The sequence below is a fragment of the Photinus pyralis genome, unplaced genomic scaffold (genome assembly GCF_008802855.1).
Source record: "Photinus pyralis isolate 1611_PpyrPB1 unplaced genomic scaffold, Ppyr1.3 Ppyr1.4_LG4, whole genome shotgun sequence".
Taxonomy (NCBI): domain Eukaryota; kingdom Metazoa; phylum Arthropoda; class Insecta; order Coleoptera; family Lampyridae; genus Photinus; species Photinus pyralis.
The window spans coordinates 47,864,541-47,935,171 of record NW_022170511.1 but is presented as its reverse complement, the minus strand read 5'-3'; the positions used below and the strand labels follow the sequence as shown (position 1 = coordinate 47,935,171).

The 70,631-nt window shown below is 35.8% G+C and overlaps 7 protein-coding genes across 17 annotated transcripts in view; 4 read left to right on the top strand and 3 right to left on the bottom strand.

Annotated features, from left to right (window-relative positions):
• Positions 1-16,785, top strand: part of LOC116168256 (exportin-5) — a 26,485-nt gene extending 9,700 nt beyond the window's left edge. For both annotated transcript variants that reach the window (XM_031483967.1, XM_031483966.1), the window contains 5 exons: positions 7,026-7,395; positions 7,445-8,386; positions 8,441-8,564; positions 15,841-16,529; positions 16,578-16,785. In XM_031483967.1, coding sequence (XP_031339827.1) covers positions 7,026-7,395; positions 7,445-8,386; positions 8,441-8,564; positions 15,841-16,529; positions 16,578-16,709 — 2,257 coding nt within the window. In that variant the 3' untranslated portion in view covers positions 16,710-16,785. The remainder of the gene's footprint in view (positions 1-7,025; positions 7,396-7,444; positions 8,387-8,440; positions 8,565-15,840; positions 16,530-16,577) is intronic.
• A 5,021-nt stretch (positions 16,786-21,806) lies between these two features.
• Positions 21,807-31,552, top strand: LOC116168889 (tyrosine-protein kinase Btk29A). The gene is made up of 13 exons (XM_031484892.1): positions 21,807-22,160; positions 22,448-22,655; positions 22,717-22,881; positions 28,196-28,350; positions 28,399-28,463; positions 28,512-28,577; positions 28,656-28,784; positions 28,838-29,031; positions 29,085-29,256; positions 29,306-29,474; positions 29,528-29,765; positions 29,813-29,946; positions 31,322-31,552. The coding sequence occupies exons 1-13, from the start codon at positions 22,011-22,013 to the stop codon at positions 31,421-31,423; spliced, it is 1,947 nt and encodes a 648-aa protein (XP_031340752.1). The 5' UTR covers positions 21,807-22,010; the 3' UTR covers positions 31,424-31,552.
• Positions 31,553-31,925: 373 nt separating this feature from the next.
• LOC116168890 (39S ribosomal protein L21, mitochondrial) lies at positions 31,926-32,958 on the bottom strand. Its single transcript, XM_031484893.1, has 4 exons — positions 32,587-32,958; positions 32,390-32,541; positions 32,135-32,291; positions 31,926-32,085 (listed from the first exon to the last, which is right to left on the bottom strand). Exons 1-4 carry the CDS (start codon positions 32,747-32,749, stop codon positions 31,982-31,984), a joined length of 576 nt encoding a protein of 191 aa, XP_031340753.1. The 5' UTR covers positions 32,750-32,958; the 3' UTR covers positions 31,926-31,981.
• Positions 32,959-33,056: 98 nt separating this feature from the next.
• LOC116168888 (probable phospholipid-transporting ATPase IA) lies at positions 33,057-60,314 on the top strand. Of its 8 annotated transcripts, none has more exons than XM_031484885.1 (17): positions 33,057-33,448; positions 33,511-34,112; positions 42,353-42,503; positions 42,552-42,735; positions 42,783-42,943; positions 45,564-45,761; positions 45,815-46,092; positions 46,140-46,249; positions 46,314-46,523; positions 46,573-46,705; positions 46,756-46,964; positions 49,846-50,271; positions 50,319-51,125; positions 51,173-51,291; positions 51,345-51,479; positions 51,527-51,628; positions 59,805-60,314. In XM_031484885.1, exons 2-17 carry the CDS (start codon positions 34,025-34,027, stop codon positions 60,238-60,240), a joined length of 3,747 nt encoding a protein of 1,248 aa, XP_031340745.1. In that variant the 5' UTR covers positions 33,057-33,448; positions 33,511-34,024; the 3' UTR covers positions 60,241-60,314. The 8 variants fall into 8 exon arrangements, with proteins under 8 accessions (XP_031340745.1, XP_031340747.1, XP_031340744.1 ...); XM_031484889.1 differs by lacking the exon at positions 33,057-33,448 and adding an exon at positions 59,099-59,130 and having other exon boundaries at positions 33,460-34,112; positions 59,805-60,044; XM_031484891.1 differs by lacking the exons at positions 33,057-33,448; positions 59,805-60,314 and adding exons at positions 59,099-59,130; positions 59,536-59,627 and having other exon boundaries at positions 33,460-34,112.
• A 3,394-nt stretch (positions 60,315-63,708) lies between these two features.
• LOC116168913 (probable tubulin polyglutamylase TTLL1) lies at positions 63,709-65,500 on the top strand. 2 transcript variants are annotated; one of them, XM_031484923.1, is made up of 5 exons: positions 63,709-64,616; positions 64,665-64,866; positions 64,917-65,147; positions 65,193-65,302; positions 65,348-65,500. In XM_031484923.1, the coding sequence occupies exons 1-5, from the start codon at positions 64,081-64,083 to the stop codon at positions 65,478-65,480; spliced, it is 1,212 nt and encodes a 403-aa protein (XP_031340783.1). In that variant the 5' UTR covers positions 63,709-64,080; the 3' UTR covers positions 65,481-65,500. The 2 variants fall into 2 exon arrangements, with proteins under 2 accessions (XP_031340783.1, XP_031340784.1); XM_031484924.1 differs by having other exon boundaries at positions 63,710-64,616; positions 65,193-65,306; positions 65,348-65,450.
• Positions 65,501-69,223: 3,723 nt separating this feature from the next.
• LOC116168914 (probable 39S ribosomal protein L23, mitochondrial) lies at positions 69,224-69,905 on the bottom strand. The gene is made up of 3 exons (XM_031484925.1): positions 69,816-69,905; positions 69,487-69,766; positions 69,224-69,436 (listed from the first exon to the last, which is right to left on the bottom strand). The coding sequence occupies exons 1-3, from the start codon at positions 69,827-69,829 to the stop codon at positions 69,275-69,277; spliced, it is 456 nt and encodes a 151-aa protein (XP_031340785.1). The 5' UTR covers positions 69,830-69,905; the 3' UTR covers positions 69,224-69,274.
• A 200-nt stretch (positions 69,906-70,105) lies between these two features.
• The window catches only part of LOC116168912 (pyruvate carboxylase, mitochondrial-like), a 5,918-nt gene continuing 5,392 nt past the window's right edge, over positions 70,106-70,631 (bottom strand). For both annotated transcript variants that reach the window (XM_031484921.1, XM_031484922.1), the window contains one exon: positions 70,106-70,631. This exon is cut by the window's right edge and continues 577 nt beyond it. In XM_031484921.1, the coding sequence (XP_031340781.1) occupies positions 70,316-70,631 (316 nt within the window). In that variant the 3' untranslated portion in view covers positions 70,106-70,315.

Genomic DNA, 70,631 nt, shown 5'->3' with positions numbered 1-70,631 from the left:
TAAACGGTGCTCTTTACTATGAATTTTTAAGTAGGCACTCAATTTTTTGCTCTTCTACGCAATGTTCTGGTGCACATCGTAGAAGAAATGTAGTTTCAGCACGATTGTGCCCTACCTCATTTTGATATAAACGTTAAAGAATGGCTGAATCAACAATTGAGCAACGCGCTCTCCAGACCTTACACCACTAGACTTCTGATGGGGATACGTGCAAGAAACTATATGCAAAGAAGTCCCAATAACAAAAGAGCATTCGTAATGCTTTCGCATCCATAATGCCAGCTACACTTCGTCGTGTCAAATAATGACTTTCTAAACTCATCGACAAATGTGTGGTCTTGAACATTTATTGAAATAATTATTTTTCTCTTATTTTCATTTAAACTTTTTATTTTGATTTTTTTTAGTTTTTGTTTTGTTTTATGTGGAAAAAATTTTTTATAAATTCAATTGTTTAAAATTTTTAACGGCCTACTAATTACTGAGAGGCTTTGAAAATCGAAAAAAACTGTAAATTAGGTATTAGAACTTGTTGAATTACAAAAAATGTGTAAAAGACAAATAATGACATGCTTATACCGTTAAAAAGAAAAAACTTGGTAGTTCTATTTAAAAAAATCAAGTTGCCTTTGATTGAAATTTTGAAAATTGACGGAGTGATTTCTTTTAACACCACAGAAGTTTAACTTTAGCCATTCGGCGTACGTTAGTACATTTCATGTTTAGTACACTGCAAACTCGCGGCCTTCTAAGTTTTATGATAACTGCGATATTCAATTTTTACTGGATATCTACTTTTTGAAAAAGCAAAGAATTGCGGCTAAACCACCCATATTAGATATCATGTGTAATGCATAAAGTCACACTAAAATTGTCCAAGGAATCGAAATATGTAATAAAACTAATGTAATGGAAACTATTTTTTACGTTGGTTAGCTCAAGGGTCTTTCAACTTTGCCCCAACAATGAATTTTTAAATATTGGGCGTTAATAAACCCACATCTTGTCCACCCACACAACTAAGGCCCACCCCGTATAAGAACACAATGCAACCAAAATAATAATTATACAGAACTAAACGTGTTTAAGAGTTTTTTCGATGTATATGATAATACATGGAAGCAAGTGGCATGTAGTTGAATTTGCTAGTTATAATCTTCTGTAACTGCCTTTCATTTGTTTTTCTTCACTTCCTGTTGTTTAAATTTTATGTTTTTGGTTTAAATTCCACCGCTACTTGCAATTGTTTCTAAACACATTAATTGAGCCTTGGATGAAAAAATACTGGATTGCTGCCAGTCCAATTAATGGAAGCCAACATCTACAGCGCCTCACAGGGGCCAGAGCAGTTGTGCGTTTTGTGAACGAAATTTGAACACGTCAATGCATACGAGAATCGTTAATTTGGGTTTTTATAGCGATTTGATGTAATTTTTGTGGTTAGCTCAGTTGTGTTTACTATTTATATAATTAATTAAAAATGAGACACTGAAGTTGTTGGTAAAAAATGTGATGAATGTTTGATGCAGTTATAACCTTTAAAAACAAGGATATTAAACAGAAACGTTTCTTCGCGTAAGTAAAAGGCTAATTCGGTTCCTTCCAATTTTTCCCAAATACATCAAAATGAAAATTGTCGTAGTTTCTCTGGGACCAAGACAAGTTGAAGAAATGACAGTAGATGAAAATGTACCCTAAACACTTTTCGTGATCATCAAAATATGGACCTTAATCCTTGTGTAACACGGCCCACCGGTCATGTACTACACGTTATCTTGAGATGGTTTAGTCCTGCAATAAAAACATGCTACATTTTGTTAAATTAAAAGCTTATTTCCACGATCTACTTGGGTATCATTTTCCAAAAATTATATCTACTTCAAATTATTTATTATTATAAATTAATTCATCAGGTATAAAGTTAAAACAGTTATCGTATAAAATTTGTGTGGATTGCAAATTTCATATTTAGCGCCTCAGATTTAGTTTCTAATTTTAGGTCATAACCAGTGATGGGCGCTGCAGATGTTGGCTTCAAATTTAATATTACACGACGCTAGCAGTCCAGGTTTAAATGGGTCGAAGACTGTAGCTTAGTTTCTAAGGTAATTAGAACCTATTTAATATCATTGTAAAGAGGAATTTGGAGCTTCCTTTAATAATATAAGTTTTGTGATAGCCCAATTTCGTTCTCTCCGTCAAGTTTCTAAAGGTAAAAACATCTAATTGATGTTTTTTCTGTAGTGTTTGGTTATTAATGTAACCCCCTAAATTCGTCTGCTGATACATATGTCCAAATGGTTCAAAAAAGGAAAATGGAATTTTCAAAATTCCTATTTAATATCTTTACAACGGTGCGTTTTTTTGTCGTTAGCTCTAATGTAATGAAAATATAAAGATTTTTCTCAGCGGCATTTTACGGTGTATATACGGCAAGAACGCACAGATATCGTTAGCCATGTCGGCTTAAACAGTGTTTTTGCAATTATAACTTTTTAAAATATGGTGATAAGGCCTACTCTTAGACGAATCAGAATTTAAAAAAAAGTATAAATAAAAATTTATAGTGGTAACTTAACGAATCCAATGAGGGGTTATATTTTTGAAAAATATCTTTATAATTAAAGGCCAAGAATAAAAATGTATGACATTGCACGGAGTTAGCGGTGGTCGCTTTTCAACCGATTCGATGGGAGTCCCCTCCTTCTAGCAGTGTTTTTATTCACTTCAACTTCGCGTAAGTAGACATCTTGTTCATGCCTCTAATGATCTTTCTAAAATGATTTATTTTGATTTTCTCAATAAGTAATACATTTAATAACTTATAGAGGCTTCATCGTTTGTGCTATGCTCATTTTTTTGCGTGTCATGTGAGTGCTTTTTAACAGACACTTCCACTACAATCATACAATTGAGCAAGCATGCATCTTTCAATTTTTTTGCCAGGAAACACCGTAGTTTTACATCCAAAAAAGTAATTATTGTATTGGCTTTTGAGACATTTTTGGCATTGCAAATAAAAAATATTAATACAAACAACTTGTTTTAGACGAACTAAACAGAAATGGCAGTTATGATTTTATTGGGAAGTCCGGTATCTGGTTTGTCAGAATGGGGTTAATTATACCCCTCACATTTAAGTTTCACCCATATTCTTCACAATTAGACGATATTTAAGGATGGGTGTCAACTACTTTTCCATATAAATATTGATTAAAATGCTTTCTTAAGCTGTGCTGTTTTAGGCGTCAGGTGGAAATTAATTATCATTTGCCAGTTTAGACCACAATTTTTGCTTCCCAACTATTTTATATTGTAACAACGGGAAATCGAAATAGACTTCGAATAGGTACAAATCATACAATATTTGTGATTCTTTTGAAATACGGTCAGTAAATTCATATGCTCTTTACAAGTCTAAGACTGTCAACATTTGAGCCCGCAGTAACTCCTAGTTTTTTGCGACCCGTTAAAACAAGCAGTGCACTAAAATGTTATCATTTCACTTTCCAATAAAAAATTATGCACAATATCACTTGATGTGTTGATACAAAGATGTTATAATGGCGACCCTTCAATGTTTGAATTTTTCTTAAGTATCATTTTTGAAATTGGCCCATCCCTGCTCTACCTAAAGTAAATTGTAGTTAGTTTTTTTGAACACCTTTCCATACAGATGGCTTTTCGATTCGCTTGAATGACTTCCAAACATCGCACACATTGATGTAGGGATATGAATTCTTACTGAACCCCTATTTCAAAGGATGCAAATATTATACGTTTTCAGTTTCAGCTGATTCACAGTAAGAAGCTATTTTGATACAGGAGGATACCTTAGGCGATTTTTAACGAGGGTAATTACTGGGTTCCTTCCTGACAGTGTTGTCTGATGAAATATATTCTAATTGATTCCTTGTTATAATATTCTTTGTTCTTAATTTTTTATTATTTAAAAAACAATTGTAGGATTTTTGTACCTATGCGCAGTCGCAGTTCTATTTTCGATTTCCCGTTTACCAATATAAATGAGTTGCGAGCAAAAGTGTGGTCCAAACTGGCAATTGATAAACTTCCACCTAAAACTGACGCCTTAAAAGAGCACTGCTTAGAGTATTTTATTTTTATCATAATAATAATAATAATATGTTTACTCTGTGAGTCAATATTACATTGACATAGACATAGTCACTACATTAACAAAAACACGATTAAAAAACCATTTAAAAATTTTGTGTATATCACAGTTGGTCAATTAAATCACAGTGTATGCAAATCGCTTGGTTTTTATAAAAACAATGCGCACTTGAAAAAACTTTTTTTAGTGCCGCTTTAAATGCCATGTCGCCTGTTTCAAATTGCTGCTAGATGGAAGGGAATTATATATTTTTGTGCAATTGTACAATATGGTTCAATGGACAATAGTGTTTGTATGATGGAAAAGCAGTTTGACTCCCATCTTAAATACCTCTAATTGTGAAGAATATGGTGGACTTAAATGTGAGGGGTATAATTAACCCCATTCTGACAACCAGATACCCGGACTTCCATAAAATTATAACTGCCATTGTTTTAGTTCGTCTAAAACAAGTTTGTTTGTATTTATATTTTTTATTTTGCAAATCCAAAAAATTTTCTACAAAGGAATATTAATCCATTTAAATTATATTTTTACCCAGGAAAGTTGTGGGGTAGTTTTGATTTCTTTGATTCTATATGTTTTTTGGGGTGCTGAATCGAATCTGAGGTTTGCCAACAAAATTTCATGACGCAACATTGAAAAAAATAACAAATGAAGTTTGAAAAAGATATTTTTTTGGCAGTTTTGTGGCTTACAACTTGAAAACTATCAACTTTTTCGAAAATAACCTTCCTATTCAAAATGATAGTACCTAAAATTTCCTTCAGATTCCACTATTTAGTTTTTTCCTCGAATGAACGGTTCGGGTTCAAGCGCCAGTTTGAAATTGGCGTATTCGGCTGCCTCCACGAAACATAGTTTTTTTTCGCACTAAAACCTAAATTAATAATTAAGGGTCCGTCAATAAATGAATTCCTTGCATTTACCTACTATTATTTGAACTTTATATGTAAGAGTGATTTTTTCATTTACATAACGTTCAAGGTGTTTATTGTAGCCCATAATTGTATGAAAAGTTAATTTTCTAACGAAAAACGGTATATAATATTATTATATTATTTATAATATATAATACTTATAACTGTGCTATCTAAAACTATTTCCCACTCTCTTCCGAAGCAGATAAAGAAATTACAAGACCCTACGGTAGCATCGTTTCAATAATTATTGTTGAATTTGGAAAAGTTGCGCTGGGGTCATTATTAATTTCAAAAAATTCAAATGGCAAAAGGGGTATATTGATTTTCCTATTCACGGCATTATCCTCCTGCCCCGGTATCTGAAGAATCACGTACACTTTGAGTTTTTATAGGAATGTTATTTCTATCAATGTTTAGGTCTCAATACACTATTCCAAGATTGTGAGCCGATGTCGTTTTGAAGGTCTTGTGAAGGAGTGGGAGAGTTTTATACCCAGGACGGAACAGTTATACAATCTTTTGAGGAGGCGGTAGACAATGAAAAGTACGGATTTATATTTGCACAGAATATAATAAAAGATGGGTATTCTGCGGATGCAGCCGCCAAATACGCCAATTTTCAACTGGCGCTTGCACCCCAACGGTTCAACGATGAAAAAAACTAAATAGAGGAATCTGTAGGAAATTTTATGTACTTTCATTTTGAATAGGAGGGTTATTTTAGAAAAGTTTATAGTTTTCAAGTTGTAAGCACCAAAACTGCAAAAAAATGTCTTTTCAACTTTTTTGTATTTTTTTTCAATGTTGCGTCATGAAATTTTGTTGGCAAACCTCAGATTCGGATTCAGCACCCCAAAAACATTATAGAGTCAAAAAATCAAAACTACCCCACAACTTTCCCGCTAGATTGCCCGTTAGAGCACAAATGGCCTTGTTATTAATAACAATAATTACTTTTTGGATGTAAAACGTGACGGTGTTCCTGGCAAAAAAATTAAGTGGCTGCATGCTTGCTCAATTTATTGTATGATTGTAGTGGAAAAGTGTCTGTTAATAAATACACTTCACATGACACACAAAAAGATGAGCATAGCACAGCGATGAAGACTTCTATAAGTTATTAAATTTATTACTTATTGAGAAAAATCAAAATAAATCAATTTGAGAAGATTCAGTTCGAGATGAACAAGAAGATGTCTACTTAACGCGAGTTGAAGTGAATAAAAACATTGCTTGTAGGAGGGGACTCATCGAATCGGTTGAAAAGCGACCACCGCTACTCCGTGCAACGTCATACATTTTTCCTCCTTGTGCCTTTAATTATAAAGATATTTTCAAACTATACCCCTCGTTGGATTCGTTAAGCTGCCAGGTTGAAAAGCGACCACCGCTACTCCGTGCAACGTCATACATTTTTCCTCCTTGTGCCTTTAATTATAAAGATATTTTCAAACTATGCCTCTCGTTGGATTCGTTAAGCTGCCAGCTATAATTTTTATTTAAACTTTTTTTTAAAATTCTGATTCGTCTAAGAGCAATGGCGTTATAAACGATATTTTAAAAAGTAAATTTGCAAAATACATATATAAGATAATTAAAAAAAGAACTTTTTGAAAACACTTTTGAGCGCGCGGGAACTCTACTATAATATTACAGAAAAAGTTACCGTTCTATTTAAAAAAATTAATTTGTTTTCTGATGCTCTTTTGTTATTATTATCACTTGGTTTTCGAATATTTAGCTTTATCAAATTGAAGTAGTGTATATTTTTATGGACACGCAAAATCAATCACACTGTATAACATTTCCAACATTACTACTTACACTAAAACCGTGCATACGCCGACAAATATTTTATTAATAAAATCATATTTTAACATTGCAACCTTTCATGCAAGAATTCTGGGTTCATCAATTAACCTGCATATGATGCAGTAACAGTTTGAAACCTTGCGTAATTATTCTAGACAAGCGACAGTCGTAGCACCATTAGTCACATTCGGATACGTGGAGCAGTGGCTTGTGAAATGTCTCCAAGTTCCAAATTTAATATTTGGACTGAACATATCGGATCCGATGCATCTCGAGTGGGACGCGTTGGCCACATGTCTCGAAAGTATACTCAGTCGCTTGCTGCAAGCGTACGAAAGACCGTCCATCTCGTCCGGTCTTCGACTATTGCAACTTTGTCTGGCGTACGATCCCGTCGATCCGCTGATCCTGTCGACGCTGCTCACCTGCATATCCGCGCTCTTTGTGTTTCTCAGCATGTCGTCCGGTCAAATGGCGCCGACCGTCAATTCGGTCGCGGTATCTGGCGCGGTACTCTTACCTCAGGTTTGTGCACGTTGGCGTCGCTTCATAATTTTTGTAAGTTTTGTTTTAGGTGTTGGATAAAATCTTTTCCGCGTTAGTCTACTCGCCGAAAGGTCAAACTAAGGATACGAGAACTAGGGCGGTTAAGAACGTGCGTCGACACGCCGCGTCGCTAATGGTGAAAATCGGCAATAAATACCCGCTATTGCTGTTGCCAGTCTTCGACCAGATCCGCGCGACCATTTCGACTTTATCGGCGGCGAATGCGCACGCGCAGCTCAGCGTGTTAGAGAGAGTCACCCTGCAAGAGGCTATGCTCTTGATCTCGAATCATTTTTGCGATTACGACCGACAGAGTACGTTTGTTGGCGAAGTCATGCAGGACGCGAACGCGCAATGGATGACGCTAGCGGCGGCGGGCGTTTTCAAAGGAGCCGGCGAATTTATGAGTTTTGTCGGTCTCGATAAACCGCCGTGCCAAATTCCGAATCAGGATCCGTGCGGACCCAATCGTAGCAATCTCGTATTTTGTGTAAATTTATTGCTGGGCGCCATCAAACGGTGCGCCTGGCCCGAAGATCCCGAAAGGGCGACGCGAGGAGGTTTCGTTGTTACGTATACGGAATCAGGAAATCCGGTATGTCGAAATCCGGCCGCCCCGCATGCCGTTCCCCTACTGCCACATGTTTTGGCACTGATTCGAATCTTTAACGAGCTGTTCCTACCCGCCGCTCAATCTATTTTAAATGAGAACTTTAGAGGCTGTTTGGCAATGTTAGAAGTTGAACGGGCGAATTTACTGGGACTGGTGGGCCATCATCCGACGGCAGAAGCTAGCGACACCCAAGCTACTAATCAGAGCCCTTTCGAACGTATGCAAAGGTTTCTCACTGGATTGCACGAGAGTTGCTACCACATGATGGGCTCCGTGGGACCATCCTTGGGTCGGGACCTGTACACGTTACCCGACCTTGGACCCGCCATTGTGACCAGCATTTTGTCATCTTTACACGTTAGTATAGCCGTAAATCTGCCGGTCGATTAATCACAAATGCTTTACTTGTAGACCTTACCCGATTATAGGTTGCGACCGATTATCCGAGTTTTCCTAAAGCCATTCGTCTATTCTTGCCCGCCTACATTTTACGAAGCTGTACTGCTACCAATTGTAACTCATATCGCTCCAATAAGTGAGTATTCTCTGTCCAATGGACTGGCAAATAATTTGACAATAATATTTATGTATTTCTGCCTTCTAAGAAAATGTGCTTTGAGCGCGTAAAATAAAACGAAACACGCACGCGTTTTACTGTTTCAAAACGGTCACACTTCGCATACAAGATAATTTGGTTATTCAATTATCTGTAGTGCCTAGTAAGTATTTTTTGAATCACTGAATCACCATTTATAATAATAATAATAATTCTACTTCTATATTTGAATTGGTTGCACTTGATTCTGCATCTACTATCATATTTTCTGTTCTTCTTTTAACATTATGTCTGGCTTTTCGATTTCTCGAAAAAAAAACTATGAAATAGGTGAATAGAAAAAGTTTTATGAAATTTGATTCACTTTGAAATGACTTTACTGTTTGATAAGAGATCAGGGGATTTTTTACTTCAGTTCTAAGTTGACAATTTAATTACTAAAAGTTTTCAAATACCTTTTGTACATTTCTTGTTTTTTTAATTTTCTCAAGTTTTCAAAATATCTGGAAACATTTTAAAAGTATGCAATTTTTTGAAATTTTCTCCATCCAAGTTTGATAAATTTTTAATTTCATTTGAGTTTTTGACTTTTATTTTGAAGTCCCAATTTTCTCGATTTTCGAATTTTCGTAATTTTCAATTATTTCTTAATGTTTAGAATTTGTTATACTTAAGCCGATTTTTCTATTATTTTTAATTATTGAGTTTCCTGACTTTTCCTGATTTTGAATTTATGTTTATTGATTTTGAAATTGTATACGCGTCAGATTTTCATTTTTCTAGGTCGTAAGTTTTATGAATGTTTATTTCGTGGCCTCAAATAAGCAAAAGCTTCTTGAATTTCGTTGAAATTGTGAAGTTTTAATTTTTTCGAATATTTAATGTTATTTTTTGAATTACATATGTGCATATTCGAACTTCTCAAGTTTTCAATTGAGTTTTATGATCTTTTTTGCGATTTTTTAAAATTCTGTTCTAACCTTTCCTTGCTGTTTTCACATTTATGTACTTTAATTTTTCCGAATTACTGATTTTTCACATTTTTCATTTTTGGAATTATTTTCGTTGCATCCTGTATCTCAGAAACAAACATACAGTAAAACCATCATAACCTTAGAAAATTTGCGCATGCATGTTCGGATTCGTCCGCACTTGATCGGCGTTTCTTACCAGGTTCGGCTATAATGTACAGGGTGGCCAACTAAGAATGCGAGGTACTGTATCTGAGAATCTATTCATCGTAGAGGCTTGCGGTAAAAAAATTTATTACTAAAACGGCCACGAGAAAAACCTGGAAAATATTTTTAAATTTCTGAAATGACCGCTAGGGGGCGTAACTGCAATCTGGAATCTAAAAATGTGATGTTTCTATGAATTCCGCTATATTAACCTAACAAAAAAATACCCGGTCTTTGAAGTCGACGATAATCTGAACAATTTTTGTTTGACAATTTTTCCTGTATGTCTAAAAATGAAGTGGTGGGGGGTATTCAAAGGTTTCCGTAAAGAACACCCTGTATCTTCGAAACGACTGGGCCGATTTAAACAAACTCGGGTTAGTTCAAGAGAGCTATTCTTCAGCTACAAATATTATACTATTTGAAGTTTTGTTAGTTTCACATATCACCGCTTGAGGGCTTTTTTCGACGTACCGACAGAAATGGTTAATTTTCTCAAAAAAATTAAATGCATTAGTTCGATTTTTTTTTCAAGCAAAAGTACCTAAATGATGCCTAAACAAACTCGCGAAAACAGTATCTCGATATCTTGAGATATATATATATTTTTATATCGTGATGGCCAGCATTTCGAGCATTTACGGCGGCATTAAAAGCTTCCTTTTTTAAATCGATCCACCTTAGGGCCACAAATTATATAATAAAAATAATTCCGGAAAAATTATCTTAAAAAAATAAAATTTTGCGGGATAAAATTTTCTTTGGCCTAAATTTTAGGTTAGGAACAAGATATCGAAATGCGGTTTTCGCGAGCTTGTTTAGGCATCATTTAGCTACTTTTTCATGAAAAAAAATCGAACCAGTGCATTTAATTTTTTTGAGAAAATTAACCATTTCTGTCGGAATGTCGAAAAAAGCCCTCAAGCGGCGATATGTGAAACTAACAAAACTTCAAATATTATAATATTTGTAGCCGAAGAATAACTCTTTTCAATTAACCCGAGTTTTTTAAAATCGGCTCAGCCGTTTCGAAGATATAGGGTGTTCTTTACGGAAACCATTGAATATCCCCCACCACTTCATTTTTAGAGATACAGGAAAAATTGTCAAACAAAAAAGGTTCAGATTATCGTCGTCTTCAAAGACCGGGTATTTTTTTGTTAGGTTAATATAGCGGAATTCACAGAAAAATCACTTTTAGATTCCAGATTGCACTTACGCCCCCTAGCGGCCATTTTAGAAACATAAAAATATTTGCCAGGTTTTTTTCGTGGCCGTTTCAGTAATAAATTTTTTTACCGCAAGCCTCGACGATGGACAGGTTCCCAGATACAGTACCTCGCATTCTTGTTTGGCCACCCTGTACATTCGGAACAGAAAACTACAACCAGAACAGAAGTAGTATTTGCACATTACTCACGGTATTAATGTCAACATAATTAAGAAAGTTATCGATTATTTATTACTAGTTAATAACACATTACTCAATTCTACAATAGTCATTTAACAAACGAAAACGATGAAAACTTGCGGCCTTAACAATGACTACTTCTTACTGGGAGTGTACAATCCCTTCCCATGCCTTCTATATTAGCTGCGCAAAGCATACTTTTTCTAAGGTTACAGTGGTTTTACTGTAGCTAGATTGTTTCTGTTTGTGGTATTAAAAGTTTCACAAAAAAGTGGCACAGGGTCACGAAAACCGCAAATTTCTATCATTAAAAACAGTTGAGATACACCACAGTCTCGACCAAAATAGGACACACAGTGCATATTAATACTAGGTACTCCATTGAATCATATTTTGTCCATCAGAAAATAAGTAAGTAAGGTCTGAGAGCCCTGGGATCTTGCACTATGACTAAAAATTCATATAAATAGGTCCGAAAACGCTTCGTTACCAATCTATACAGGGTGTTATAATTTCACTGTACAGGGTGAGTAAAAGTCAAATAAATACATCTACTATGAAACATTAAAAAATAGCTTACAGGGTGTTTTTTTGATAGATCCAAAATTGCAAAACTTCATATTAAAAAATCTCACTTTTTTTAAATGGAACACTGTATATTTTTCTGTCATCTTTTAGCTCTTCCAAAAACCTTCAACTTTTGATAATAAAGTCCTATACCTATCTGATATTTTTCAAAATATCTTTGTTTTCCTGGTTTTTATATTCTAATCTTAAATATGTAATTTACATAATAATGAGGTGACCATGCAAAAAAAAGGAAATGTTTATCTGCCTCGTCCAAAGTTAAAATCATATTTATTCGTTCATTTTTGGAATAATTCATTTAAGTCTAAATTTGATAGTAAAAACATAAACAAATATCTATTCCTAGTTTTTATATTTTATTCTGAAATAAGTTCTAATTTACATAATAACGAGGTGAATATGAAAAAAACTGAAACTGATATCACTAACTGGATGACATTAGGAGTTAAATTAAATTTGCTTTGTAGTCAAATGTTTTTACTTATTCTCTAGTTTTTGGACTTAAAATAAATTGTTTGAAAAATAAATTAATCGATATGATTTTCCTTTTGGACGAGATAGATAAAAATTGTTCTTTTTTTGCATGGCCACCTAACTTGTACTTATTTAAGATTAGAATATAAAAACAAGGAAAACCAAGATATTTTGAAAAATATCAGACATAGGTATAGGACATTATTATCAAAAGTTGAAGGTTTTTGGAGGAGCTAAATGATGACAGAAAAATATACAGGGTGTTCCATTTAAAAAAAGTGAGATTTTTAATATGAAGTTTTGCAATTTTAGACCTACCAAAAAAAAACACCCTGTAAGCTATATTTTTTATGTTTCATAGTAGATGTATTTATTTGACTTTTACTTAACTGAGGATAAAAGATATAAAATCTGGAATTAAAATTTAAGTAATAATTTTGACAATATATACTGACGCTTGCAAATCCCCAATTTTTCTTAAAAATTGAATTATCTTTAAAACTACTAGCTTTTCGAATATTAATCATATAATAAAAAAGACGTACAATTTCACGTAGAATTCAAAAATACATTCAAATACAGTGGGTTCTATTTAAAAGAATGTACCATTTTGGCGCCCTACTTTGTGGGCGCACCCTGTATAATTCCAAATATTTTTAAAATGTGGAGAATATTCAACCATATCATAATACAAAAGCACTCTATCGAAAAATCTTGTTTTCAAGGCATGAAGTTACTCCGCGCAATCGTTGACTCACAAGGTCGCGAAAACAGTAAATCTCTATGTTTTAAAACAGCCGAGATACACTGCAGTCTCAACCAAAATAGGACACACAGTATAGAGAGATAGGCATGAAAACTCAAAGTACTTTCTGTGTATCTTCTTTAACATTGACCTATTCAAAAGGTATCTTCCTCTTTTGTGAAAGGGAATTTTATGTCTTTGTACCCAACTCCAAATTTGTTTATGTTGGGTGATATCTTCCGATTGATTTACATAGAATTGTAAACAACGCACAATAATATTTAACATCTGCCGTATCTATTTCTGGCTATACGTTTTGTGACCTGGTTGTCGCCCTCTGGGAATGACCACGATTTTGTGCTACTAATGTACGACTCCCTCGTCTCTTATAAAGCCTAAATTGCACATTTTTTCTTCAATTTTATGAACTTACAAGATGGAAGCTATAATAATAGCAATAAGTGGCATTTCTTAGATTACTTGAACATGCTAATTGTAATTAAAATAAATGTTACATAATGCAAACGGTCGAAGTTCAATTCTGTGGTGAGACACCCCAGACTTGCTCTATCATTTAACTTCACCCAAAACTAAAAAACAATTAGTGGAATGAAATAGACATAATTAATTGTTTGGCTCGCGTAGAAGTAAGTAAACGAAATTATTATTATTAATTATTAATTTTCTTTTCTTTTTATAAACTTAAGATTGTGTATTTCTTTCTATTGAATCCAAATGTGTAATTAAAAACAAAACAACATCATATTTTTGAGTTAACAAACGTGATTTTTTGTGTGAAACACTTTGTATGTTATTACCAGAGACATGGAGTGGTTATTACACCCTGTGACGGCTTATTAAATCTCTACAAAACTTCTTAACGCACCACACCCTTCATAAACCAAGATCTTTTAATTATAATCATTTCGATCCAGTTACCCATGAAAATAATGAAAATATTTAAAACAATAACTGGTCGGGTAGAACAAAACAAAAATAACAGGTGAAATTAAGGAATACATTACAATTACAACAGATACCTATGTTAAAGAAGGTGTTCAAACGCATATTTTCTAAGGAATAAACTTAAACAGCAGAAGGTCATTTTACCATTTTCATAGATAACTAGATCGAAATGACTATAAACTGTTTCAAACCAATACGTATAGATACAAACGGACGGGCAGAAAGTCCAAATGACCAAAATTTAATCAGTTAGTTCCTTGACCATTGTAAAAGTCTGTACACAGACGGGCGGACGCACAAACAGTCCAAAATCAGCTGGGGCGCTCATTACTAATTGAACTATGTTTGAAATATTTTGGCTATGATGCATTAAGAAGTTTTGTAGAGAATTTAATAAGCTGTCATATGATGATACAGGGTGTTCCATATAAAAAAGTTACATTTTTGTTATTATCTGAAAAATGCAGATGTTGTTTTGTTTTTTAAATTACAGATTTAGATTCAGTAGACAAAAACATGCACAATTTTCTTTATTTAACCGTCTTTCTGTTGTGGACTTAATTAGAAACGGACTGTATACACGGGAATATTACTTAACTTGCTATATTGTGTGAATCGCTTGAACATTTGCGTTTTATGCAGTGAAGGAGTGATTAATTTGAAATGCCGACTACTAGAACTAAATTTAATTTTGTCATACAGGGCCGCTGATAAGTCTGGAAATGATCAATTATTGGAAAAAATATACAAGGTATCGAAAAAAGATTTGTACAGTAGTTTTAGGGTTCTTTAATGTCTACTAGGCAATTGTAACTATACAAAGCTTGTCATAAACGTGCGGCACCTCAAATTACATATTTTTTAAATGGAACACCCTGTATATTATTCGATATTTCTCTTTCAATTTTAATCAAAGTTTGTATGAATCATGGTGTACCTAAATTCAATCGTTTCGGGTTATCAAGTTTTGAATTTTATGAAATACAGATGCAGAATGTAATAATCTTCTTTTGATCCATTCTGTTTCTTTTAACTTTAACTATAAATTTAGGTTGGTAACGCAAAATATATTCTACAATATTGACAAATGCCAACAATGACAAATAATGACCTTCAATTATTGTTCCAATTGAAGTACTTAAAATTGAAGAAAAACTGACACATGAAAACAATTGATCTTCCAGAGGAACTCAAAGGGAAGGGCTGAGGGTTAAAGGGTTCAACCGCTGTTGTGTTGTAGGTCGTTCTTCAGTGCCACAAGACCATTACCGATTTTCTCCAAATAGCAGATTTTGTAGTCTTACAGTTGTATATTGCGTCTGCTGTGGACGAGTTCATTTTTTGTAGGATTAGGGACACAAAGATCTGCAAAAACCTAGATGGCGTTGGAAAGCCTTTCAAACACTATGGAAAGTTTTCCAGAAAGTATGTTGTTTTTTTATAGCTCTGGAAAGCACCTAAGGTACTTAGACTTGTTAGACCCTCCCAAACATTTTTTTAGACTTCTACCAGACCTTTTCGGAACGATGTTAAGGAAAAAAATGAAGAACGTCTGGTCTACGTCTTTGTCTTTTCAAAAAGGTTTCACAAGCATACCGAACATCTTTAACACTTAATTTTTGCGAAATCGACTGATCTTTGAAATGGAAGAAATGTGTTTTCAATTGTTAATTTTTGTCTATGTACATTTTAAAAAAAATCGTTGTGCATACGCAACATTTCTGCCAATAATTTTGTTTATTTAATTGCGCGAAATGAGTTGTAACCATCGGTGAGTGGTGTGTTTCGTCTTATTTTACTTCATTGACACTGGCATTTTTTATAAATGGCAGAAATGCTACATTGTTTTAAATTAGTATGATTTACCACTCTACAATGTGAGTTAAATTGTAGTGGTGGAGCGCCTGCATACTAAATGGCAGTTAGTGAATGAGTTACGAGGCCGTGAAGCCGCCGAGGACAACGCTGACACTCAAGAAGTACTCGAAGACATATTGACAAGGGCATTAACGAGAGAATATTTAGACTTTTTAAAGGTTGCCTTAGTTGGCGGCAACTTAATTCCCGACACAATGGAAACCGACGAACTGAGCATGGACGCGCCGCCCCCGTCGACTAGAACCAATTTGACTGCGGAAGTGATTTCCGATTTAGGTACTTTGCTCTTACGGTCCGAGAAGACCTGCCAATCATTGGTACTGGCAGTTCTGGGCGCTCTCTCATGGATTGACAGTACTGCATCGCTCAAAGGCACTCAGCTGACCGGGCCGATTGTAAGACTGTTAGTTACCGATCACACTTTAAACGGCGCGATGGCCGCGCACGTAATGGCCGCTATTTTACACGGCCTCGCATTCCACGGTCAGCACGAGGCCAATCAGGGCAGTCTGCTAACTTTAGGCGCGCAGATGTACGAATTACTGCGACCGTCGTATCCCGAAGTGTTGGTCGTCATGCAGCAGATTCCAGGAGTGAATCCGGTCGACTTGCAAAAGTTAGACGAGCGCATTTCCGGCTCGACCAGCAAAGGTAACAAGGTTGAAAAGGTAAAGAAGGACTTATTTAAGAAAATTACTGGGACGGTAAGTCGCCGGTTGTTATCTCTCGGTACTTAAAAGTTTAATGTTTAGTTAATTGGACGCAGTGTTGGACAATTGTTTAAGAAGGAGGTGAAAATTGCAGACTTGCCACGTTTGGAATTGCGAAAGAAAGGCGAACAAAAAGACATTATGCCAGATTTGCGGAATATTTTTAGTGTGTGATTTCACTTCTAAATAAGTGTCATCTAATTTTGTTATTTTGTATTTGTACATTCCTTATAATTATACAAAACAAAATTACAATTTGTATATAATAAATTTGTTACATATATTCAATTGTTCTGGTGTTAACTCGTTCAAGATTGCAGGTCAGTATTATTTTTGTTAATAAATAATATTAGTCTGCTAAGGGAACAATAACAGTCGACTGTCGCTGTCTTATCGCCGTCTATGTATACTTCACATTTGTTGGGGAATTGCAGATTATAGTACCTCCCCCATTTCCCAATCCCTATTTGATTGATTTATTTTATTTTTGAATTTTATCTAAGTGGAAGGGGGGGGGGTTGACAAGGCTGCTCTACTAACCTAACAAATATCCATGTTCGAACCAGGGACCCTTAGTACCACAGTCGCGCTTCCACGCCACTGCCACACAGGCCGGAATGATATACATAACATTTTATCCTGAGCCAACAACATTCTCAAAAATATTTCCCTCTTTTTTTTGTGTTATGAGAAAATTGTTTGACATTTTTGGGGCTTTTTTAACTTGACAAGATTAATTATAACTGCGGCAAGCGCCATGTGGCTTTTTCTTTTACCTACTAAACTGCGTTACGTTTTAGATTTTATTATTATTTTTATTCGCACTTTGCATCCCTCGGCGCAAGCGCTTGGGTGTGTAACCCTGGTGTTCGGGCATAAATACTAGACTTCTCTACCTTTGTATATAATATACTATTAATACATTATCATGAGACCTTCCATCATTAATTATACACAGTATAATCAAGGTTTCTATATTCGCCGCTAGAGGTCGCGATATTTTTGTTTTGTTTTTGTTTGTTTTGTGTTTGGTGAAGTTTTTCTCTTGTGATTTGCTTTCCATACTGCCATGGCGCTTTTTGCGGATATATTTTAGTTCTAAGGCCGTTTCCGGTATGTACCAACAATTGCGCAATATAATACCTTTGACTTTGAATAATAATTTTTTATGCTTCTTACTTTTTTTGGATTTTTCAATATTGCACTAGGAAGTTTAATGGGAAAGTCCATCGCCATCTCGATGAATAATAATAATAACATAACAATATTTACTTGTTCAAGTGGATTTACATAGAAAACAATCTTAAGAATCTAGTCGCGTGATTCTAGCCGGTGACCTCTACTTATACCGAAGTATTAACGAAACTTTTTGGAGACTATTGCTCTTTCGAATCGCTGCGATATTTTTGAGATGAATACGCACTTTGCTTTTGTCGTTACCAAAAAATGCACCTTACCGATATCGAGACCTGATTTGATCTACATTACCTACAATTTATTTATTTATTTTTATTTATTATTATTATCCCTCTCTTGTTCTGGGCCCTCAACAGGCTTGTGCCCAATTACAGAGTGACCCGCATAATGCTTTTTACAGGTGCCCCTGCAGGGGGGAATTAATTGCTTTTGTTACTCAGTAGATTCATTTACACCAGCTGAACTACATTTCATATCCTTCATATTAGTTTGTTTACCGATATTAGTTATCATTGTTTTGTTTAGTTAACGTAACTGATGTTGGAAGGCGCTGTTATGGCCCCTTCCTCCGTCCGTCTGTCCGATGCCTTAATTATTCATACAGTTTAAAAGATATTTAGTTCGTTATTTTTGCATTCGGTAGTTCTGGCACTCAACCAAAAAATCTGCGATTAATGCGCAAAGTCAACTCTTTATTTATGGAGATAATTCTTTGAAATTTTAACCCAATATTCTTCTAGTAGGTACACTAAAGATGTGCTCATGCGCAATGCCAACTTTCTTATGTAGGGACATATTTTTTTGAAATCTTAACCACAAATGCTTTTAGTAAAGAGTAAAGACAAGCATATCCCATATTGTAAAAATCCCATGTGCGCTGGGGCAAACTGCGCAATGTCAATTTTCTTATTTATAGATATTTTTTTGAAATTTTAACCAAAGATTCTATTAGCTTTGTTTATTCATAATAGGAATAAACAAAGCTACTAGTAAAGGCAAACATATCGCATATTTTAAACATCGGGTGTGAGCTTATTCATAAGAATATTTATGCCATAACTTATTTTCCTTTGTACACATGGTCGGATTTAATGCTTGTGCGCCTTTAGACCCGAAAACATTACCGCCTCTCTTCGTTGGACGGGGTGGTTACTGGTAAGGGAGGAGGGAGGAGATGGGAGTGATCGCCCAGACCAAAAATTTAAATATATATTCATCAATGACTGTGTGTCACTAGTGTTCGGGGTCGCTCAGTGACCAGTCGGCTGCTGCACTGAGTACAGCGTTGCCAAGTTGTTCAATCGGCGACTGCCTCTTACAGGCATCGCATCTAATGCGATGATAATGCGCCACGGTGCAGAACAGTGGTGCTGGCGGCAAAGAATCTTGGCAACCCTGTAACCTTCTCCACCACGGAAAGTGCTCGGAGCTTATTGGAGGAGAAGGAGCGAGTCTTTCCTTTCATAGTCTAAGCGTCTTTCCTAACTACTTGAGTTTGAAAAAATTCAAAATGGTTTCTTGCCGTGCGCCCCTAGGCCCGGGCCTAGTGGTAAATCCAAGCCTGGTTGTACCTGCACATAAATAGTTAGTCGCCTTAAAGCGAAAACCTTTTTTTCATTTTTAGCGCATTTCCACAAAAATAAAAAAAAAATGCGCTATTGTGGCCACTTTGTCCGTCCGGCTGTCCGTCCGTCCGCTACTTTTGCGACGCTACTAGTTCTTTATCTTAAGAGCTATTGTTCTACTTTTTTCGCTATTTGGTTCGTTATGGTGTCGAGGCTTGCACCAAGGAAGGAATTTTTTCTGCGTTTATTGCTAAAAAAGTTATTGTAAAAAACCAACAAACCGTTTTTTACATGTTCCATAATTTTACACTTTTGCCGTTTATTAACGATCCTAGAGATCGTTTTATAATTTTGTATTGTTGTCTGTCGCCTGCCGGTTGGTCTCTCCGTCTGTTCCTTTGTCTGTCTGTCCATCTATCTGTCCGTGTGAACGATAACTTTGTTTAGAAATGTTCGATCGCTTTTACATCTCCGTTAGTTATGAACTGAATTGCATGAAATTCAATATGGGCATAGCTTTAGCCATATAATACGCAATGCCAAAAGTTGAGTCGAATCGATTCAAAATTCACAGTGCCCTTTTCGCATCTCGACCATTTATAAACCGAATTGCAAACTTTTTTCTTATAAAAGTATTTGAATGAAATTTGATACATAGGCACTTGGAATAAAGGAAAATCTAACGCCAATTTCAAAATTTGTTTTTGCGCATGCACAGTGCCAACTTTTTTATTTATGGAGGAATTTAATCGAAATTTGATACATAGGCACTTGGAATAAAAGAAAATGTAAGGCTAGTTTCAAAATTTGGTTATGCGCAGTGTCAACTTTTTAGCGCATTTCCACAAAAATAAAAAAAATGCGCTATTGTGGCTACTTTGTCCGTCCGTCCGCTACTTTTGCGACGCTACTAGTTCTTTATCTTAAGAGCTATTGTTCTACTTTTTTCGCTATTTGGTTCGTTATGGTGTCGAGGCTTGCACCAAGGAAGGAATTTTTTCTGCGTTTATTGCTAAAAAAGTTATTGTAAAAAAACCAACAAACCGTTTTTTACATGTTCCATCATTTTACACTTTTGCCGTTTATTAACCATCCTAGAGATCTTTTATAATTTTGTATTGTTGTCTGTCGTCTGTCTGTTGGTCTGTCCGTCTGTTCCTGTGCCTGTCTGTCCCTCTATCTGTCCGTGTGAACGATAATTTTGTTTAGAAATGTCCGATCGCTTTTACATCTCCGTTAGTTATGAACTGAATTGCATGAAATTCAATATGGGCATAGCCTTAGCCATATAATACGCAATACCAAAAGTTGAGTCGAATCGATTCAAAATTCACAGTGCCCTTTTCGCCTCTCGACCATTTATAAACCGAATTGCAAACTTTTTTTCTTATAAAAGTATTTGAATGAAATTTGATACATAGGCACTTGGAATAAAGGAAAATCTAACGCCAGTTTCAAAATTTGGTTTTGTGCATGCGCAGTACTAACTTTTTTATTTATGGAAAAATTTAAACGAAATTTGATACATAGGCACTTGGAATAAAGGAAAATCAAATGCCAGTTTCAAAATTTGTTTTTGCGCATGCACAGTGCCAATTTTTTTATTTATGGAAGAATTTAAATGAAATGTGATACATAGGCATTTGGAATAAAGGAAAATCTAACGCCAGTTTCAAAATTTAGGTTTGCGCATGCGCAGTTCCAACTTTCTTATTTAGAAAAGCATTGAAATGAAATTCTTCTTATAAACTGAAATTGAAATAGCATGTCAAAAATGGATTGCTCATGTGCAACGCTATCTTTCATATTTGTGGCCGGATTTTTACGATTTTAACAGAAGTTGCATCTTACAAATGGGAAACGAATGCAAGTGGAAATGCGCTTTATGTAAATCGTTTACGATTACTTTTTAACTTGTTTGTTTTGTGGGGCGCGTCGACTTCTCTAATTCTCTGTCTAAAGCGGTTATAATTAAACCTTATAGTATAGAACACCACAAGATAAATTTGGGGAAAACGCTTCAAATTAGACTTCTAAACTTTTCATAAGATTCAATAATGCACCTCCTCTCCCGCCCTATAGTTTAAGGGACTGAAGAGACTACCATACCATAACTCAACCCTCTGACCCACTCCTTAGCAATATCCACCCTATTGTTTATCTTGTACAAGTTTATATTAAAATCACCCATTCATATCAGATTGTCATCAAATATTATTACTGAAATCTCAATTATAAAACATATCGATTCATAGGTGTTAGGTGTAGTATTCTAGTATAGGTAATCAGCACTCACAAAAATAAGAAATTTATAGCTTGCACGTTGAAAGTTACAAAAAAATGGAACCTTAACTGCCGCAAGAAATAAACAGATGACCGAACCAAAACCAAAAAAAATCGAGATTCTTGTCCGTTAATCACCTTACAAAAATTTACCCCCTTTCATCCGTCGCGTGTGTGAATCATAACATTGTTACTTCGATGTCTCGGTTAACTATTCAGATGCACTCGATTCCTCAAGATGCAAAGACGTGCGACACTTTCGTCTAAAAATATTTACCAAAAAATCGACGTTAGGGACTATAAATAGTTTTAAAGAGAATAAAGACTGTCCTTGAGGTCTTAAGCTAACTTAACTCAAATATGACGTATGACTAACTTAACCTAAAATGTTTTGTTAGTGGTGTTTTTGTGATGTTCCTCTGTGTAGGTGATGGCAAAGAAGGACGATGAAGTTGTTAAAGAAGGATTTATGATCAAACGATCGCAAAATAAGAAAATTTATACGCCTATCAATTATAAACAAAGATGGTTCGTACTTAATTCCAAGTTTCTTATATACTACGACACCGACAATGAAGATGTAAGCTTTATTTATTTATTTATTATTATCGTAAATCGCTCCCGGGTGATTATGAAATGATTTGGACACCCGCCTCACACTGTCACAAAACAAAGGGGTGTGGGCGCCGCCAATGTATAAAATATAGGGTGTATATCAGTATATGCGCGGTTATTTCGACGCAATCAGGGTGGGACACTTTTACCTAAATTAAACCGACGACGACGACGGTGATAAGATGCGACTCGCGCGATTGTGTTAACACCCACGTAATTAAATTTCCTCTTGTTCAAGTCGCGTGTTTTCAGAAACGGAAGGAAAAGGGGCGAGTGGAACTGGATAACGTCCACTCGATCGAGGCCTCCTTTACAACGGTCAATTACATTGAAGACAATCGACCCCTAACCGATAGCTCCTTTCAAATCGGTTATCAGGAATCCGGACAGGATTACGTCCTTTATCTCCAAGTGAGTTCCGCGAAGGAACGTTCCGAGTGGCTCTTGGCGATCCGCACGCGTACGTATTGATTTTCCGTTCCCGTAAATTCGAACGCGCTAATTGCCTTTCAATGTTTCAGTATGTAAATATAATAAAAATTTACGTCTGAAATACCATTTCGGTATCTGGAACGGAAAAAGGTGGAGTTGCTGCAAGAGTACGACGCGTAATTCGACGGGGTGCGAGAATTGCAGCAGTTGGCCAATTAGTTTCGAAGCCAAAGAGAGTGCGAAGGAAAGCAAAGGTGAGCTATTTTGAATATCGCAAGGGCGCTAATTGTTCGTAAATAAAAGACGCTCGCGCGATTGTCACGTTTTTGTTTTGAAAGCGCTCGTCGCCGCCTCATCAAATTCGCACGAGCGTGTTATTCGCGACGTGCGCGCGTTTGGCAACGTCGCCGCAATTTAATTGTCATTAACACTTTCTTGCACCGACCGACTGAGGATTTCAAAAGGTCGCCATGTTTTGAAACGTCTACAGGTGTTGCTGGTGCACATCAGTGCTAAACGTTTGTGATTTGTTTATAATGTTAGTTTCAAACTTTAGAAGTGCCCTAGGTACGATTTTATCTGAATTAAAAGGTTTTCTAATTTTTTTTTTATTATTTTAATTAGTTTTAAGTAGGTACTACAGAAAAAGTTATCCGAGCATAAATTTTCCTTGATTTTAGCCCATTTGTGCAAAACTAAGTTTGCAAGTAGGATCTCACCTACTCAACATTTAATAAAAGCGATCACTTATGTCTTAATTGAAATAATATCTAAAAGTAGGTTGTCGTGTATAGGATGTTACAAAATCTTAAGTACTTGCGAATTGAAGTAGAATTACCAATGTCTAGTTTTATTCGTTGGTGCAATCAGATGCCATGGTTAAAGAAACGTGAGAAATTTGGTCAGCTGATAACTGAACGTAATGTCCTGTTCTTGTTTGACTTTAGTCCATTTGTCAGGAAAATTAACAGGGTTTCATTTCAAAAGGAACCACTTGCCAATTTGCAAAAGCACGTCCATTTAGAGAGAAGCTTTACCTTAGTTTTAGACGTTTTAGTATTCAGTCATTAAAATTATACTATGAACCCCCATCGAGTGCACATTATTTTAAAGGTCATACAATTCTCTACGAAAATATAAATTCAAATTTGAATGGTCTGGTTATGAATTAAGCTAAAAAAAAAACCAAGACAAAACAAAAAAAAATGGTTTTCAAGGTCTATATGAAATTGTCTCCACTAGTACAAATAATAGTCTATGTTGATAGCAAGTACTACTGTCAATTGAACCACTGCCTAACAGCCAGAGCATAATGTGACAGAGCCCCATCTTGCTGAAGTGCAAATGTTCATTGTCTAGCAGCGATCTTCCTGTAGTATTACGGTACCATGTCTTTAAGTAATGTTTTATTAAATACGAACTGACACAACAATTGTTTATCATTGTCCTCTTGAGATATTATATATCGATCCATATCCATATACCTCATAATAGACTCAGCATTGAACACTCTGTATTTTATTATTAACAAGATAGTGTTGGTTTTCTATTATCGGTTTCTTAAATGTCTGCAATGTGCCCCTTTACTCACATAGCTCTGGCTTGCAACCGGAAAAACTTATAGTGGGTGATGATTAAATGTGGCTATAATTTTTGTACTTTTTAAAGTAAAGAAATGAAATTTGGAAATTAGATATAAGGCATTTTACAACTTCAATTGTTTTTTGTTCGGTTTAGCAGGAAATGGGTTTCAATTTGTAAATGGGACACCCTGTATTTTTTATTTGTTTTTATAAAAAATGGCATTTTGACTAAAATGACACTCCACTTGTCACTTTTTGGCTAAAATGACACTCCACTTGTCACTTTTTGGCTAAAATGGCACTCCACTTGTCACTTTTTGACAGATCGTATATTTTTTATCTGGAGTATTTATTATTATTATCATTTCGCACTTTGAAATGGCTAAAGCATGATATCACTCACATCTTTGCTAAAACCTTCTTGACTTGTAAAGAACGTTAATTTTAAGTTATTTACACGAATGAATTTGGGACTCTTTAAAGATGAAGTTTTACCAAAGAAATAATGACTTAGGGCCGATTCTACAATGAAGGTATATACCGAGAATAATCTATACCAAGAGAATAAATGTTGACGGTTGCGTTGGTTACCATTTTGTCAACCAATGGCATACATGTTGCTATGGCACTTATTCCAAGAATATCTTATTCTCCGTAAAAGTGTAATTATAAAACCGGCCCTTAATAAGCCAAAAGGACAAAATGATTATTTTCACATGTCACTTGTTCTTTGTCAGGAAAGCAAGATTTGATGGTCCTGTGTAGAAAACTATCATGAGAGTCCTTAGAGCTATACGTTTTGAGGGAAAGTGTAGCTCTGGGTGATATGGAATACCCCCAGTATACAACAATCTTATAATACTTATATAGGAAAGGGAATAGAATGGATCTTTTTTCCTGAGGGATATTCCATACCCCCTGCTTCTTCGTTGTTGAGTGGTTTTAACCCTCGTCGCTTTTAATATAATTTTCCAGATATGATCATTGAATTTTATTTTGCTGGGGGTGTGCAGCCCCCCCCCCCTCCTGGTTCCACATCCTTTCCCAAAACGTATAGTGCCCATAGCATTTGCACTATAACTTTTGGAAAAGGACCATCCAATGTAACACCAGGAATCTTCATCTGGAATTCGATGGTCGTTCATAGGAAACTACACGAGAGTTCTTAGAGCTGTACGTTTTGAGGAAAAATGTAATACCTCCTAGTATCTTATAATATGTACTTATTGAATGGACCTTTCTTTTTGAGGGGTATTCCAAATCCCCGGTTCTTCTTTGTCGAGTGGTTTTAACCCTCGTCGCTGTTAACAAATTTTTCCAGAAACGATCATCGATTTTTGCTTTGCTGGGGGTATTCCACAACCCCCAGACCCCTAGGTTCCATATTCTTCCCCAAAACATATTGTGTCTATAGCACTTGCACTATAACTTCCAGAAAGGGACCATCCACTGTAACACCAGGGGTTTGTGGGAGTAGAGATGGGCACACTTTAGCTTAGGGAAATTGTGGGGACTGTTGGAAAATAGTTCGGCAATTGGCCCGGGTCAAATTTTGGCCAAATTTCGAAATTGGCCCTGAGCGCGGAATCATATTTGGGTAGTTGGCTCTGGGGTGTGCCCGTCATTGGACCCACCCAGGATGCTGGAGTCTTCATCTTGGATGCTTTCTTTCTTGGACTCTGATGAATAGGTTTCTATAGAGGACCATCGAAACTTGCTTGCCACATGAAGATTCCTTACACATCAGACTCCTAGTTTTATATTGGATGGTCCCTTTCCAAAAGTTATAGGGCAATTGCTATGGGCACTATACGTTTTGGGGAAGAATGTGCAACTGGAGGGTCTCCAGCAAAGTGAAATTCAATGACCATTTCTGGAAAATTATATCAAAAGGGACCCACACAACAAAGAAGATGCGGGGGGCTTGGAATACGCCTCAGAGCTACATTTTCCCATATATTGGCCCAAGTGTAATTTTGGTAATTGGCCCGGGGTGTTGGATCATATTTCGGCAGTTGGTCCACTGTGTGGGGCCATAAGGAAGGATTTCGAATAAAATTTTTGTAAATCGGATTTTCAGAAAACGAGTTTTGGGACATTAAATTACACAGTGTGTTCTATTGTGATCGAGACTTTTTAAAGGTAGAGGGTTACTTTTCTGTGAAACTTTTAATACCACCAATAAAATCAATCTAGCTACGTTGGTTTCTGAGATACAGGGTGAAAACTAAAAGTTTGACTTTTTGGAATGCCATTGTATCTTACTACTCATGTGGGACAGATGCCTATTCTAGATACTTTTTCGTAAAAAACACAGTTTCTGAGATTTGACTCTATGTTGGTATTTTAAATGCAACACCCTGTATATCTTAACGTCGTTTGTTTTTCATTCTTTTTCCTGATTACATTGCAACGTGTTTTTTTTTTAATTAGCTAGGAAAACCATATTTTTTTTACTGTTTTTTAATAGTAGGACATGGGTTCATGGAGAATTTGTTTTGTTTTGAAAATCCGTCCAGCCGTTTAGGAGGAGTTCGGTAACAAACATATGTAGAGCAGAATGTTATATAGATAAAAAAATGTAGGTTGCGATATGTCATGTAATCAGGGAAAAAATCCAAAAAATTGACGTTAAAATATACAGGGTGTTGCATTTAAAAATACCAACTTTGGGTCAAATCTCAGAAACGGTGGACCAAAATTGACTATGTCACTGAATTGTTCTGTATTCTAAAAGAATCGCCTACAATACAATTTTTTGTACATATATCTTACAACCGGGATATCTATGTACAGGGTGTCCCATTTGTAGTTTTATAGGGTATCTCCCTAATTGTTATCAAAAAAGTAATGTGAGCGCAGTGTGCTCTTTTTGAGTAAAAAGGGAATCAAATGTAATTTAAAAAGTTACTTCATATATTTTTTTTATTAAAAATTCTTTATATTTTAACAAAAAAATTCTCTTTTCAAAAACATAACACACCAGAGATGATATTTTTAAAAAACAAAAAAGTTCAAATGATTAAAAAAATTTCATGATTTTTGAATTTAAAAAAATCTTTTTTGAATCAATTTTGAATTTTCTTACTGTTATATTCAGTTTAGTGGAAATCAGAGTGTAGTCAAAAAAACTACCAGGCATTTCAGTATATTGTCCCACACAAAATTCATTTGAGGAATTTCTGTCCACCACACATTTACATTTACTATTAGAGGCATTATTAAATATTTTACTTTCATTAGAATTAATTTACCATTCTGTATTTAGTTTGACTTAGGGCCTGCTTCTCATACTGCAATTAAACATATCTGTCAGTTAATTTCTATTAGAATCACCATGGGTGTGGATGTCAAATATCCTAAAACTATGATTGATGATAGGTGCACATTCTATTTGTCTTGGCTGTTTCATACTCGCCCATATTTTTTGGGCGCACATAACTTCTTTTTTAAATTTAATGGTGGTAAATACCAGGTGTCATAATATTGTTGCTAGCATTGTCAGCATACTTCTTATTGTAATAAAAGGTCTGCTATGTGTTAACAGTTAATTGAGCATCCTAAAACCATCGATTTGTATTGATTCACTTACAGCGAGAGTACCGTTACCGGCGTCTTGTAGATAAAGTTGTTTACTCTCAACACAGTAGCAGATGTTGGAAATCAATTAAATTAAACAGGCTGTGGATCAAGACTTGTCAAAATTGATTGTTAGAAATAAAATGGGCGTGACCTACTTCCTTCAGTCGTTAACCTTCGAAATTTAACATCATAATCATTTTGTTATTCTAATGGGTATAAAATTTGAGGAAGTCATAAGCCGTTTGAATTTTATAAGTCTATTATGCTAATATAATCACAAATGACATCATTTCATAATGTTTTCTCATGTAACTATAGTTAATCCCCAATTAAGGAATTGCACGCGTTTTAATAGTGCAAATTTTATTCGGTAATAATCGCCACAATAATTTATCTTTTAAAGGTACTTCACCTCAATCTAACCACATAATGCCAGGTGGCGCAACTCCTGGGACACCTTCGGCAAAACAGAAAGAAAAAGCGGCGGCCAGACCTAAAATTGTTATAGCGCTTTATAATTACAAAGCGATCGAAACTGGTGATTTGTCCTTGGAAAAGGTAGCGCCGATTTTTCTAGGAAAAGTTTGTTGATTGTTTTGTTTACAGAATGCCGAGTATGAAGTGATCGACGATAATCAGGAGCACTGGTGGAAAGTGCAAGACAGTCATGGGTGAGATGATTTGGACTCCATTCTGATAATACTGACTTCAAATTTTAGGAACATTGGTTTTATACCTAGTAATTACGTCAAGGAGAAGGAGCTGATTGGTTTACAGCAGTATGAGTAAGTCATCAAACCCTCTGAAACATTTCACCCCCTCCCCTCGTTTGATTTCCAGTTATAAATTGCCCTTTGTTGTAGATGGTACGTCAATGATATGTCTCGACAACGCTCCGAGTCGTTACTAAAGCAGGAGGACAAAGAGGGTTGCTTTGTAGTGAGAAACTCCTCAACTAAAGGCCTCTATACGCTGTCCTTATATACGAAAGTGTAATAAGCAGTGAAACGATTTGGGCCCATTCTCATTCGCAAATTGATTTCAGCCCACATCCGCACGTAAAGCATTATCACATAAAGCAAAACGCGAAAGGCGAGTATTACCTGTCGGAGAAGCACTGCTGCACGACGATAGCCGACTTGATCAACTACCATCGTCACAACAGCGGAGGGCTCGCGTCTCGTCTCAAAACGAGTCCTTGCGATCGTTCCGTGCCGGCTACGGCGGGCCTTAGCCACGGTAATTAGCCCCATTCCAATAATAATAATATTTCAATAATAATTCTGTTGTAGATAAATGGGAGATCGATCCGCAGGAGCTGATGCTTTTGGAAGAGTTGGGTTCTGGTCAGTTTGGGGTGGTGCGTCGAGGGAAATGGAGGGGGTCGATAGACGTCGCCGTTAAAATGATGAAGGAGGGGACGATGTCGGAGGACGATTTTATCGAGGAGGCGAAAGTAATGACGTCAGTATCTTCAATTGTTTGTGGCTTGTGATTCGATTGGATCTTTTAGGAAACTTCAACATACCAACCTTGTACAATTGTATGGGGTGTGTAGCAAAAATAGACCAATTTTTATAGTGACGGAGTATATGCGACACGGATCATTGTTAAACTATTTAAGGAGACACGAACAGTCACTCACAAGCAATCAAGGACTATTGTTGGATATGTGTATACAGGTTGGTCATTTAACAAATGTTACTAAGAATTTTATTGACAGCTTTTGTTTAAGATTTGCAAAGGAATGGCATATTTAGAAAGGCACAATTATATACACAGAGATCTGGCAGCGAGAAATTGCTTGGTCGGTTCGGAAAATATTGTTAAGGTAGCCGATTTCGGTCTGGCGCGATACGTTTTAGATGACCAATATACTTCTTCGGGTGGTAGCAAATTTCCTATTAAATGGGCTCCACCGGAAGTGCTCAATTACACACGGTTTTCCTCCAAGTCGGACGTCTGGGCTTACGGTAGGAATAGTTGGACGACCCGTACTCAATATACGCATTTCTTGTAGGTGTACTTATGTGGGAGGTTTTTACTTGTGGTAAAATGCCGTATGGACGATTGAAGAATACCGAAGTTGTCGAAAAGGTTCAAAAAGGGCTAATATTAGAAAAACCAAAAATGTGTTATAAGGAAGTTTATGACGTAAGTATAGGAAATGAACTGTTCTTAAGGAATGCTTTGTAGTAACTGCATCATACGCAATTTTCATGGAAAAACTTAACTTTTAAAAATAAGAATTGAATTGCATTAAATCGGGTCTCTTATGCAGGCGAGGTGATCACCAGGCACCATGGAAAATGGCCCATTTTGTAACCAATTCTAAGGCTCGTTTCCTCATTATTATTATTTTTTATTTGAGAGGTGTCCAAATTGTTGCAATAATGGCAGTAGAATTGGCAACACTGTTATCTTATGTGTACTGCCATCTGGATGTGAATAAGAAAGGTGGCTATTGTTTTTCAGCTACGCATTTGTGCGTTATCTTGAGGAGCGTACCGTATTCAGTTGTATCAGATTTTTTATTTCAATATGTTGAGATGTATAGGGTGTTTCATTAAAAAAATATTATTTTTGTCTATACAGGGTGGGCCATTAGTGTGTGGGTGGACGATTGTGGGTTTATTACCGCGCATATTTAAAATTCATTGTGGGGGAATGTTGAAGGACCCTTAAGGCTATAACCTAGAAATATTTTCATCGAAATTGCAATTGTTATACAGGGTGATTTATATCAAAGTTGCATTTTTTTAAAGGGAACCCTCTGTATATTATTACATATTTCGATTCCTTGGTCAATTTTAGTGACTTTAATAATAGCAAGAAAAAAGCGAGTCTTTTTTTAATTTTATTATCTTTTTTAGTTTTAATAACATTTATTTTTATAAAATATCCCATATGTATTACACATGATATCTAAAATCAGTAGTTTAGCCACAATTCGTCGTTTTTTCAAAAAGTACATGTCTAGTAAAAATTAAATATCGCAGTTATCATAAAACTTAGAAGGCCTTGACTTTGCAGTGGCACTAATCATGAAATGTACTAACATACACTGAACAGTTAAAGTTAAACTTTTTTTGTGTTAAAAGAAATCCCTCCATCAATTTTCAAAATTTTAATCAGAGGTAACTTGATTTTTTTAAATGGAACTACGAAGTTTTTTTTAATTGCATGAAATGTAAAATTTTATTTATTTTTAATATCCAGAGGATGCAGAGAAAAAAAATAGTATATCAGTGGTACTCTCTTCCTTCCATGGATAACTAGATCGAAATGAAAACAATTGAAAAATGTTGGTTATTTGAAATATTTTGCCTATGGTCCTATGGTGTTTTGTAGAGAATTGAATAAATTATGATGTCATCTCATAACATACAGGGTGTCCCATATAAAAGTCGCATTTTTCTTTGAAGCCCTTTTCAACTGTCAATCAAGCGTTTGCATTTTCTTAACTTTTTCCAATAGTGCTACCAATTAGTTTGCTTGCACAGTTATATTCTCAAAGATCTACTTTCAGGTAATGCGAAAGTGTTGGAGTCAACTTCCGGAAACTAGGCCATCGTTTCGCGTGTTAAAAGAGCAATTGGTTACCGTTGCTCAACGATTACTAGTAGACTGACTGACCCAGCTGGTGTGCGAAGCAACAACTTGCGCTTCCTCATCGACATCGAGCTGCGACTTGTGCTCGAATTATGAACAAACACTGGTCGACATTTGTCAAACACTTACTAGAAAGGGCAAACGTAAACAGTAAACGGAATCTCGTATTTGTAAAACATGTAGGTTTTATAATCGTTGTGTATCTGTATTTAGATTGACGGAAAAAGTATTAATACATCTGCAGACTGATAAACAAAAGGACGGGCCAGAGCACACCGGACTTGTTTCAATCACCAAAATCGGTTCGAATTAAGAATAATATTTTCTTAATGTGATCTTTTTATAATTCGACTTTGATAATTTAAGTGATATTTTAGTTTGATCGAGTATTAGAGTTGCTTATTTATCTATGTTTAAAAAGTATTGTTTCACTTTGTGATATCTTTAGTAATTTGAAAACGATAGACCTACGATTTAGGAAATTTTTGTTATCTCGATAGCTGTTGTGGTAACAAAACAAATTTGTATACAAGTTTATTACTGGTTATAAAACTGTAGACAATATTTGCATTTTTTATTAAGTATACGAACGATCCTTCACTACCACTCCTTCCGGCTTATTGAGCTCTCCAACAAATCCCACCTTATTTATCCTTAACATTGTTTGCTGTATGCGATAAACTGAAAAAATATTATTATTATTATCGGATGATTGCTTTGGGGTACTCACAATTAATTCTTTTGTACTGTTTTCGTCGTTTCTTCTTGAAATTTACTTTGGTATGCGATAGTGTCTTTTCAATTACTGTTGCGTGCACATCAATCAGGCTGGTTTGAATTAACGGTCGTCCAATTAAGGTGAAGTTTGGCGCTCCCAACATTAAAACCTGAAAAAAACAATCGAATCAGATATTTAATACAGGGTGTCGCAGTAAGTTGAGGAAATTTAATGTGGTGCGAATTTATTGAGTTGTTAAATTTATACCTTATCCAGATTAATTTTATCTCCAGTTGTTGGGGGCCAATATCCTTCGACAACGATAACATCCCCTTCGGTCACCTTAAATTGTTTACCAGCCAAATGAACAATGGCAAACAGGCGACCTTTCTTCTCCTCATTAACCCTGCCAATTATTTCTAAAAGTCTCGCATTAATAGAGTGATAAACGCAAATTTGCATACCATCGGTGAGTTGTCTGTTTTCGTTTGGATTTACTACCTCGTAAGGTGTCGGTGCTGTTGAAAACGCGTGACCTATACGTAAATTTGTGATGTTTAACGCTCCTGTTGTGCTTATTCTAGTGTATTTTGTGAAATTAAGACATAATTGTCTTAACCAAGACATTTCTAATGTTTGAGGTTATGTAATTTTATTCATACCACGTGATACAAATAGATGGTATTATTCATACTATCACATTTCTCATACTATGTTTTTTTGTTTACATCGCATACTTGTTTGTTGCTTTCTTGTATAGGTTTCGTTCGGAAAAAATTAAAACTGGTTCGTTAGTAACTCAGTTTATTAAATTTCGGGTCAAAGTCTGCCAAATAATTTGTATGGGCAAAATCATTGGGTTATCCTTTGCACGCCTACGCCACTGCTAACTTTATTTACCAACTGACAATACCAATACCAGTTTTGTGTGGTGTCGCTCATTACGTGTTAGTGTCGTAATAGAGTCTTTTGTATGCGAGTGGATGAATAATTTTTCACACGTCTGTCAACCAGTAGATTTTGGTCATGAGAATAACGGCCGTCTAATTATTACGCCATTCGTTTACGTTATAACATGTATTTTATTTAATTAAAAATTTGACTTAAGTAACCTCGACGTACCTATTGTAAAAGACATTTTTTGTTGGTAGCCTTGTAATAACTTGTTGCGTCACATTACCAAACAATTCAATTGTTATCACTTATCATTTATCAAGGGCATTGCTACGGCATAGTTTCTATGCAGTGCAGTGGCTCTCTCTCAATGTTTCGTTATGCGTAAATATCCAAACAGAAAAGAATACGTTAATTTGGATTTAATAGCAGGTAACGATCTTCGCTATACCTCTTGGAAGTCTGGGTTCTACCGGCCTTTGTTACACTTATAGGGGTGACATTTCCTGGCACTCCCGACTTGGGAAGACGCGCGTCGAGGTGCGGCTATTTCCCACAGGGAACAGGTCTATTAAAAGGACACGGAAGTATTTGGGTGTGACCGCGCGATGACCGGATTTTTTTGCAATTTGCTAGTATATCGTATCGTCGGTGTGTAAGCGATTCGATCATCGGTTCAATTTATCACGAGCAATTATAGAAAATGATGTCACCCCTCTCATTTAAAATTGACGGATTCACTTGCACCTGATGTACTCTTAAGCGGTCGTTTTTTTATCGATCATTACCTTTTACGTTGAAATGTCATAAAATGCACGGATCGTTAAAATCACCACCTAAATAAAGGTCGAATAGTTTGGGAAGTTCTACGATGACTGCATGGTAGTCGGTGGTGGAGCGTATGGGCGAACACGTGCGTTTTGTTTTCGTGGCGCTCGCCTGAACGGTATTAATTTTGAAAGTTGAGCGGAATTTGGTGCGTGTTGCTTTTGTTTATACTGAAGACGGATGCCTCAAAACATCATAGAACTTTCGCCGCTTTCGCCCGAAACTCCCACGAGAGGCCTTATTTCCAGCACCGATTTGGATTCGCCAGGTACCCAGCACGCTTAATTTATTTATACTTAGAATTGCATGCTTTAGGTAAATTCGCTTGTTGCATGCCATGCAAATCCTTAACAATTTATTGAGGACGGACGTCCTCGTCCTTTCCCATTTAAAATTAGGGCACATTCGGCGATTCACACGTGTCTTATAAATATTTAAAGTTCAATCGTAGTGTTTTAAGGAAATTTTCTTATTGATTAATTTATCCTACCGACACGAAATGTACAGTTTTAAGTTACGCAACAGTATAACGGGATACCTGCCTGAACAAATGCGGATTCATTGTATAAAAGGCACGCCAAAACAAGATTTGAATGCCCGTCAGCCGTCAGTATTCGAGCAAATGGGTGATTCAACCCGCGCGTTTAAATTTGGCGTCAACATTTGAAAATATATGGCACTCTGAGCCGTATATTTTGCCGAATATTGCCGCATTTTTACATAACTTATTTCCTTCCCTTCCAGTGATCGACAAAACTAAAATTACCGTTAAATAATACATCAGATAAGTTTAACTGAAACATCGCATTATATTATATGCTAACCCAGTTTCTAAAAAGTTACGTTTAATATAAATACAGGGTGGGGCGTTGTATAGGCAGCCTTACTGAAATTTGAAGAAGTGGCCACACCATTAACTGTTTATGTAAAGGGCGATCAAAAAAAGATTGATGTCTTGTCGTCTTTGGAAGTTTAACCGAAATGATTTTCGATGTAAACAAAAATTCCATAGGTAACTAGACGGCACCCTCAACGGCAACTTTTTTTTGATCGCATAGTATAAGTTATTCATTATTCAATTACCATACGTACTTTTATGTACATAGCCGACCTGCCGACGTCATTAAATGTGGGTGCATTTTGACATATTTTTATAATTTATTTTAGTAACAATTAACTTCCCGGAGATTACTTTAGATTGTATGCTATGAGATATACTTTTTCAAAATATCTATACACCCGAGTGTCCTAAAGATATCAGCAAGGTTATCTGCGTAGGTACTTTTTGTTTTTAATTATAGCGCACCGTCAATTAAATCAATTACAACGTGCATGTTAAAATCTAATGTATTTTCATAAATCTTGAATAAAACTAGATCTCGGAACAAAGCTCGATATAAACGTAAAAATGGACTTCTATTTTAATTATAGGTATATGAAATAAATCCTTATTAAACAAGTTTATTTAAAAAGTTGAATTTTTAGGCATTTTCATTAAAAACCGAGTTAAAAACGTTTACATAACAGTAGGTACAAGCTATCTACTTTTAATAAAATGTCGATCGAAATATAATGCTTTTACGATTCCAGTGAGACGGTACGTGGTTTTCCCTTTTGGAAACGTTTATCAAACCTATTATCCAAATTTGACCATTGTTACACATAAATGCAATTGGATGCAGGACCCGGTTCAACTCCTCAAACTCAAAAATGATGTCAAAATAAGTTTTATAAAGCACGTATGAATGCTAATATTGAATTTTGGAATACATTTTTATCCTTCTTTAAAAAGGTCAGAGGTTTAACCTATGACATTAAATTGATTATCAAATTAACTAAGCCTACTTGATTAAAGGGAATTAATTAATTTTACTCGAATTTAATCGTATAAAAATCTAATATAGCATCGAAACCTCGATCGAAACGTTGTGTCCTAAAAATCTAAATCAATGCGATATATGGAACACCCTGTACATGGGGTGCCCATATCGCATTGATTTAGATTTTAGAATGCATATTCATTGTACTTTTTCCATACTAAAAGAAAAAATTCAACATTTTTCCCAGGCGATTACAATCGTGAATTTCGCAAGCTTAAGTCTGAAAAAGTCGCATTTGCCAAACGTGGTATTTTTTACACATACAGGGTGTTTGATAATTCTTTCTCCATCACAAAATAAACCAAACAATTCATATGTTTTAAAATAATTTAAACTTTTGTTTCTTGTGTGTGTCGTACATCGTTTGTAATATAAAATTCTACTCAATAATACAGTACCTATGTACTTTTTTACGGGCCGCAGTGGCGTACGTAGAAATTTATTCTGGGGGGGGGATTAAACAAGTTCGTGGCACATACAGTCACCCAGTGCGTACTAGAAGGGGGAGGGGTGGGGGGAGGGGTAAGAAATAGAAGTTGGGTTGCACAGGCGAAAAAGATTAGATTAAAACGGTATTTTATTTCTTACTGCTGACAGGCCCCTTTATTGCTTTTGCTTTAATTAGTCAACTCTTGGGCAAAAAACCAATTTCCACAAAAAATTCAAAGGGCTGTAACTTTTGATCTAGTAGCCCGATTTTGGAACTGTTTGAAATTATGGATTCTACAGGCCACATTCTACAAGAAAAAATTTTCCGCTCGATCTGAGACAATTTTTTTTTCGAGCCTCAAAAAAAGGCAGTGTACAACCTTCCTTTTTTACCAAAAATCGTCTACACCAAAATTTCTCGGGAAAAAACTTTTTCTTATAAATTTGGGTGCGTAGAATCCAAAACGATTCGTACTTTTTCGATTAGACGTCTCAATCAAAAGTTATGGGCAAAAAAAATTCCTGTTTTTAAAATTTAAAATTCTTATTTTCGTCATTTCGTGAAAGGCAGGACGCAGGTACCTTACCTCAGTAGCAGTACTAAGTACCTGATACCTATTTGTTATTTTGGGCATCAATGTAGCGAATTGCCGATCGATGCCGAATAGCCAAATCGTTGACTGCCAACACTGATCACTCACTGAATAGTGAATACTGAATACTACAGAATATTTATATTTTAGTGACTTTAGACTTTAACCAAAACCAAAATTGCTCTCTATATATACCTATATATTATTGCCTTTATTTTAAAGTGGGCGGAGCGGATAGCGGAGTATTACCTAAATACCTAATAGCTATGATGATAACTCAATTCTTCTGGGGGGGATATATCCCCTTCATCCCCCCCGTAAATACGCCACTGACGGGCCGTATGAAAAAATAAAATTGATGATTTCTCCTAAAGGAAACGTTGTATTGAAAATTTCTTAACGGTGTCTTGTAGAGCTTAAAAAGTGGTAATGGAAAAGTTCAAATAACATCAGAAAATGATACAAACGAAATCGGCAAATTTCGGTTATTCTGAAATATCTTCGAAAGTAATCGGAATTTTCTGGTTTTCTTAAAAGCATGATAGTAGTAAGTCTGTGATTGCGGATCTTTTCTTTAATTGGACTATCGTCGTATTTCTTTGGCGTCGGAGATCCCCATTATAGACATCCTTATCTTGGACACAGTGTATAATACTATAAAAGGGGTCTTATTTAAAATTCAAAAGGTGTTATCATTTCTGACGAAACAGGAACCTCGACAGGAACATTAAAAAAACATTTGAACTACCTCTTTAAACTACAGCTTTAATTTATAAAAAAAAACTATTGTCATCTGAAGACAGAATAATAATAATAATAATAAAATAAATAAATAAAAAGGGAAGTAGATACACTAGAACCGTTATAAATTTGCGAGCGACGGCGCTAACCGAAGTTCAGATCGGCCGCACGAAACCGGCAAAATAAACAGTGGCGTAACATTGCTTAATGTATCAATAATGATATTAATATCCTACATCTACAATAACGATGTGGATTTTTGATCCGTCACTGGAGAAATTCAAATAGGCCGCCGAGTGGCGACCGTTGCGCATAAATACGGCTCGCCAACTTATAAGGACTCTAGTGTAACTTTTTAGCGCATTTTTTAAGAATTAAAAAAATGCGCTAAAAAGTTACACTAGAGAAAAAAATGTGCTATTGTTTGCGTTTTGTCCGTCCGTCCGGACCCACTTCTGCCCTTTTGTAGTATTTTTTGGGGAATGGTCCTAGAGTCCTGGAATTTTTTTGCAGTAGGTAGCCTATACCTTGAAGGTGTGCCAGACGGCCATCAAATTTCGCTGTCTAAAAGGGGGGGCCCCCACGAATTATTTCCTGAGATGCTGTTTTTGAAAGTAAAACGTGCATAATTTATACGACAACCAATTGGTCTCAGATTTTGCATACGCATGCCTTTATAGTGGTGCCAAATTAAACTTTTGAAAATGGGGGGGGGTAAACACATGTTCTACCCTTCACGGTATTCTAATGAAAGGTCTCATCGAAAGGAACCGTTTTCTACCAACTACTGCCCTTCTTTCTGCCCTCTTATCAAAATACGGGCCGGAGGTGGAGGGGGGGGGGAACTAGTTTTGTTCTTCATGGTACTCTAATGAAAGGTCTTAACGTAAGGAATTAATTTCTACCAACCATAGAGTTGTGCACAATTTATACTTGTTTCTTATCTGCTACCCTTATCGAGGAAAAAAAATCAAATTCAATTTTGTTGTTAATTAGCTAAATGAAAGTATTGTTAAAATATTGCAGTAGGCCCTGGCTTTATTTGGATAATCTCTTGTTTTTATTAGTTTTGACAGTCGCATTTGATATGAAGAAAAAACAAAATTGTGAAATTATAATTAATTAGTCCCTTCCGTAGATACATCATATTTGGGAACACTCTGTATAGCGAGAAGCAACTTATCTGAGATCGATTGGGAATCATAGATGTTGTCTTGGTGATTTGAGATGGATAACCATCACGATTGGGCAAAGTGAAATATAATTTCTAATGAGGTGCTCTATTTAGCGCATGTTTAAGAATTACAAAAATGTGCTATTGTTGAGTTTTTTCCGAGGTTTTTTCCGTCCGTCCGTCCTGACCCAATTCTGCGGTTGTGTAGTACTTTCTGGGGAATTGTTCTAGAGTTCTGAAATTTTTGCTATAGGTAGCCCGAGAGGTAGCCTATACCATTGTTGAAATATTTTAAACAATGCCTATACCTTGAAGCTCTGTCTGAGATAGTGCATACGCACGCCTCTAGTGGTGCCATGTAAAATTTTTGAAAATGGGTTGGGGGGGAGCGTTTTACACTTCATGGTATTGTAACAAAAGGAATTGGTTTATACAAACTAAGCTTTCTTTCGAGACTCCTTTTTGAGGGGGGGGGGGATTAGAAAAAAAATTGGTTTTATTTTTTAATAGTATTTTAGTTAAAAGTATCAACGAAAGGAACTGTTTTTCTACCAACTATCCCCTTCTCTTGCCCTTATCAAAATGGTGAGTTGGAGGGGAAAACTGGTATTCTTCATGGTACTTTAATTAAAGTACTCCACATCATAGGAAGTATATTAACGCTTCAACACATTTTTTTTTATTTTATTGTTTTTTTTTTTTTTAGTATTATTATTATTTGAGTCATAAATTGTGCCATTGTGTATTGTGTTAAATCTTTTCTGTAATAATTTATTAAATGATTGGGTTAAGTGAAAGAGCAGAATTGGAGGCAGTCGCTTGCACTAACTGAACTTCGCCCATTAAGTTGCATTACTTTAATTTTGAAATATGTCATTTAGTTTATTTTTTACTGTAATTGTGTGTATGTAACTTAATAAAAGACATTATTATTATGGTAGGTGTATCTTGTGAGAACTCAGGTCTAGCCTGGTTAACTTATCGCACGGATTCAAATCAAGTAACGATTAGTGTCTGTGTCTGTGTCTGGTGAAGTTATGTAGGGTTCTAAAAAAATAAAAAAATAAAAATTAAAGTAAAAATTCACACACTGACATTGGAAATCTAGGGATAGTATGTAATTCATACTTATCAACATAGCTAATTGATGGCCACAATAGCCAACGCTATCAGGAAAGAAGAAAACAAAACAAAAATATCATTATAATAATTCCTGTAATTTTATTAAATAGAGTTTATTGTGTAAGTATTTCTTTGGCTTTGCGTTTGGGTTGAATACGAGTGGGTTGTGATAACGTGGTGTGGTTATGTGAAGAAGGAGTTTTGTGTTTTTTAACTGTGCTAGGACGTGTAACTTTATTCGGTGGACCTGTCTTTGTGGTACATGTTGCCTTACTAATTATTATTATTATTATTATTATTATTAAAGGTCTCAACGAAATAAATGCGCTAAAGTCCCTTCGATCTCATAAGGTACCTACTGTCACCGTTTTGGCACTTTTGATTATGTATCATCAGGGTTTAACTCGTGCATGTTCTAGCGTTACCATATTCAAATGATGTCTTTATATCTTTATCCAAGAACAAGTGCCTCCAGGGTGCGGGTCTCCGCTAACAACTCGACGCTAACCAAGATGCCCCGAGCGGGATCCATATTGAATCTAAAATAAGTATAACCTTCGGTCTCAACATATCTGCAATAAAAGAGTTAGAGGTCTCAGTAAAGAGAGATCGGTTTCCAGGTTTTTTTCGAAATTGAAAGAATTTCCAAAAATCGCCTAGCTTTTTTGTAATTTTGAAAGTTTGAAATTATGCGACCCAAAAAAATGGACGACACCAAATGACATTATAATTGACAATTGATTGAAAGTTGAAGTGCCATAATCACAATATGGTTTATTATTATGAAAGGCTATTTTCTTTGTATGTTTGGTTGGATTTTGGTGCGCCATTTTAGTATTAGCTGCACCACCACCATTAGCAAAGTATTAGGTGAGAGAAAATAAAGTTCTCGTATGCTTTTCTGTCTGTTTTATCATCAATCAAAGCACATGAAAGGTGACTGTACCAATTTCTTTGATTGGCAGGTTACATTAATAATAACAAAGTTAGCTTTTATTGGCGATTAAATTTTAAAGCGCTATTTTACTATTTGTTTACAACCATTTATTATCCATTTCCTGTGGATTGATTGCACCTCCAGCACCTGATAACAATAATTACTATTCTTAAACATATTAGGGCCAGAAATACATGGTGCGTTTTTAAATCAGATTGGGGTCTTCCTAAAGGCACTCCCAAACGAAAATTCAGGGTAATCCTCAGCGGGAAATGCAAGTAGGTAATCAATTTCTAATGGAGGTCAATAGATTTCCTTTACAAATTGGAAGATTAGGGTTCGCGATTCGTGTGAAAATCGCGCGAGCAAATTGGGAGGTAGAAAAACAAAGCGGACCGAGTTAAAGTGGGAGTTATTTAGATTTCCTCCGATTGTTGTGTTGTGTTCTCATCTAGTTTGAATTTTGCTCTTGGGAAAAGAAGAGCATATTACAGCATTAATATTTCAGTAGATCTCGCACTTAGTATAGAAAGCGAGATAAAGATGAAATCCTGTGGCAACAATGCTAAGAATAAAGAAGGATTCGGAAGCAATTGGAAAGAAATACAAATGAGAACTCTACCAATAGCGTGCGTCATTTTTTCGGTCTTGTTTATGGATGGAAGACTGCATGGAAATTAATAGGTACACTGTCCCGAATTTTTGCGCAAACATTTGCTTCACTAACATTTTTTTGGATCACATTTTGAGTTCCGGCGAACCGTTGTGTCTGATAAAACGCATTTGTAGTTTATTAGTAAATCAACCAAATATACTATGCCGTCTTTAGTTATATTGGCACCGTTTTATTGGGCGCCCCCTAGAGGCGGGGCCGCAAATTAAAATCCAAAATTTGATTTTACAGCAATAGATGTTTCAATTGACCGCTACGAAACGAAAATAAGCTTAAACCTAATTTTATTTTTAATTCAACCGAGTTTTGATTGATTATAAGTTCTGACCCCTGAATAGGATGGCGCAATATTACTTTATTAATGTGATAAATTGAGAAACTCGCTATATATTGTTATCAAACTTCTACCACATCCGTTGTTAATGTCGCCCATTTCGTCAGTTATACTAGAGCGCCTTTAATTTCATTAATTATTCCTATTACCGTCACTTAATGTAGCGAACTCGACGCGCGCGCGTTTCCGTGTGCACTAAATCGATACGATTTTGCTATTACCGTCGGCGTCGCGATGTGAGACCTCCGAGCGGTGCCCATATGGATTTTGAAAATGTAAAATTAGCACAATAGAATCTTCCAATTAATATGATATTACCATAATGGCATTCTACACTAACATTTATAAATTTTTGCGAACGATTGGGGCGGCAATTACTGGGCGTAAGTATTGAATTGCGGAACTACCTACATGTTGATTTCCTCATCGTTTCGCATCCTACACCCTGGCGCCTATTCCGCCAGAAATTACGAATAAGTAGGTAGCCGTAGGTAATTGTTTTGGAGTTCAAGGTTGTATATTTATACAATTTTGTGTAGGTCACTTTGTAACCTTCAGTGTCACGCTGTAAAAAAGCTTATGCGTACATTGAGAAACTCGGCCTCTAATCATATTTTACCTTCAGATCAGCAAGATGGAATTCCACCTACGGAAATGGTACCCGAAACGGTGGTCGTCGGCAAGGATCCAATGGAACATCGTGTGATATTCATCAACCGGACTCAACCTCCCGTACACAAATTTGTTAGCAACCACATCTCGACTGCCAAATACAGGTCGGTAATTCATTTCCTTAGACTCGAATAACCCGGTTCTTTTTCTAGTGTAATTCGTTTCATCCCGTTATTTTTATTCGAGCAATTCAGAAGATGGGCCAACATTTTCTTCTTGCTCATAGCGCTCCTGCAACAGATTCCCGACGTTTCGCCTACGGGACGTTATACCACCCTCGTACCGCTGATATTTATATTGTCCGTTTCCGCCATTAAAGAAATCGTCGAGGACATTGTAAGGACTCGGAACGTGTTTTACTTATAATTCACGTCTCGTTTCAGAAAAGGCACCGAGCAGATGACGAGACGAATTATAGGCACGTCGAGGTGCTGAGGAATGGCATGTGGACGCAAGTACGATGGTTGAACGTGGTTGTTGGGGATATCGTTAAAGTTCTGAATGATCACTTTTTTCCGGCAGATCTCATTGTTTTATCCTCTAGGTATGTGTAGGACGACTGATAACAAAAGGCAGTTGGTAGATAATGAGATGATAAAACTGTAATTTGTTAGGTACTTTATTTGACATTAATTCTCGATAAGCGTTCTCTAGTGGCATGATATTCTCACATTTAGCAAAGATGTGTTTGCATTATTTTTCATATAGCTCAACATTTTAAGCGTTTCATCAATGAACAAGCCGCCTCCCCTCCCCCATTACATTTTTTAAGTAGAATCAATTCGCGATATTATTGTGAATCCCAGCCATGTGGCAACCCTAACGCTCAATGAATGAATGAACAGGATCAATCCAAGAACGTTTCGTAAAAATTTCATCAAATTTGTGTATTTTTTAGATATTTTTACGTGGGATCCAGTTTCCAATTGTTCAACCACTGTTTCAGAGATTTGGCACAAAGTTAATTCTTTTTAAATGCCGCACCCTGTATATCTTAATGTAAATTTTTGTGCATTTTTTTTTCTGATTACATTGATGTATCACAATCTATATTTTTTAAAATGTTAGCTATGAATAAAACCTTATTTTTTACGGTTTTTAAATAGTAAGCCATGATGACTGACACCAATCAATAAGAATTGCCCGCTGTAACATGTCATTTCAAAATTGTTAAAAACATGATATAATAATTATAATATATAATTATATCAAAGGTTGTGATACATCAATGTAATCAGGATAACGAATGCAAATAATTGACGTTAAGATATATAGGGTGTTCTATTTAAAAAATACCAACATTGGGTCAAATATTAGAAACGGTTTTGACTACGCCACTGGATTCTACGTAAAAATATCTAAAAGAAACAGTTTTTATAGTTTTTTCTATCGTACATGGGTTGTAAGGTATGATAACATCCCAAAACCAACCTTTTCGTTTTCACCCTGTACCTGAAACAAATGAAACTAGATTAATTCTGTTTGTGAAAGTTTCACAAAAAAGTGGCACAAGGTCACGAAAACCGCAAATTTCTATCTTTAAAATCAGCTGAGATCACCACAGTCTCAACCAAAATAGGACACACGCTGCATATTAATACTAGGTACTCCATTGTACATATTGTGTCCATCAGAAAATAAGTGAGCTCTGGGAGCCCTGGGATCTTGCACTATGACTAAAAATTCATCTAAACAGGTCCGAAAACGCTTCGTTACCAATCTACAGGGTGTTATAATTTCACTGTACATGGTGAATAAAAGTCAAATAAATTAATGTACTATGAAACATTAAAAAAATAGCTTACAGGGCGTTTTTTAAACACCCTGTATATTTTTCTGTCATCTTTTAGCTCTTCCAAAAACCATCAACTTTTGATAATAATGTCCTGTAGACCTAATGCCATTAACATGCTAAAATATTGTTTATTCTAATAATTGTTGTTGGCCAATATTCGTAAATTGCACGTATCACAGTAGGCCACTAACAAATTTTTCGCAAATTCTTATTTTTTGCAACCTCTGTATCTTGAAACGCATTTCTCGTATGGCAAAAGTGTAATAGGGTTTTCGACTCAGCTTTGTCTTAGAATTAAACCCCCATTATCCGTGGGCGCGAATTTCTTAAACACGCTGTATGTGAAAACACAAGGTACAATATCAAATGAGAACTGTCAAAACTAATGAAAACAAGAGATTATCGGCATAAATCCAGGGCCTACTAGACCATTTTAAAAATTTAGCTTATAATTTAGCCAACAACCGAAAATTGATTTTCGTACCGCCTGTTAGTCAATGTCTTGTCTTGAAATGGATTAATTTATAACAGTTAAGTATTTATATTTATCACTGACAATTTATAACATAACACGAGCGCATCGATGTTGGAACTAACTCGAAACACAATTCGATTTGGTTATATAGAATGTTTTTTCGAGTGCTCCCGAACGCTTCCGAATATTCTAAAACAAACACGTCATATTTCGCGGAAAGAATGCGTCAAATCCGCGTTAGTTTCATATCGGCCATGACTAATCTCTCATGGCGCTCGGGATTTCTTGCATATTCACTACAATAGATTAGGATTACAAACCATCAACAGTATATACTTGAATTACCACGATCATTTAGATCTTTAAAATAAAGTGGAAAGCTGAAATTATTTTTGTTATTTGTGAATCCGTCTCTATAAGATCTAAGCATTTGATTATATGACTAAAATGTTTTTTCCCGGTCGATCTCGGACCAAAAATCGACTACACCAAAATTTCTTGGGAAAACACTTTTTCTATTAATTTTGGTGCGTAGAATCCAAAACAATTCGTACTTTTTCGATTAGACTTCTCAATAAAAAGTTTTAGACTAGAAACAAATTTCGAAAAAAAATTCAAAGGGCTGTAACTTTTGAACTAGTAGCCCAATCTTGGAACTGTTTGAAATTGTGGATTCTACAGGCCACAATCTTATAAGAAAATTTTTTTTCCGGGTCCATCTGAGACAATTTTTTTTTCGGGCCTCAAAAAAAGGCAGTGTATAACCTTCCTTTTTTGCCAAAAATCGACTACACCAAAACTGCGTTCGGCGGTTAAACTCAGGCGCGCCATGAAAAGTCATACTTCTCCTCCGCTTAAAATAATATACCTACTATTCTTTATTGACACTTTCAGTGAACCCCAGGGCATGAGTTTTATAGAGACCGCAAATTTGGACGGCGAAACAAACTTAAAGGTCAGACGCGCCCTTCAATGCACATCCGTATTAACATCAAAGGACGAGCTGTGCAATTTGACGGGAACTGTGGAATGCGAGCCGCCCAACAGGCATTTGTACGAGTTTTCCGGCGTTTTAAAGGAAACGAATAAGGTGTAAGTGTATTTTTGGTAACGATTTCGCTTTTGTTTCATACGGTAGGTTTCAGAGCGCAGGCGATAGGTCCGGATCAGATCTTGTTGCGCGGCGCCATGCTGAGAAATACTTCCTGGGTTTTCGGTTTGGTTATCTATACCGGGCACGAAACTAAATTAATGCGAAATTCGACTACGGCACCGTTGAAAAGGTCCAGCATTGATAAACTAACGAACATCCAGATTTTACTATTGTTCGGAATATTGCTTACAATGTGCATAATTTGTTCGGCGTGCAACGAGGTGTGGACCAACAGGCATGCGGACAAGGACTGGTACATCGGCTTGGAAGGTTGGCTTTTCGGTGTTTAACCACTAATTTCCATATTTCGCTTTCAGACATGATAAATCAAAACTTCTTGTACAATTTGCTGACGTTCATCATCTTATTTAACAATCTAATACCGATATCGTTACAAGTGACGCTCGAAGTAGTACGGTTTATACAAGTGAGTTGGTAAATTTTCATATTATAAATTACAAAAGGGGAAAATAAGGCGAACTTTTCTTCAGGCAATCTTTATTAACATGGATATCGAAATGTACCACGCAGAGACCAACACGCCCGCCATGGCTCGCACCTCCAACCTGAACGAAGAACTTGGGCAGGTCAAGTACATCTTTTCGGATAAGACGGGCACACTCACCCGAAACATTATGGAGTTTAAAAAATGCGCAATCGGTAATACGATTTACAATGTCGACGAAAGTCTCGCGATTAAGGTGAGTTGTCACTGTGAGTAGACGAAGGCGTTATTGTTGCGTTTTACAGCACATTCAAAGCAATCACAAGAATGCGGAGTTGCTACACGAGATGTTAATTTTGTTATCCGTCTGTCATACGGTCGTACCCGAAAAGCCGAAGGACGACCCTTTCGGTATAATTTACCATGCGGCATCGCCAGGTTGGGAACGGAAAAACTAGGCGGCCATTGTAATGTCTTTGTTTTTGTAGACGAACGCGCTCTGGTGTACGGCGCTCGTAAGTTTGGGTATTCGTTTCTAAGTCGCACTCCGGATACCGTTGAGATCGACGCTTTGGGTCAGATACAGAAGTTCGAAATTTTGAATGTGATCGAGTTTACGTCGAGTCGCAAGCGAATGTCCGTCATTGTTCGGGACTCCCGTAACGAGATAAAATTACTATGCAAAGGCGCAGATACGGTAGGTATAATCTCGAGCAGATTTTGGTGTAATTTTTATTTTCGGAAGTGAACCACAAATTTTTTCAACTTATTGCAAGAAAGGTTCTGGGTTCTCACTTGGAACAGCATACCAAAGATCGTCATTTTTGAAAATGCTTTATCTCTTCTGACATGCTTTAATCGTCCAATAAAAACTTATCGCAAACGACCAGATGTGTCTCACTTAAAGCAATTAAATTGAACAAATTGCAAAAGCGATCAAATTTAAACAAGAAAATAATACGCAATTACAAACAATTCTAAAAAGAAAAGTGGACCCTGAGTTGACAAATTCAAATACAATAAATCAACTTTATTCCCATATACAAGGTGTCCCATCATTATTTTTGATGACCGAAATAACGTTCTACACGCATTAATATTTTTTATATAATTGTGCCAGCGTTTTAAAACGACCCCAGTCTGATAAATCGAATGCTTCCATCCTGTGGCAGGAATCGATTCTAATTTGTTTTATTGTTGTGTTTTTTTCGGGCCTCAAAAAAAGGTAGTGTATAACCTTCCCTTTTCACCAAAAATCGACTACACCAAAATTTCTCGGGAAAACACTTTTTCTTATTAATTTTGGTGCGTAGAATCCAAAACAATTTGTACTTTTTCGATCAGACTTCTCAATCAAAAGTTATAGACTAGAAACCAATTTCGAAAGAAAATTCAAAGGGCTGTAACTTTTGAACTAGTAGCCCTATCTTGGAACTGTTTGAAATTGTGGATTCTACAGGCCACATTCCAAAAGAAAAATTTTTTTCCGGGTCGATCTGAGACAATTTTTTTTTCGGGCCTCAAAAAAAGGCAGTGTATAATCTTCCTTTTTTTACCAAAAATCGACTACACCAAAATTTCTCGGGATAACACTTTAATTATTTGACCTCTGTGCTCCAAGGTGAAGGTCAAACAATGGGATTCGTTATGGAGTTGGAGGTCTCTGAAGGTCAGACGTAGACAAAACAAAATCTTGGTTCCATGAATCCATGGCCTACTATTTAAAAATCATAAAAAATAAGGTTTTTATTTTTAGTTCATGCCTAAAATAAAAATATACAGGTTGTACATCAATGTAATCAGAAAAAAGAATTCTAAAAAGAAAAGTGGACACTGAGTTAACAAATTCAAATACAATAAACCAACTTTATTCCCATATACAAGGTGTCCCATCATTATTTTTGGTGACTGAAATAACGTTCTACACGCATTAATATTTTTTATATAAATGTGCCAGCGTTTTAAAACGACCCCAATCTGATAAATCGGATGCTTCCATCCTGTGGCAGGAATCGATTCTAATTTGTTCTATTGTTGTGTTTTATAATTTTATTTAGTGCTGCTCTGAGGCATTTTTTAAATTGAATTCCGTTTCACATCTTTGTTCTGGGTCGATTTCTTCAATTCCAAGTTCAAGCAAGGCCATAATTATTTGACCTCTGTGCCACAAGGTGAAGGTCAAACGATGGGATTCGTTATGGAATTGGAGGTCACTGAAGGTCAGACGTAGACCCGGCGATGCTAATCAAACTTTAAGGTGAAGTACAGGGCAAAATTAAAGGTGAAATAGAGGGGAGATTTGAAGGTGGAATAGAGAACATAATAGAAGATGAAATAGTCATAATTCACAATTTACAGCATCTCTTCATCCACTTTTTGGATGCTCTCCTATTGGATCTTTTTGTTGCTAGTGTTGTTAAGGTGTTCTTTCGAAGTGTGATCTTATGATCATGATTGCTAAAATCGTGAACAAACTGATCATAAAAGTTTTATGATTTGTTTACTTACATAAACTTAACCATACTTTGATCTAGGACGGGGAGGACAGCGGTACACTGTGGTTTATTTAGTAGCGATAAAGTTACACCAGCTTTATTTTGAATGAAAAAAAATTCCCAACGAGAATGTTGCTGTTTTTTTTTCAATCGCGTCGTTACAAAGCGGTAATGGGACTCAGATTGGTGACAAAGTACGAGTTACCTGCAAGCTTAATTTTATGTTAAAACGGATGTTAAGCCCAATTCATAGCAAGGCCGTGTATTTACGTGTGTTAAAATTTACGCGAAGGAACATTTTCGAGTCGTGAAACACTTGTCAAACAAAAGCGTGATTAAATAAATTGACACTTATTGGTGATGAACAAGGATTTTTTCGGATTGCCAACAGTAACTGCTAGTTAAAAGCAAGTTCCTCAAAGTTGAGTGACTTTATTGTGCGATAAATAGAATGTTGTATACAACGGCACAAGGGAGGGAGTTTTGCATTTGCATTTTTCCCGCAATAAATCCTAGTTAATAAATTGGGCAAAATTAATATCGACCCAGCGGAACAGTGGCTTATTATTCCTGTGCATAATCACGTCTCGAAGCGATTTGTTTCCATATTTTTAAAGGGAGTGGCATTTCCAAGGAGAGAAAGATTCGATGTTGTGTAAATTGGTGGGTTATTTTTAGAAATTTGTAATTTTGTTTGAAGTAATTTTAATATTCCTAAAGGAATCGACCCGTGAAAATTATTATTAGCATAAAACACATTTTGTATTGTATTTAATGTTAAGAATCAAATCCAAACAAAGGATTTTGGTTATTTTTTCTCACTGATGGGAAAATTGCATTTAATTTCAGTAATACCATTTCCTTTGGTTGGATTAAAATTTTGTTTACCATTCATGTGTTCACGTGCTGGTTTGTACCATCACCATTTAAAGAGATTGATGTTCTTTGCCTTTGACCTTAGAAGCAAAGATCATACAAGACAATTGTAGCCCAGCAATAAACCGTGGTTGAGCGTTTCTGGCATTAAAGTACAAATACCGAGAGAACATTTCCTTTGTTGTAACGCATATCTTTCATATTTAGGTAATATATGAACGACTAGAGAATTCCACCACCGAATACGGAGACGTCCTATTACAACAGCTAGAAGTATTCGCGACAGAAGGTCTACGTACTTTATGTTGCGCCGTCGCCAATTTAAATCAGCAAGACTACGACAAATGGAAACAGATCTACCACAAGGCGTGCACCTCCATCGATAATCGCGAGGCGAACATCGAAAAGGCGGCCGACTTGATCGAGAAGAAGCTGCGGCTAATAGGCGCGACCGCGATCGAGGACAAACTTCAGGACGGCGTTCCGGAAACGATCGCCGCACTACTCAAGGCCGACATTAACATTTGGGTTTTAACTGGCGACAAACAGGAGACCGCCATTAATATCGGATATTCTAGCCGGCTACTTTATCAGGGGATGCCGCTTATTATTCTAAACGATGACAGCTTAGACGTATGAGGGATTTCGGCAATTTATGTTTGTAAAACGTCTCGTTTTAGGGTACCAGGGAGGCGGTGCTGAGGCACAACGACGATCTGGGCGCGAACTTGGAAAAGCAAAATGAGATCGCGCTAATCGTAGAGGGCAAGACGTTGAAATACGCGTTGAGCTGCGACCTACGGTCCGATTTTATTAAGCTCTGTATTTCGTGTAAGGTGGTCATTTGTTGTCGGGTCTCGCCCATGCAGAAGGCGGAGGTGGTCGAATATATTACTCAGTATACGAAGACGGTCACGTTGGCGATTGGTGATGGCGCTAACGACGTGGCTATGATTCAAAAGGCGCACGTCGGTGTCGGTATATCCGGACAGGAAGGTTTGCAGGCGGCTTGCGCCTCGGATTACAGCATAGCCCAGTTCCGTTTCTTGCTAAGGCTCATATTGGTGCATGGGGCGTGGAATTACTTGCGCATGTGTAAATTGATTTTGTACAGTTTTTATAAGAACATTTGCTTGTACGTCATCGAACTTTGGTTTGCGATCTATTCGGGATGGTCCGGCCAGATTCTGTTCGAACGGTGGAGCATCGGCCTGTACAACGTTATTTTTACCGCTTTACCGCCTTTAGCGCTAGGGCTCTTCGATAAGAGTTGCGGCGCGGACGTCATGTTAAAGTATCCGAAGCTGTACAAACCGTCTCAAAGCGGGGAGTTGTTCAATGTCAAGGTGTTCTGGATATGGGTCGTAAATGGTATGATACATTCTGCTTTACTATTTTGGCTCTCTCTATTAGCCACCAAGCACGATGTTGTTTGGATGAACGGAATGGAGGGGGGCTATTTATTAATGGGAAATTGTGTTTATACAGTGAGTTGGTTGATAATTCAAGGCTCATGTTTATTACTCATTTTTAGTATGTTGTCGTAACTGTATGCTATAAGGCGGGTTTAATTACGAACTATTGGGCGTGGCCTACACACTGTGCTATTTGGGGATCCATCGTCTTATGGTTCTTATTTGTGATAATATATAGGTGAAGCTTGTCGTACATATAGCTAACCGAAAGGACTCATTTGTTTGTTGCAGTAACTTTTGGCCAGTGATACCGGTTGGAACGGTAATGTGCGGAGTGTACATTATGCTATTTTCTTCGGCTGTGTTTTGGTTAGGATTATTACTTATTCCAATGGTCACAATGACACCAGATTTTGTATTTAAGGTGTAAGTAAATTGATCGGGTTGAATTCCTTTATTGTGCTGTTTTTTAGCGTTTATGGAACTGTACGAAAGAGTCTTACGGAGGCGATGCGCGAAAGCGAAATTAGACAAACGGATCCGACGAGTTTGTTTAGCAAAGACGCGAAAAGCTCGTGAGTAATGATTTTAAAACTAACGATAGAATGGCTATATTTTTTTAACTAACGACTTTTTGTTTGCACTCTTACGCACGCGCAGTGTGTTTCACACTTTGGAACAATATTTTTTTTCTTAGATCGTTTTCTTAGAAAATGAACAACTGTTGTTTACTGTACAAGTAGTGGGTTCGGTAGGTAAAAAATTGCATTTTATATGAAAGCATAGACAGTCGAAACCAATTTCACCTGGCGCACCGAAAATGCGTGTAAAATGATGACCAAATTTGTGTTTTTCAGTAATATCTCGGTTATTTTCAAAAATTTAAACTACATTCATTTTAGTCACAGAAAGGATATTTAAATGGTGAACCACCCTGTGACCCAATAAGACTGTTCCTCGGCCATATAAAGAATCGCTGGAAAATATTTTCAAGTTCTAAAAATGACCACTAGAGGGCGTAACTGCCAACTTAAATTTAAAAATTGTATTTTCTTTAAATTTCGCATAATAAACTAAACATTCTATTTTTCACATTTTTAAAGAGAACCAGTTTATCATTTTCGTAAAAACAAAAACTAAATTATTTCAAAATCAATGATGGTGTGGGGCGTTCAATTGTTTTTGCAATAACCTGCTTTAACTTCTTAACCGTTTGACTGATTTTAACAAATTTGGTATGGACGAAAAGAGCATTCCTTGGGCAATGAGAATCAACCAATACCGGGTGATCGAAAAGTAGTACGGACAGATTGAATTTCCTGTAAAACTAAACATTTATAAAGTTGGTAACATACCAAATGTCATTTATGTAAAAGCAGTGGTGGATCAATTTAATCACTAATGCATAAATAAACTACCTTCTAAACTGTTTGCTAATTCCTTAAGTAAAAAACATTAAAAACTTAAAGCGCCCAATTTAAACTGTCTGCAGTTCTTTTTGATCACCCGATATAGTTAATTTAGTGGATTCGAGTTACCTTATGGTGTTTTCTAATATATAAAATTTTTAATAAATAAAAATTTTAGATATTACCAAACACCGTAAGGTAACTACTCGTTTTTATTAAATCTAATATACAGGGTGACAATTTGAAAACTTACCACCCCCCATATCTTAGTAAATAAACGAGATATTTAAAAAAATCAAAATCCGTTTCGGTAATTCGGAGGGGGAATCACAATGACATAGTTGGCGACGCACCCCCTCCAACCCCCTGCGCCCCAGCCACCCCAACTTTTAAATCTTAAATAGTGACCCCCATGTGTGATACGTCGTTGGAAAGCTCTGAAAAAATGCTTTCCAACCATACCAAATAGCATTACATTTAGGTTAGTAATTATCGTGCAAATCAAAAAATAAACATGGAAAATCGTATTTAACTTGAACTTCCAAAGCCGACTCGACAGCAACTCATTTTTGATCGCCAGTTATAATCTATTCTCAAACTCTTGTCGAACCTTTTCAAATGTTGGTTTTGCAATATTTCGACATTCTTGAATTATTCTCTGTCTTAGTTCGTCTATGTTCGCCGGTTGCGTTTTAAATACGACAGATTTCAAATGTATCATATTAGTTTATTTTTTGATTTGCACGATAATTACTAACCTAAATGTAATGCTATTTGGTATGGTTGGAAAGCATTTTTTCAGAGCTTTCCAACGACGTATCACACATGGGGGGTCACTATTTAAGATTTAAAAGTTGGGGTGGCTGGGGCGCAGGGGGTTGGAGGGGTGCGTCGCCAACTATGTCATTGTGATTCCCCCTCCGAATTACCGAAACGGATTTTGATTTTTTTAAATATCTCGTTTATTTACTAAGATATGGGAGGTGGTAAGTTTTCAAATTGTCACCCTGTATATACAGTGTGTAAAGCGATGGGGAATTTTTTTTTCAATATTGATTTATGAAAAAAATTTATTCTTCATAATATGTTTTGCTTGCTTTGAAAGTACCAATAACGTTTCGATTGTTTGTGATTTGATAGCAATACTCTATCTTAATGATAATGTAGAATAACATTCAATAAAAAAAATTAGTTTTATTATTTTTCCAGATTTCTATAAATAAATTTTAGATTATCGAAACGTTATTGGTACTTTCAAAGCAAGCAAAAAATATCATGAAGAATAAATTTTTTTCATAAATCAATATTTAAACAAAAATTCCCTCTTGTATACTCCATCCCTTTACACACTGTATATACAATGGAAAACTTCATCAAACGTAGGTATTAGTGGAATCCTTTTCCGCCAGGGGGCTAGTTTTAACACTGACCCAAAATCCTAAAAAAATCAAATGGAATATGACTTTTTCTTTATGAAAAAGTAGCTAAATATCACCCAAAGAGGCCAGTGAAAACCGTTTTTCAAACTCTCATTCCTAACCTCAAATATTGAGAAATTGAGATTAATTAATTAGTTAATAAGAATGCTTAAATTGTATCTTATTTAACGTATTTCCGGTATTTGTCGATGGCGCGAAAGATTGTTTGGAAAAGGACACTTTTAGGTAGGCCTTGGAAAATTAAACAAATGAAACATGATGATGATAGAAGGGTGTTGCAATTAAAGGATACCAACTTTGGGCCAAAGAAATCTTTTCTAAAATGCCGATTTCTAACCAAGAAGCATTTATTTAATATGCTGGCGGCGATGGTTTATGGTCGATTGGGATAACGCAAATAGAAAAGATGCAGGCAGCAATGGTTGCATTTTGAAAACACTCAAAATATATCGCCAGCATATTGAATGCTTCTTGGTTAGAAATCGGCATTTTAGAAAAGATTTCTTTGGCCCAAAGTTGGTATCTTTTAATTGCAACAGCCTTGTATATCTTAACAATTCAGCTTTAGTCGTTTAGATTCTTTAGATTTTCACATTTTTCCAGTTATTTCGAATTCTCAGACTTTTTGGATTTTTCAGTTTTGCAATTTTTCCGTTTCTTCTCCGCATTCATAAGTTCCTTCAGATTTTTTAATTAGTTTCATATGATTCCCCTCAATTTTTTCTTTGAAATTTTCAGATTTTAAGAAGCATAAGGCTCTTCTGCTCTTTGATACTCCTCAAGTGTTTCTGATTTCGCAGATTCCTCAAGTCCATCAGATTCATAAAGCTGTTCAGATTCTTAATATTTTTGTGATTTTTGAAATTTTTCAGACTTATGATTCTCTCTGGATGGTTCCTTTTATCGGATTTCATTTAGATCCTTGGGTTATTTGAAAAACGGGTTTTCCATACTTATATGTTACACTTTATATTCAGCCTGTATACAGGAAGTGGTTTTACATTGTGTACACGAGATAAATAAATACTCTGCATCGTTGTGGTGATTTTATATAGCATGTTCACAATAACTTACCCTTAGCATAAACGTAGAGCTTATTTTGCTGAAGTCATATCACGATTTTTACTCTCTCCCTGTTTCTATGAACTTTGCAATATACCGCGTGTTTTATTTTGGTTGAGACTGCAGTGTATCTAGGCGGTTTTTAATGATAGACACTAGGACTTGCCTTTTCGCGACCTTGTGCCACTTTTTGTGAAAATGAATACCAATCTAGCTACGTTTGCTTTTGAGGTACAGAGTGAGAGCGAATAGTTTGACTTTTTGGGATCTAATTTTTTCCGTAGGATCAAAATAAAATTTTGGATTATACGTTACATCATCTCAATTGTGCAAATGCACGAGCTTTATCGTTTCTGAGATTTGGCCCAAAGTTGGTATTTTTTAAAAGCAACACCCTGTATATTTTAACGTCAATTTTATGCATTCCTGATTACATTGATGTATCACAACCTATGTTTTTTTTATATAATTATACACAGGAGATACGTGGTATGCCAGAAAAACTATTTCGTTTCAGTGGCGGATTTAGGATTTGGTGTAGGGAGGGGCTCATACAATTTTAAAAGTGAATATATTTGTTTAAAACACTTATTATACACATTTTTGGCATATGATATATAATATATTGAACAAATAACTAATTCTTCATAAACGAAGAAAAGAACAAATCAGGAAAAGGCTAAATAGCAAAGTCGCGAGCTTTCTTTTTGTCGGCGCAAATCGATTTTTTTCCACTTTCTACGAAATTTGTGCAATATAGGTATTCTTACACTATTAGAGCATTGTGCGTAGGTACACCATCTTGTTGAAACCAACAGTTTCTGACTTGTTTTTTGTGTGCCGTACATTGTTTTATTCGTAGGACAATATGCTACTCAATATAGTATCTACTTTTTGTACGGGCCTTATAAAATATAAAGTTGATAATGATTTCTCCAAAATGAAACGTCTCTTGTAAAACTCAACAAGTGACAATGAGAAAATATTTTTTTTTTGTATCTGCTCAAATAACATCAGAAAAGAATAAACACGAAATCAACAAATTTCTTGCCTCAGATTTGACCATCTTCATATCTTCTATGGTTTCTGAAATCCCCATGATAGACATCCTCATCTGGGACACAGTGTATAGCTGCACTTCCCCCAAAAGTAGTGCCAATGACGGGTTATACATACCTACTCGTTTATCAATTAAAATGTTATCATCTGGAGCAGCCAGAAGAGCATTAGGTATTAATACATTACAGATAAAAAAATAAAAAACACACTCTCTTTGCCACTTTTTGTGCTCTATAAGATAGCGTTGAGAGATTTTCAAACCACGTTTCGTTTCGGAGAAATCATCAACAATTTTATTTTTTTATATAACCCATAAAAAAGTACATACGGTATTGAGTAGCATTTTTTATTACGAATACAACGATATACGGCACACCAAAAAAAACAAAAGTGGGAAAGTGTTGGTTTCAACGGGATGGTGCAGCCGCGCACAACGCTCTAATGGTGCGAGAACACCTATCGAACATATTTTTCATTTTCCCGGAAATTTGTCCGATAGATATATTTGCATGATTAGGGCGTTGTGCGCGGGTGCACCATCTTGTTAAAACCAAGTTTTTTTTGTGTTCTGTACATCGTTGTAATAAATAAAAAATGTTACCAAATGTTACTCAATACAGTATGTATATTTTTTACTGGTCATACGAAAAAATAAAGTTGATTATTTCTTCGAAACATAACGTTGTATTGAAAATCTCTCAGTGTCTTGTAGAGCTCAAAAAGTCACAATGAGAAAGTGTTTTCTATTTTTTTGTGTCTGTTCAAATAACATCAGAAAAAAACCAAATCAACAAATTTTAGATTTTCAGGCATATCTTCGGAAGAAATCGGAATTTTCTAGTGTTCTCTACAGCATGATAATAACCGTTTAATTGCGCAACTTTTTCCTAATTTGACCATGGTTGCGGAGATCACCATGACAGACATCCTTACCTTGGACACAGTGCCATGTATCATATTATTCAACTTTTTGAAATGACATGTTTCTATCATTAGCCATTTTTATTGATTCGAATGATTAGTATCAGGCTGCTTTAGTTACCATGGATACGCAATAAACAAAACAAAATCTTGGTTCCATGAATCCATGGCCTACTATTTAAAAATCATAAAAAATAAGGTTTTTATTTTGAGTTCATGACTAAAATAAAAATATACAGGTTGGACATCAATGTAATCAAGAAAGTGACGTTAAAATATATAGGGTGTTGGATTTAACAAATACCAACTTTGAGTCAAATCTCAGAAATGGTGGTCCAAAATTATTTTTTACTACACCATTGGATTTACGTACACGTATTTAAAATAGTCACTTTTCACTTTTTTGCTATCTTACAACATGGGTAGTAAGATACAACAGTCGAAAAAGTCAAAGCTTTCTTTTTCACCCTGTATCTGAAACAAACGTAGCTGGATTGATCCTGTTTGTGGTATTAAAAGTGGCACACATTCACGAAAACCACAAATCTCTATCTTTAACGGCTGAGATACACTGCAATTTCAAGTCTCAACCAAAATAGGACACATGGTACACAAAATAACAAAAGTTCCATAACATTAGGTATATTTTGAAGCATTGAAACACAATTTTAAAAAAATTTTGGGGATTAAGGGTTGTAGCCATAACTACGATTGATTTTAGTTGTAATGTAACCGAACAGGAATTAACTGCAACAAATGAGTTGCAGAAACTTAATTGACAATTGATAATTTTAAGGGATGCATCCTTTGGTACTGCGGATGAAATTGATTCTTCAAGTGCTTACTTCTACCAATAATTAAGTGCCTTGCTTTCATCATAAAATGCAACTTACGCCGAAAAATGGCAAAAAGTCCGCCGCTTCCACTAAACATGTCGATTTTCATTTTTCCTATGAAATGGCGTCATATCTTCGATCTGTGAAAAACAAATGGACCAGTGAACTTGCACCGCTTTACCTTGATTGCACCGATTGACGTCATATCATAGAGGTCGCTAGTGTGTCAAAAATGAGACAGTAACACAGCGGAAGTTGAAATTTTTCTGACTCTCTAGAATAAAATTTATTCTCAGAGATGGAGTCGACATAGTCAATATAGGCTGGCGACGATGTAACAGCACCGTAACACCGGCAAGTGACGACTTGTCTTGACATTCAACACCTTGGATACAAACGATAGCTAAAAACCAAAAATACTAGCCTTAGGGGATTAGACAATACCAGTAGAGTTAAGATATCGAACCAATGTTACGGGACCAATTTTTTTTTACAAATCACGCACACTATTGTTCCAATTTGATGAGACACGTTAACTAATAAGCTGCTTTCCGTTTATAGTGGCATGGGTGACTGAATAATAATATGCACAATTTTACTTTGTCCATTGTTTTTGTAAATACTTTACTTTCATGGTATACTATTGTATGTTATGAATGACTTGTAACTGTTTCACCACTAATTTCTAGGGTGTATTGTAACTTTAGAAATTTCTACCAACAAAGCACAATTGAGTGAACTTTCGATTATTCCAAATATATACAATGTAGCTTTAGGAGTATGCGAAGATTCGAATATTTTTCTGTTGCTGAATTACTCCCCACTTTCAGCCAATCGAGAATCTTCAAACGCGTGAGAGGAGAGCGCAGTGACTCTTAGTTCTCGATTAAGAGTAATCCAGCACGTTGAAAATAACGAATTTTTGAGAAGAAGCGCACAAAGACTTTTAGCTAGGGGTGTAGCATGTTCAGAGTCTTTTTAATTTACTTCACAAGATACTAGGTCGATCTAATGACCAAATAATTGAGACCGCCCGTAAATGGCGTCCTCGGCGTGGATTACGCACACTATAAAAGTGATTCTAATTGTCTTAAAGACGCACAAATACAACTGACTTCCTAGCAGTCGACAGTTCACTACAACTAACAATATTTGCTTGTGATATAATTTCGATGTAACTATTTTTATTAATTTTAATCTTCATTTACTAATAAATAGGTATCCTGTGTAGACAATACTAATAAATAGTGTTAAAACATTTTATTTTCCGCATATTATATTTTGTTTCATTATTAATGTGAATTTGTTGTTTTTGCAAGTACAATGCATGCACTGGAACGATTCGCAATGTGTAAGTACCTCATATTTGCAAGTTTTCATATTTACGTAAATCATCGTAGTAGGTTTATGGTCAGTTGCATGTACTAACAGTGCATTTCGCTTGGCTTTAGTTGCACAATCCGATTTATGTATTGCATGTATGTCTAACCTACAGTTCACTTGTGTTACTGCATTCACTGAAGTGACAAACGAAAGATGGTCACCAAGTTCTGGTGATCCCAATTCTCTTCATCCGCTGGTGATTTGTAGCTCATTTTGAAAAATAATAAACTTCAATAGATCTTTTGTTGAGCTTTAGTGAATGTAGTCACTCAACAAACACTGGCATGTTAGGTGCATAACGAAACGCATAACAATGCGTCGCCCCTTATACACAAAAAATAGAAGTTAGAAGTTCGGGTAAAAATGGTTCTAGGATGTCGGAAACCGCCCGCCTACTGAAAAACGTGAGAAGCGTCTTCTTTCGTAAGTCGCACACTAGAGTTGATATGGAGGTCGAATTGGCACGTAAGTATTTCTATAGTTTACACCTGCTAACAGCTTCACACACCGAGTGTACTAACGCTAACGTATATAGAAATTTGAGTCGAGTCACCTTTGTAAATACCCAAAATTGGCTAACGCTTGTTAATCGCGGTAAATACGCGTTGCGTTGTCTAAAACGTGAATGTCTGATTTTACTAGATGGGTTCGCCTTTTCCCAAGAAGAAGGTGGTACAGTCTCGCAAGCCGACGTTATCAGAGCGTACAATACAAACATTCCCAAACCGGACGGGATGTAAACCGTTTTCACCGTATTTGTATTTGTTATAAATGTCTTAAAGGCCAAATTGTGCTTAAGTTAGTTAGACTACACTCCTCGTACATTTTTTTAAAAATTGCATATGTCCATATCTACCTACATTTTTACGATGGATATATAAACTTTTATAATCATGTTCATGTGCCTTGTATAGTCATTCTGATTCTCTACAAACTGCATATAAACAAACAAAAAAGACATACAGTTCTAATTTTTATCGATTTTGAACAAAGTCTGTGTAGTCGATCAAAGGATACAATTTTTTTATACAGTGTAAATGCAGCAAAATGCATAATCTATTCTTGTTATTTATTGTAATATTTATAGATCATAATGTTGAAGTTAGTTATTTAAATAATTGATGTGCATTTTAAATAAATGTCTTACAAATACTTCTTTAATGTGTTTTTTTATAAAAGTTTCATGAAGGGTATTAACAACCGGTTTGCTTTCGTCGCTCCTGGTCCTCCTTCCTTAACAAAATAATGCGCGTCTTCGAAAAATCAAACTGCGCCTGTGTTTTCCAAACTTGAACTTTAATTAGGGTGCGGAGCGATAACACTTCGTATCGCAGGCCGGATAAAGTTTTACAAAAACTACGCAAATATTTTCCAGATGCTCCTTATCTTAATAACACAAAATAACTTTATAAATAAACTAAACAAATTAAACAACATTAACGACTACTAATTCTAATACAAAACAATATCGATTTCAAAATGAAATGAGATGTTCTGAATTGCGTTCCATCCACGGACCTCTTAAAAAAATGGACTCCCAATACAATATTCCACATTCATATTTTCTTTCTTTTTGTTTAAATTGTTTAGTTAACTACTTTTTTCTTTTCTTCTAAAAATACATGTAGTAATGGGGTTAAGTCAGGAGTCGGCAACCTTTTGATATAAAGTTGCGGCTCTCCGTATTTATCTAAAGAAATTAGTTCATTTGTTCGAAATTCGCCTTTTTAATTAATCTAATAATTAATGTTTACGAAATCAAAACTACACTTGCAGCAAATAATTATCTAATTTGTGACACTTGTTTACTTTCTGATATTCTTTTGTTTTTTTTATTATAGCAGCTTACTCCGATGTATAAACACGTAATTAATTAATGAGTAGGTACTTTTGTGAAAAATATTGAATAACATAAAAACTGCGGGATTTAAGCACAAGGCACCCCTTATAAACATTGAAGAGAACACCAAAGACAATCGAATAGCGAAATAAAATGGTAGTTCCATTTGAAAAAGAATAGCACTTTGAACAAATGGCATTGAAACAAGTAAAAATATGCAGGATGATCTATTTAAAAAGAACAGTTATTTATTGACATCGTAAAAATGGAACACCCTGTACATTCAAAAATAATTTCTGTAGATCCGCAGCCACCAATCTTTTTTACCAGGTATCAGCTATGTAGGAAAAACCGACGCACTGTTGCAGGACCCTGTATATAGCCAAAAACTATAATATTGAATCAAAAATTATTTGTGACTCTTTAAAAACTGGGAAATTTTGTAAATTGTAATTTTTGGCTCTTCCGTTTCAATAGGTTGCCGACCCCTGGGTTAAGTGGAAGAGCAGTCTGCCGCAGTGCTGAACTTCGCCCTTAATTTTTGATGTACTGGAATAAATCTTTGTTTTTTTTTTTTGAACAATTAAGGACAATATTATTATTATTTGTCTACGTGTTGTGTCGCGTGTTTTTTTAAGTTTGTAATTACATGTTTCAATTAGCTTTCTATTGGCCACCTTGCAAAATTAACCTAAAATTAATTAAAATACGAAATCTAAGTTAAAATTATTATCTCTTTTTAACTAGTACTATCCAATTTAGTTGCTAAACTATTTGCCACTCGATTAACGCGAATCGACGCTTTAATTTGCAGTGTCGTTTAGCCGCCTATAAGGAAAACAAGCTGCCGCATCTAATTTTTTTAGTAGATATATTTTAATTGTTTGTGCAGCCTCCAAAAACTCTCGTCCGTTTGGAAGACGAGAGAAAATTAATATTGTATGATTTCATTGTCCTTCACCGATTTTAGTCTCCAACTATTAAAGTGAAAACGAGCATTAAAACTGCAAAACTGTGCAGTTTACTTAGACTTCTTGCTTGACCTGAGAATTGAAACCGGCAATGGGTGTTAACTGGACCACCGAATTTGGAAATTTCGGCCCGGCCATTTGAGTGAGCGTAAATACCGGTAGCTAATTGGATGTGTTGCAGAAAATCTCGTCTGATTAGATTGTGTTTAGTATCCTTGGAAGCGCGCTAATTTATCAAGATGTTGAAGACTGGTTCCAGCATTTTCCTTTTATTGTATTTACTTCTATGCATCGCTTCGCCGTTTATTAAACGAAGTGCCTAATCATAGTAGTCCTCGTAGTTTTGACATTCACAAAATTAGTCCACAAATAAGAAATTTACTTTTGCGTTCTATCCAGGATATCTTGACTCCAGATTTAAAACCTTTAAACTAGCAAGCTATATGAGTAAATTGGATTGTGTTTAATAGAAGTTTCAATATCGATGCCGAAATGATAAATAGTGACATTCGCGCTCGTGTTACTAATTTACAAAATTTGAACACAAGTAAGTGACGGACGGAAGTTTCGGAAAATGAAGTTCTAATTTTCGCTCATTGTCTGTCGGAATTCAAGTGCAATCGGCGAGGTCAAGATATCACCTGGTTTCTACGAAAACTGCAGCTTTTAATGCTCGTTTTAAATTTACCATAGAAAACAAAACCTGAATGGCGTATCATTTTTGAAATTCTAAAATATTAATTTGTCTTCTTCTCTGACGAGAGCTTTTGCCGGCCGTAAAATCAATTTAAATATTCCTACAGGAACGGTTGGAAAACTGTTGAATTTGCTACAAAACTTACGTGCCTTATATCGGCGGTGATAATAGCAGTTAAACAAAAATGAAAACAACTCGCTTCTGGTCTCCTACAGCAAGTAAGGAAATCCGAAACTACAATTTTTAGTAACGAAGCGGCCAGTTTAAAACGATTCTATATACCGAATGTTCAGCAATACTGGTCGACTTCACAAATATACGGTATGGTCATAACTTCAGGGCGGAAAACGGGCGTACAAAGTAGTACAATATTAATAAAGTAAAAGGACACAAATTTTATTGTTTATTTAAGCAATTTTTTAGGGGAATTTTTTGAAAACGTTTGTTTCTTGAGAACAAAAAGTGACAGCGATGTCAAACCTTCGCCAAATCTATTTCTACAAGTACCTATCAGTGATGCTATTGAATATGAGCCGAATTAAAAGTCTGGTTTCCGAATGCGAGCTGAGTGGCAATAAAATTCCCTTACTGAAAATCGTACGCAATTCTTCGTACCTTGGTTAAGTACAGTCGCGGTAAAACTGCTCCTCTTCTTTCAATATTGAAAGTTCGGTCATTTAAAAATCGATATTTTCTCCGGGAATCGATCTTAGTTTTATCATTGTTTAAATAATGTTGCACAACAAAAAATGGATGCAAACAGCAGTAGTTCAACTGTTTATTTATAGATGTCGCTGTGATTAGCCATTGAATAGTCTTAATTTTTTATTCAATGCCTTAGCTTAGTTAAACCCTGGGTGTAGCAAACGAGCCCCCCCCCCCCTCTTGGTCCACGCGACTTTTTTGCTAATTGAAGCAAACAGATTTTAGTTACATACTTACATAGTATAATCCTAGTCACTACCACAATTTAAAAAAAAACTGTTGTAGTGACTAGGGGTTTTGGTTCTATTTAATAATAATAATAATAATAATATTTAAAAAAAAACTGATAGGCAATTTAAAAATCTATGGTTCATTTGTGATTTTGACCTATTGCCCATCCCATTACAATATGTATATAATGTTCAATATTTCCTGTAACTTCAAAGAGGTCGAATGCCCCCTTTAAATTTTTAATCAAATATAATAGTCAGTTAGAATATTGGAAAAAGGGCCATACATAGATCTACCCTGTCAACAGATACATTTACGAGATGTGGACCCAAACGAACCTAGCCCCTTATGTCACTGAAGTTTTCGAGATTGACCTGATGGTGCCTCTGGGCGTTTTTCATTTTGAATAAAATTTGGTTGCCTAGCAATAATTATCGATCAATCTCTAGCGTCCTGTCAAAAATTTCAGTAACAATGAAAGTAACTTTCTGTACAGATCTCGATAAAAGCGTAGTCGTAGCAAACTGCGAGAAACGGGGCTGGGTGCAGGTGGGCCCCGAAGACGAATGGAACGTGTACTGGGCCGGAACGCAAACGTGCCGTAGCTTATTTAGTGTCGACAGCGGGTATCGTATGAGCGACAACCAAATAATCAATCACTTCCCGAACCATTACGAAATTTCAAGAAAGGACCTATTAGTTAAGAATATAAAACGGTACCGTAGAGATCTGGAGAAGGAAGGGAACATCCTTGCGGAAAGATGGGATTCAAAGTACTTACATTTAGATTTTATTCCAGTAACGTTCGTCTTACCTGCAGACTATAACATGTTTGTTGAAGAGTATCGCAAGGCGCCCCAAAGCACTTGGATTATGAAACCGTGCGGGAAATCTCAAGGTTTGGGCATCTTCCTGATTAATAAGCTATCAAAATTGAAGCGATGGTCGAGGGAGGCAAATAAAAATCCTCTCCAACCGCAACTGTCGAGAGAATGCTACGTGATCTCGCGGTAAGAAACCCGTTTCCGCGTTTCAATTTTTAACTTTCCAAGTTTTAGGTATATTAACAATCCTCTTCTAATCGGAGGGAAGAAATTCGATTTACGTTTGTATGTCATCGTCACATCGTTTCGCCCGTTGAAAGCGTACCAGTTCAAGCTGGGCTTCTGCAGATTTTGCACGGTCAAGTACGACACAAGTGTCGCAGAATTAGACAATATGTTTGTGCACTTGACCAATGTAGCCGTTCAAAAGCATGGAGTAAGGATCTATCGACAGTTCTACAGTAGGTACCACGCAGTTTGTTGTAGGATGAATATAACTCTTTGCACGGTGGAAAGCTAAGCGTTCAAAATTTGAGGCTCCACCTGGAGAGCACCCGTGGTAAAGAGACCACCGAGAAACTCTTTGACGAAATTAGTTGGTTAATCATTCACTCTTTGAAAGCAGTGCAGCCGGTTATGGCAACCGACCGCCACTGCTTCGAATGCTACGGCTACGACATCATCATCGACAACAAATTGAAACCGTGGCTAATCGAGGTGGTTATGCTTACCGACTTCTTCAATTTCACTTACAGTTTGCAGGTGAACGCTTCGCCGTCGCTCACCTCCACCACCGCCAACGATCGCATTTTGAAGCACAAACTGATCGACAATATTTTGTCTCTTGTGCTTCCTCCTTCTGGTCATCCGGAGTAGGTACATTTTTAAATGGTACGTGTTTGTATAATTCATTTTAGTGTTCGTTGGAATAAAATAGTTGCACCAGAAACCTTGGGAGATTTCGAATTGCTCATCGACGAGGATTTAGTAAATCAAGAGGATGGTTGTTCGGATCGGCACAATAATAAATCTAATTATCGTTGGAAATAAAGTTTTTGATTTATCTTTGACGGATGTTGTGTTATTTTTCCGATTCAATCCAGAATTTCTTTCCTATTGTATCTTATTTATGTCCTATATATTATCATTTATGTTTTTATGTTTTATATATTGTTTATGTATTGATTTTAATAGCTTATAGGGAAGGGTGTGTGTTGATTTTCATGGAAACCCAAAGACATGTTTAAGCATGTCTCAAAAAATATATATATTTACCGCTACAAACTTTCTCGGGAACACTGGACTTAAGCTATATAAATGAGTAGAGTGATAATTTAACATATTGAAATTTTACATTAAGTTCTTCGCATTAAAACTAAAACTATTTGAAAAAAGTTATGTGACGTCACGGCGCTAAAAACTCAAAAATAAAAAACAAACGTTTTTGACAGTCGTACATCCTTTATGCCTAACGTACATTTGCAAAATTTTAACGAAATCAAAGTAACCAATTTGCTGACAAAATTTTTTTTGTTTTTTAACATTGACATTTTATTGTCTATTTAAAACCGGACATAATTTTTGTAGGTTGTCCACAGAAGAATGAGATCTTTAGAATAGTTTAATAACAATTTTGAGTTGTGACGTTTCGGCGCTCCAAATTTTTTTTTCAAAAAACTGGCCCGTTTTTTTACGTCTCGGCATAGATCTACACATACACAGATTGCTAACCTTATGCATTTTTTGAGAAACAAATTTAGGTATACTTAAAAGCGCCCTCTATTGCTGAGCAGTACAAACATGTACCGTTTAAAACTGTAATATGACGCTTATTGATTTTTGCTAATGTCGCTGCAAAAAATTTAAAGCGGTAAAGTGTGCATAATCCGAATTCGTTATTTTTGGCATTTGATATTTGTGATCGGTGAATTTATTTTGTGGTTTGTTTATAGACACGATTAGACTTCTCAATCAAAAGTTATAGACTAGAAACCAATTTCGAAAAAAAATTCAAAGGGCAGTAACTTTTGAACTAGTAGCCCAATCTTGGAACTGTTTGAAATTATGGATTCTACAGGCCACATTCTATAAGAAAATTTTTTTTCCGGATCGATCTGAGACAATTTTTTTTCGGGGTTCAAAAAAAGGCAGTTATTTCCTTTTTTACCAAAAATCGACTGCACCAAAATTTCTCGGGAAAACACTTTTTCTTATTAATTTTGGTGCGTAGAATCCAAAACAATTCGTACTTTTTCGATTAGACTTCTCACAGATCTATCGTACACAGATTGCTAACAAGTAACAAACATGCATTTTTTGAGAAACAAATTTAGGTATACTTAAAAGCGCCCTCTATTGCGGAGCAGTACAAACATGTACCATTTAAAACTGTAATATGACGCTTATGGATTTATGCTAATGTCGCTGCAAAAAATTTAAAGCGGTAAAGTGTGCATAATTCGAATTCGTTATTTTTGGCATTTGATATTTGTAATTGGTGAATTTATTTTGTGATTTGTTTATAGACACGTATTCAAGAGATCATATATGTATACCTACATACGTATTCCAAATCTTATCGGCATGGTAAAGAGTGTAACGTTAATTATGGCAGAGATATACATGTAGTTTTTAAGTATACCCTGTATACATACACGGTGTACCCAATGATTATTTCTAATGCAATGCAAACATATGATCATTGGGTGCGATCACCAGAACTAACTGTTTGTAAACTGTTTGCAGGCATGTTTACTAAACCCATTGCTAATGGTAAACTGTTTGTAAGCGGTCGTCATTTTTTTAATCGTAGTACCTATATAATATACAGTGATATTCATGTAGAAGTAGACATAAGAATTTCCTATCTCTACTTTCAAATGATAAGTCTTCTGAAGGACGCCTAATTTTATGCAACCAAAATAACTTCTTAAAACAAATAAAGATCTGGCTGTCATATTAATTATTAATTTGAATATTGTTGCTTTAGCTTCACAGAAAATAAATCTCTTATGGCCCGTATGAATAAAAGTAAGCAAATGCTTATACTTGCAAAATTCAAAGTGAATACTCGTAAGTGCTCCTTCGTACCGGGCGACTTAGCAGCGCTTCTAAGCAGAAGGACAGGACGCAGTGCAACGCTGCTAAACCATGCTAAACAGACCAGTATGAAGGGGCAGTTACGAGTATTTACTTTGAATTTTGGAAGTATAAGCATTTGCTTATCAGATCTTCATTTGTTGTAGGTAGTTATTTTGGTTGCATAAGGTTAAGCGTCCTTCAGAAGATTTTTTATCATGTAAAAGTAGGCATAGGGAATCTCTATGTCTACTTCTACATGAATATCACTGTATATTATACTATGAAAATGAGAATAGTAGTATATTAAAAAACAAGTGTTACAATGACACCTATTGTCGTACTTATCGAGTAGGTATCTTGTATCTTGCGCTCAGAACCATATCACTCGCATTGAATTTCTCCATTCCAACCTTGTTACAGAATATACTATTTTTTGTTTATAAAAAATATGTGCCTTAATTCTGCATGCCTGTATGTCTCACTTTGCTATGCATTTGCTCCTCCCCTTCTTCATTTCCACTTCAAATCTGCATCAAGCCTACTTCACGCATACACTTGTTCTTTTTGAACCACCTTCGCATCTCTTCCACCTCTTTGTGCTGTTTCACGCTTTTCTAAGTTTTTGCCCCCCCCCCCCCCCATGGCCGCGTCAGCCTCACACTATGATCATGCTTTTTTCATTATATTGCTTACTCAAAGTAACTAATGCAATAAAATTATAATATAATACCTATATTTGGCAATTATATTCATAATGACTGACTCGTATATAATGTAATGTTTTTGAAACTTTTGAGTGTAATTTTTTTTTAACTAGGGGGAAATGAAAGGGTCGCTAGCATTTATTGAACTAAGATCTTGATTTTAAAAAGTCGTCCTAGGGTTGTTTGACTTTCCTTTGATTTTTCGCATTCACTATAGTCGTTACTACAACTTGAATATTAACTAACAATACATTTATAAAAGTTTTGAAATGGACTAATTTATAACTGTAATTATTATTTATCACTCACAATTTATAACATAACACGAGCGGAAGCTGCTTAATATTTCACTGTGCATCGATGTTAGACGGACTCGAAACACAATTCTATTTGCTTTTTGGATATGTATTTTTATTTTGACGTCTGTTAATGCCTCTTTATAGCATATATTAACAGATATAAACATTATTATTATATAGCGAACAACAATCTTTCTAGAATATTCTAGAGTGCTGTTTGTTCTAAAACAAATACGGCATATTTCTCGGAAAGAATGCGCCACATCCGACTTAGTCTTTTTCACGTCCTTATTTTTTGAAATTTTTGCAAAATATATTTTTTCAAAAAGTAAGTTGCTTTTTGTAATGAAAACGAGATTGATGTATTATTTCATCATTTACTTAAATAGAGTAGGTAACTGTTATTAGGATCCATATTATGTCCAAACTAAATTTCAGTTTTCAAAATACGAAAATTTTTTTTTAAAACCGCCAGTTTTGTTGAATTCACTCATATCAAATTTAATCCAAATTTTGTGCATATTTGAAAAAAAAATGTATAAACAATGAGCTAAAACATTTTCAACAGAATACGACTTTCCAATTCAATTTTCTCATATCTTTGTTTAGGTATAAGCTACCTGCAAATACCCTTAGGCTTAGAGAATAGACCCAAGGTTTGCAAAGAGACAACTTACTAATAATCATACCTTCATTGAAACTCAAAGAATAATCACTACACAACTATAAGCTTTAATTATACAATTATTTACAAATGAAATCAAAATGAAAACCACCCAGGAAGACCCGGTCGATCGCTGTTCTTTTCCAGGTACTTTTGGTGATTCTTCCTCACTTCATCTAACGCCTTATCATGATCCAACTTCTCTTTCTCCGCCGATTCCGGAAATAAATTGGGAAATTCAAATTTCTCATCTTTCGGCTACAAGGTAAACGCACTGGGTATAAATTTATCACAAAACCGAACATTACCAGAACAACATAGGCCACTTTATAATCGTCATCTTTAATGACGTACCCCTTTCCCGGCTCCTCGCGAGTTTTACCTAGCACTATCCTTGTATTGACCTGTGTGGATTTAACGTTATAAATTTTTTCTAGGTAATTTTTTATGTCGTATCTGGTCATTTCCATGGAGCAGTGGAATTGGACAACGTTCGGGGGCTGTTTGTGCTCGGGTCGGACTAGTTTCATCCAAAAGTTTGAGAGGAACACACGAAGTTGGGGGTTGCCTTTTTGATAGAGCGGATACCTACAATTCGATATTGCATTTTTACTCGTGATTTATTGGAATACTTTACAGTCTCGTAGACATTTTAACAGATTTGTTAAAATAAAATTATTCTTAAGCTACTCCTTGGTTGAGGTTATGTTTCCAAAATAATCTTAGAGTTTTCTTATACTCTAAGAAAATAATAGACATGTTAACCATAGACATTACCAAAGAATATATGCGAATAGGTAATGGAATGCTAATTGTGTTGCCTAACTACCAAGTATGGAAAAATGGTACTTTATCAAACTTGTTTGTTCGGTTTCTTGGGCGGTTATTTTCCTGCCCCCAAAACCACCCTCACCAGTGTTACGCGTTAGAAAGCTAGGAGGAGATAATCGATCAGTTAACCACACCAGAATACTCCTTCTTTTTATAATTATCGGGTCCATCGTGCTTCAAATTTGCATCTCTGTACTAAAAACTTTTTTAATAGATATTCAACATATGGTCACGTGGAGATTTTGTGGAAAATAAAAGTAATACTTAAACGTTAAATTATTCTCTACGAAAAATACAATAACAAATTCATTTCAACGAAATAATTAAGTCTTCCGCCTGCAAGCTCATAGATGGCTTAATGTGTATGGTGTCCACAGTTCCTGCCACCGGACTTTGAACAACTGTTTCCATTTTCATAGCGGACAGTATTACCAAAGGTGTGCCCTTGCTGATCTCCTGCCCCTCCTCGACTCTGATCTCGACGACCATGCCGGGCATCGGGGCGCCAATTTGCTTCTCGTTCCCTTTAGCTGCTTTCGGATGGATTTCTAATTCCTTTACGGTGGTCTTATCGCGCACGGCTAATGTTCTCATGCCGCCGTTTAGTTCGAAAAACACTTCA

Excerpts from the sequence above, each read along its gene's own strand:
- LOC116168888 (XM_031484885.1), top strand. The coding sequence starts at position 34,025 with ATGCCTCAAAACATCATAGAACTTTCGCCGCTTTCGCCCGAAACTCCC. Across the intron at positions 42,736-42,782 it reads AAGAAATCGTCGAGGACATT|AAAAGGCACCGAGCAGATGA; the intron begins GTAAGGACTCGG and ends GTCTCGTTTCAG. Across the intron at positions 51,480-51,526 it reads CCAGATTTTGTATTTAAGGT|CGTTTATGGAACTGTACGAA; the intron begins GTAAGTAAATTG and ends GCTGTTTTTTAG.
- LOC116168913 (XM_031484923.1), top strand. The coding sequence starts at position 64,081 with ATGAAAGTAACTTTCTGTACAGATCTCGATAAAAGCGTAGTCGTAGCA. Across the intron at positions 64,617-64,664 it reads GAATGCTACGTGATCTCGCG|GTATATTAACAATCCTCTTC; the intron begins GTAAGAAACCCG and ends TCCAAGTTTTAG. Across the intron at positions 65,148-65,192 it reads TGAAACCGTGGCTAATCGAG|GTGAACGCTTCGCCGTCGCT; the intron begins GTGGTTATGCTT and ends TACAGTTTGCAG.
- LOC116168890 (XM_031484893.1), bottom strand. The coding sequence starts at position 32,749 with ATGTCTTGGTTAAGACAATTATGTCTTAATTTCACAAAATACACTAGA. Across the intron at positions 32,542-32,586 it reads AAACAGACAACTCACCGATG|AAATAATTGGCAGGGTTAAT; the intron begins GTATGCAAATTT and ends CGAGACTTTTAG. Across the intron at positions 32,292-32,389 it reads ATAAAATTAATCTGGATAAG|GTTTTAATGTTGGGAGCGCC; the intron begins GTATAAATTTAA and ends TGTTTTTTTCAG.
- LOC116168889 (XM_031484892.1), top strand. The coding sequence starts at position 22,011 with ATGGCAAAGAAGGACGATGAAGTTGTTAAAGAAGGATTTATGATCAAA. Across the intron at positions 22,882-28,195 it reads GAGTGCGAAGGAAAGCAAAG|GTACTTCACCTCAATCTAAC; the intron begins GTGAGCTATTTT and ends TATCTTTTAAAG. Across the intron at positions 28,464-28,511 it reads AAAGTGCAAGACAGTCATGG|GAACATTGGTTTTATACCTA; the intron begins GTGAGATGATTT and ends TTCAAATTTTAG.
- LOC116168914 (XM_031484925.1), bottom strand. Across the intron at positions 69,437-69,486 it reads AAGTGGCCTATGTTGTTCTG|CCGAAAGATGAGAAATTTGA; the intron begins GTAATGTTCGGT and ends TTTACCTTGTAG.